Source organism: Triturus cristatus, chromosome 1_1 (genome assembly GCF_964204655.1).
Source record: "Triturus cristatus chromosome 1_1, aTriCri1.1, whole genome shotgun sequence".
NCBI lineage: Eukaryota > Metazoa > Chordata > Amphibia > Caudata > Salamandridae > Triturus > Triturus cristatus.
In genome coordinates, this window is record NC_140579.1 from 851610874 (window position 1) to 851682962 (window position 72089).

At 49.0% G+C, this 72089-nt stretch overlaps 1 long non-coding RNA gene across 1 annotated transcript; it reads left to right on the forward strand.

The window, feature by feature from the left end:
- The first annotated feature begins 18300 nt into the window (after positions 1 to 18300).
- On the forward strand, positions 18301 to 45531 carry LOC146871190 (uncharacterized). Its single transcript, XR_014959513.1, has 3 exons — positions 18301 to 18568; positions 43327 to 43540; positions 44394 to 45531. It is a non-coding gene; the product is annotated as an uncharacterized LOC146871190 (long non-coding RNA).
- Positions 45532 to 72089: the final 26558 nt, after the last annotated feature.

A 72089-nucleotide genomic window follows, 5' to 3' on the forward strand; every position in this document is an offset into this window, starting at 1 on the left:
TGACAGCCAATCAGCAAGTTGTAGAGCTCTCTTTGGATGATGAACAGGGAAGCTCAGGAAGAGGAGGGGTTGTGGAGAGGAGCACGTTGAAAGACATGTGCAGAAACAGTCAGCACAGAGTCCAGTCACACCCCTCTCTGCTGTGCTGTTTGGGTCACAGGCCCGTTAATCTCACAGAGTGCAAAAGCCCACCAATGACGCCCCTGTTTTTTGGCCTGCCCAGCGCTTACAGCGCCACCTGCTCTCCTACAGAAGTGCTTCAAGCCAATGGGCCTCGCTAACAGTGGGTGAGAGGTTTTTGTGGCCTGCCCGTGCCCAACAGCCACTCTAGTCAGCAAGCCGAGCCCCAGCCTGACTCCTGAGCCCCCAGCTCCATCTGGCGCTGGGCGTGAAATACTGCGAAGAAAAATCCTGTCGGACCCCCCCCTCATAGTAATAGTATATCCAACCCCCATGGGACGTGACTAAGATGCGGGCCACAATGGATGTGTAGCACAGAGCTCTCTGCCTGGTCCATTTATCCTGTCGTTATCCCCTCCATCCACCTGAATTCCTGGCTGCATCGCTACATCGGCACCTCGCCCAACAAAGAGGTATCACCTGACACTGCTTTTTAGCACAGCAAAGGTTCCGGCGCGCCTTTGGTGTGGGGTGACTGTTTTGAAGGCCTCGTGCCCAGTGACCCATGTGCTTACCACATACCACGAGCTCAGCTCACATTTATGATCGGCAGGGAGTGTTTGGAGGCCGGGGGTGTCCGTGCCCATAATCGCCACTCGGTGCGGAGCCTTGATCACCATTGCCATCAAGTGCTGGACAAGTGAGGTGGGTGTAGTGTCGTGCCTGTGACGTAACAGGCACGCCACGTTTGGGTCATGTGACCCGTGTTTAATCAATACGGTCAGCACGCACGGACGCCAGTTAGGCGATCGGCGAGCACGGCCACTAAGCACCAACAGCGGCTCCTGAAGTCATTAGTGCGCCACGGCCTGTAACGAAGGCTAAAGTAATTACCAGAGCGAGGTCGCTACACACGCGATCCTCGCGACATCACATTGGCGACGAGGGGTGGGCGTGCCCCGCATTCGCACCGAGTGGCGGCCGCAAGGGTGTCCTACCTGCCCTGCAGTGCTCGTGCCACGGTGCGCAGGCATTTCTGGTGCGGACGCCGCCGCATGCTGTGCCTGACGAGGAGATCGGCCGCCGCTGAAGTCCCCCGACGTAGGTGAGCTGCTCCGCTCCCCACTGCGTCTCAGCGTGCATCGGTGCACACGCGCGCACTCATCCACGTGTGCTGCGCTGTGCCCGGCTCTAAATCAGCTGATTTCCCCCTGCGCTGTGAGGCTCGCGCAGGAGGGAGAGCATCGTGCAGCTTGAAGAGCGCTGCAATGCACGCGAAGCCCTGCAGGGATTAAACACAACATAACCAAGCAGGAGACAAAATGAAAGTGAAAGGCACAAGAGCAGTCTGGAGAGAAGTGGCTGAAAGGACTGAGGGGGCTGAGCATCTACTGCTGGTCTGGGGTCTCAGAACACCACTGATTTAAACTACAAAACAAAAAAAAACAAGAGAAGGATGGTAATGTCAGTGACCACGCGCCCTGACCAATCAGGTTAAAAAAAAAAAAGAAAAAAAACAACACACCACAGTCAAGTGACAACTGCGAAGCAGCAGGGGACATTGTGCGGAAAGTTAAGTGAAGGGGGACGGCAACGCCAGCAGTTGGGTGAGTGCCTCCACAAGAGTGCCCCCATCACGTTATAAGTATCATAAACACCCGCACCGTTGTCAGTCACTGCAGGACATCATGTCCACAATTCCCCCAATAGAACCTTTCATCGTAGAAGGCTCCCTGTCTCCGCTCGCCCCTAAATAGAAAGACTGGGTGGAACGGCTACTGATCTTCTTTGAAGCCACCAAGGTACACAGAGATCAGAAAAGAGCAATGTTATTACATCTCGGTGGTAAAGATATACACAAAATCACCAAGACGCTCATTGAAGCCACGCCAAAGACCCACAACACCCTATTAAATGCTCTCAATGGCCATTTTGAGCCGATGACCAATCAGGACTATGAGCGGTTCATTTTCCGGCAGGCGCGTCAACTCACAGAGGAGTCCCTCGACACGTTTCACGCCCGCCTCAAGAACTTGGCGGCGAAGTGCGGCTTCCGAGATGAGACGGAGGAGATTCGGGGACAGATCATCCAGGGTTGTGCATCTGCCAAGCTCCGTGAAAGAATACTGGAGGAGTCGGGAAAGCCCCAACAGGACATACTAACACTGGGGCGCACAAAGGAACTATCTAAGGCTCGGGCGGCGCACATGGAGGCAGCTCTCCAATCCCCAGTCAAGGCGGAACCAGTGAATGTCGTAGCGACGAAACCGACAAATCGCTGGACGAGAAAAGACGTGGGCGCGGCGCCCCAAGGGCAGATGAAGACATGTGGCTACTGCGGAGAAGCCACCCCACAGAGCCGCGGACTGCCCAGCAAAAGGAAAAAGGTGCTCAGGATGTGGGCGATTCAACCACTTTGAAAAAGTGTGCAGATCAAAGCGATATCGGAAACCTCGTCAAGTGGTAAACATGGTTCCGGAAGAAGAAAAAGGACCCAGTGACATGGACGATGATGAGGATGAAGAACGAGTAGTCCACAAAGTGCACATGATCGGAACTGCTACCGGGAAAGTGCGACGCCTACCTCAATGTCATATCCAGATGGGCACTCAGGATGTACTAGCGGTGGTGGACACTGGGGCTACCATCAACATCATGGCTTCGGCATTGTATGAAACCATACAGCCAGCACCCCCACTTACTCACACGGGCATTACAGTGTTTGCCTACGGTCAAGACTCACCCCTGAAGACGCAAGGCAAGTTTAAGACTCGGATAGCTCATGGGTCTCGCTCAATCAATGCTAATGTATATGTCACTGAAGATGGACAGGGCATGCTCTTAGGGTGACGGGAAACCTATTGTCCAGGCCTCCCCTGCCGGAGATTCGGTCAGCAGCAGGAGACCAGACCCGTATCTGTGGCTGCAGCATCCATTTGGGCTCTATTAGATTTCTACCGGGTATACCAGTACTGTCATGTCTCTCCCTCTAGAAGGGTGGGATCACATCCTCACATCAAGAAATGATGTGGGTGTATGATTCCAAGGTGTTTGACACCAAACACAACATGTTTCCGTGCAGCCAGTCCAAAGTTAGCACTAACCGTTTAAGATATAATGCACTTAAGAGTATATGGTCAGGCTGCACCACTGACAGCCCCGGAGAAGAGATTCCGAAGGCTGCAAAGGGGCTCAGCTCATGCCTGGGCACCCTCTCACATATAACCAAGCACTCTGCCTTCAGGATTGTTAAAGCCTGCCATAGGAGTGACTGATAGGTTTGTATGTGCAGTGATAGGTGAGGTATAGTGAACCTATACCTCAGTAAGGGGTGCATGCACCACCTTACCCAGGCTGCAGTAGCAGACCTTTGGTGTCATTTTGGGTGGATTTCCAGGGGTGGCACAATACATGTTTCAGCCCCTGGTAGGCCTCTAGGGGTACCTATGCCCTGGGTACATAGTATACCATACACTAGGGACTCACAAGGGTACCTCAGGATCCAATCTGTGGTGTACCTAAAGTACATGCAATCAATTTAGAGAGGAAGCAGCTAGGCTGGGGCCCTGTATAGCAGGGCCCCAGCCAGACTAAAGACGAAAAACAGTGAAACACCAGCAAAAAGTGAGGGTACACATGTGAAGCAGTTCCTACTCTCCTACATTTCCAACAGCATCTGATGCACTGTGTTAGCGGGATACCGCAAAGCTAACCGAGTGTGCCATCAAACTCCTGTGTCCTGAATGCCTTGTAGCTGCTCCTGAATTTGTAGTCATTTGCTGCGGCTACACTCTGTCCCTCTACATACATAACACCCCTCTGAGACGTTACCACTACTTACACCGCTAGGGCACATTTTTCCTTTGACATCACCAGTGATCCCTCCCTACGTCCTCCGACCTGGTTGCGAGCTGGAGGACGAAGCAGACGATGCCTCCCAGTAACAACGGGACTGATGCCGTCCTTGGAACTATGACGATACCCCACGGGTTGAATCTAAAACTGTTTGTACTTACCGCGGAACCAGAGTACCCTTGGCCGCTGCCCGGTGGAGCTGTCCCATGCAGCTATAGAGGAGTCTGGCTCTGGGTTTCCCCCTCGGCTGTCACCTACCCAGCCGGACATAGGACTTGTTTTTCATGGTTCTTCATGGTTTTATCTGTCTCTCTCTTACTACTTTGTTCCCCCTTGAGTACTTTCCCCCTTCAGGTCTTCTTGACTCTGTCTGCTTTCCTCTCCCTTGTTTACCATTTCCCCCACTATCTTCCATTCCCCATTAGACGTGTGTCTTGGATATGCTATGCACTAATATCTTATATTACTGTGTAAGATCACGTTTTTCTCCTAAGCGTAACTGCAACTGTAACTGTAACTATGTAACAATGTTCAGAAACAATGTACATTCTCATGTAAAGCGTTCTGATACCTCCGGGTCTAGCCAGCGCTATATACAACTTTTCAAATAAATAAATAAAATAAAGATGTTGGAGTATCCTATTCAAGACCTGTAACTTTGTACTACCAACATATTGCAGATGGCATGTGCACTCTAATACGTAGACCACAAACTCGGTTCTACAGGCATACTGTCCCTGGATCTTAATGGGTTTGGACTCAAATGCAGTGGTATACTCTGTAGTGTTTTTTCCAAATTTACAAGCTCGACATGAGCTGCATTTGAAAAATCCTGTTATTTTAGATAACCAAGTGCTAGGGGCACTAACCTCTGGGCTTGTTTTAGGAAGGACATCCCTCATTGAGGGAGCACGTCTGAAGGTTAGAAAAGGAAGTTCTGGCAAAGTTTGAGATAATGTCATGTCTGATAAAACTATAGGCCAATTCTTGTAAATGATCTTTCTTTTCCGCTTCTCCTGGCGACTGTAAGTAGTTATCAGTCTGACTGAGTCCTTAGGTTCAGATATATAAAGGGGGGCATCAGAATGGGTAGCAATGGTGTTGATGGTAGATACCTGTAAACACTCATCTCTGCTGCGGCTATTAGCCCTTAGCATTGCTCATTGCTCCGTGACTCACCATGCGGCGGAACGTAAACACCGCAGACACCGGTCTTCGTATGTTTGACATTCACATTTATTTCATTTTTCTTCACTTTTCATTTCATTTTCCATTAATAGTTGAGCCTTCATTGACTGTTCGCAAGATTCCACATAACAATGCTTATATCCCAGGATGACACGTTTTGGCTCCCGCCTTCTACTGGGCCTCCCTTTGCACTTCAGTGGGCCTCCTCTATCCTATTTATATATACATTTATACACACTCACACACAAACACATATGTACATGCCAAAAGTATGTGTGGTTGAGGTCCCTTATATAATACCATGCCCTGCTTATAAAGGTCAGTGCATTGTATTATATCCGTGATAAGGGCACGTGTTGTATTTACATGCATGTCATGTCTAACAACCATAAAAACACTGTAAATACAACAACCAGAATAAGTACACATGTCACTGGGGCAGTGCTCATGAGAGGTTACAACAGGAGAAAAGGAGGTACTAGGAGGTACGAGGGAAGGACTTAGAAACAAATTAACCAATGAAAAAAAAAGCAATCCAAAAAGACACTCGAAGGAGCCAATAGAGTGCAAAGCCAGAAAATGTGCAGGGCTTCAATCCCATATTCTGAATACAGCATGTCTCTAAGAAACAGTGCAAGCGCTGACTAAGCAAGACCTAAAAATGCTAAAAGGAATATAACACTCTATAATTCATCTCAGGACCTATATGCACAGTGTGGGGATGAAATATTAGGGAAGAGTAGTGAAAGATAAATCAGGGATGATAGAGATCAGAAATGAAGGGGTGATGTATGGAGATAAGGACTGAGACTAAGGCATGAAGAGTAAGTAGGGAGAGATGAGGAGTGCTGCATGAGGTATGAGGAGCAAGAGATGAATAGTGAAAGATGGAAAGTGAGGGATGAGTGATTAGGAATGAAGGCTGAGAATTGAAGACTGAAGAGTAAAAAACTAAACCAAGGATGAAGTGTGAGGGAAGAGGAGTGAGGAATGAGGAGTGAGGGATGAGAGTTAAAGAGTGAGAAATGGTGAATGAGAAATTAAGACAGAGGTGTGAAAGGTTATTGAGGGACAAGGGGTAAGGAGTGAGGTGTTAAGGATGAAGAGAAAAAGAGGAGGAGTGTAGGACAAGTAGTGAGAGAAGAGAAGTAAAGAATGAGGGTTGAGAGGTGAGGGATGATGACTGAGGGTTGGGGCCTGAGCAGTGAAAAATGTGAAGAGTGAGGAAAAAAGGAATCTGGCATGAGAAGTAAGGGTGAGGCGTGAGCGATGAGGTATGAGGAAGGATAAAGAGAAGTGACGAATTGAGGATGAAGAATGAGAAGTGAAAAATGAGGGGATAGGGACAGGAAGCAGGGAATAAAGAACAATGAGGACAGAATGATCATTAAGGAATGGGAAATGAAGATTGAATGATGAGAAATCTGAAGTAAAGCATAAACAATAAAGACATGAAAATGAAAAGAATGTTGAGTGAAAGATGAGGAATGAAGAGATAAAGAGTGAGGCATGAGGTCTGAAAGTAGAAGAGTCTGGCATAGGGGTGAGGAATTAGAATTGTTAAATAAGAATTGAATGGTGATAAGTGGAGAATGAGGGTTAAGGAATGAGGTTTGATGAATGAGGGGTGATCACTGAGCCATGAGGACAAAATAAATTGGAGATAGGGATGAGTGATAAGGATGAGGAATAAGAACAAAGGCATGAGGTGTGAGGTATTAGATTGCCCTAAAATATACAGGGTGATGAACATTTTAGGACATCATAGTTTGTCAATTGCACTTATCACGCAATGCGAAAAGAAAAGGTGAAATCCAAGAGATGTAGATCGAGCGATTAGTGGTAAAAGGTAAGGAAGAATGAAGAGAGCATGAGAGGAGAAGGATGAGGTTCCAGAGCTTCTGGAACCTTGGATTGTTGTTGTGGACACATAGAACCCCCAAAAGGATATTGTTCAGAAGTTTGAGATAATTTGGAGCATTTTTGTAAAAAATCTCTATAACTTGACTGACCTGTCGTTGAGAGCCAAGCCGGTGACGTCAAACCGCAACTCGCCCTTGTCATCGTTGTGTGCCCTGTATACTTGGATAGCTCCCTTGTCCTTACCTAATGGAGAGCACAACCAGGAAGAACCTTTCCTGTGAAGGGCTAGTCACTCCACCCATCCAGGGCATCAAAACGATTTGAGATGGGAATTGTAAAACAAACAGCCCTCATCACATGCTCAATGGAAGTCCTTACACAGCTAATGCGAAGACATGACCTATTTTTGCAAAATTATCACGTTCCCTAAACCAAGATGGTTTATAAAAATACCCCAGCTAGAATAACCCAATCTTAGACTCTCTCCTGGGTCGGGGAAGCGGGCCACATAACAACCTCTGCACTACCTGGGGGATCTGAAGTTTATAATTATACAATCAGCCCATGGGCCCTGACCCCCACCATCCCACTCTCTGTGAGAGCAAAATCTCATTACATATATAATGGGGAAACTTCCTCTGTTGGGCGAGCCAATTTAAACATTTATTAGTCAGCTCATCCTGACCCTCCTTCTGATTCACATTCAACTCAGGGACTCCTACCAAAACAAGTACGTAGGGGCAAGATGCTGAGAAAAATCGATCACTGGTTGCCTCTGTTTGGATACTGGGGTATTTAGCATAGGTGGTGGTATCCCTGCAGCTCCAGTGTTAAAGGACAACGAGGCCTCACTAACTCCTAACTCTTATGATGTGTACAAAGTACCCATAATCTCAGTCCCTTTACCATGGCGAATTACAGCATCCCTAGGTAAAGTGGCAGTTATAGCATGCTGCAGGATGAAAGAGTCATTAGCCAGTTTGTGTTGGCACTTGGAGGTCATAACCTAGGGACCATCCTCTGCTACCGATATTGAACAAATAACTTGCTTTTGCTGGGATAAAACGCAATCAAGACCCCTTTTGATGGCCTCCAACCGCACTGTCGATGAGGAAAGTTCTTTATGCAGATAGTCTTTAATTTTTCAGACATTAGGAGTCTATGAGGTCCACAGCCCAATGAGGTGTATGCATGGTACCCTCAAGGCTGGAATTATAAGGGTCAAAAATATTCAAGTCAGCACATGGGCTAGCAGGGGCTAGAGGGGACTGAGATGTGAGCCGCTGTTTAGGTCGAGATGTAACTTTCAGGCGTGCCCCTGTTGGATTAGGGCCTGAATTTGCCTCCTCATCACTGTCTTTGTTGTTACCCAACCCCAAATGGTCCACTGCACTATCTGTACCGGTCGGGCTGTATGATAAGGAGCCGTCCAAGCTTGAATCATTTGGGACTCCCAGAGGCAATCTCTTCTCAGTCATTTCTGTGGAAATGATCCCCAAAGCCCTCTGCAACATTTTGTCGATGCTGGTAGTCTTAAGAGGTGATGGTGCTATCGCCTGAACCTCCTGGAGTTTATGGAGTCTACAGATCCCCCGGACCACGACCGCAGTTCAGCGACTCCATCGCCGACTTCATCAACACACATGCCCTCGTCTCCACAGACTACATCCTCCTCGGGGACCTGAACTTCCACCTCGAGAACAACAACGACACCAACACCAACACCCTGATCGACAACCTCGACAACCTCGGACTCAGACAGCTCGTGACAACACCCACCCACGCCGCCGGCCACACGCTCAACCCCATCTTCACCACAAGCCCCCACGTCACCTTCAACCACACCACCGAACCCCACTGGACCGACCACCACTGCATCCACTTCACCTTCAGGAAGCCCACCACGCACCACCGCACCCAACAGATGCCTCGACGCGGCTGGAGCAAAGTCACCGAAGACCAGCTAACCACCAACCTCACCCAGAACCCACCCGCCAACTCCACCGACCCAAACACCGCCGCTCGCAACCTCAGACAATGGATCGACAACTGCGCCAACACCCTCGCCCCACTCAAGACACCCTCCAACAGCCACACCAGCAAGAAAGCCACCTGGTTCACCAAAGACCTCCAGGCCTCCAAACGAACATGCCGAAAATTGGAGAAGAACTGGCTCCGCGAACGAACACCGGATAGCCACACAGCCCACAAGAACGCCACACGCAGGCACCATCAACTCATCAGAACCGCCCAGAGGGCCTCATTCAAAGACCGCCTAGATAACAATGCACACAACAGCAAAGAGCTCTTCAACATCGTGAAAGTACTCTCCAACCCCAGCTCCAACACCAACGACATCCTGCCCTCGCAAGACCTCTGCAACTCGCTGGCCACCTTCTTCCACCGCAAGATCGCCGACATCCACAACAGCTTCAACGCCACGACCGCCCCGACAACCACCGCCCCCACGACCACCACCCACACCAACCGCCTGCTCTCCTGGACCAGCATCAACGACGAGGACACCAGCGAGATCATGAACACCATCCACTCCGGATCACCGCTAGACCCATGCCCTCACCACGTCTTCAACAAGGCCTGCACAGCCATCGCACCCCATCTTCGGAAAGTAATCAACATCTCCTTCAAGACAGCAACCTTCCCGGAAAGCTGGAAGCACGCCGAGATCAACGCCTTACTCAAGAAACTCAAGGCAGACCCCAAGGACCTCAAGAACTTCCGACCCATCTCCCTGCTCCTGTTCCCGGCAAAGGTCACCAAGAAAATCGTCAACAAACAACTGACCCGCTACCTCGAGGAGAACAGCATCCTGGACCCATCCCAGTCCGGGTTCCGCAGCAACCACAGCACTGAAACCGCCCTCATTGCCACCACCAATGACATCAGGTCCCTGCTTGACAACGGAGAAACAGCAGCCCTCATCCTCATGGACCTGTCAGCCGACTTCGACACGGTCTGCCACAACACACTACGTACACGCCTCCACGCCGCCGGAATCCAAGAGAAGGCCCTGGACTGGACCACGTCCTTCCTCTCCGGCAGAACCCAGAGCGTCCGCCTCCCCACCTTCCGCTCCAGGGCCACCGAGATCATCTGCGGCGTACCCCAGGGCTCTTCACTCAGCCCGACGCTGTTCAACATCTGCATGGCACCCCTCGCCCACATCGCCCGTCAGCACGACCTCAACATCATCTCCTACGCCGACGACACTCAGCTGATCCTCTCTCTCACCAAAGACCCTCACACCGCCAAAACCAACCTCCATGAAGGCATGAAGGCCGTCGCCGAATGGATGAGGAAGAGCCGACTGAAGCTGAACTCGGACAAGACGGAGGTCCTCATCCTCGGAAACACCCCTTCGGCCTGGGACGACTTCTGGTGGCCGACCGCACTGGGAACCGCCCCAACACCCACTGACGACGCACGCAAACTAGGGGTCATCCTCGACTCCACCCTCTCCATCACTAAACTTGTCAACAACATCTCCTCATCCTGCTTCAACACCGTCCGAATGCTCCACAGGATCTTTAAGTGGATCCCCACCGAAACTCGAAGAACAGTCACCCAGGCCTTCGTCACCAGCAGACTGGACTACGGAAACGCCCTCTACGCAGGAACGTCGGCCAAGCTCCTGGGACGACTGCAACGCATCCAGAACGCCTCAGCGCGTCTGATCCTCGACATCCCCCACCGCAGCCACATCACACCCCACCTGAGAGACCTGCACTGGCTCCCCGTCAACCAGAGGATAACCTTCATGCTCCTCATCCACGTACACAAAGCTCTCCACAACACCGGCCCAGCATACCTCAACAGACGCCTCAGCTTCTACACCCCAACCCGATAGCTCTGCTCCACCGACCTCGCCCTCGCCACAGTCCCCTGCATCCGAAGAACGACTGCCGGCGGCAGATCTTTCTCCCACCTCGCCGCCAAGACCTGGAACACCCTCCCCACCAACCTACGGCAGACCCAAGACCGACTGGCCTTCAGAAGACTCCTCAAGACCTGGCTCTTCGATCAGTAGCAGCACCTCCTCCTCCCTCCCCCTCCAGCGCCTTGAGACCCTCACGGGTATGTAGTGCGCTTTATAAGTATCTTGATTGATTTATTGATTGTAACTTGGCAGTATCAAAACCTCAAGATCATGAGAGGCAGTATCCACAGAATAGCAACCAAGGTAGAGCTATACCCAAACATGTTAACCCATCCACGATGCTATTCAGCTCTCCCATGGACCCCCCCCCCCAGATATCCCCTTGCAGTTCCAGGCGGGTGCAGTCACTGACTACACCCGCCTGCAAGGGGATCGCTAATCCCCTTTGACAGTGCAGACGGGTGCCACCTGCAATGTGAAAATACGGAGCAGGTGCCCCCAGGGCACCGTGAGTTCGCGGTTGCTCTGGGGGCTGCGCCTACACCATAATGGGGTGCATTATCACTGTTTGCACCGGCACACCTTTTGAAAGGTGCACCAGGCGCAAAAAGTGATAATGTGTAACACGGCCCCTGATGTCTGAAAAGATGTTCTGAGAAAAGAGGGAAACTGACGGACTGGTAATTTATTTATTTATTTTATTTTTATTTAAGAAGTTTTATATAGCGCTGGCCTCACCCGAGGGTATCGGAGCACTTTACAACAGATACATTGCCATTGCAGAGAATCACAAAAAAACATTAACAGTGCAGGTCGATGGTGGGGAGATCTATTAATGTATTAAAATATATGCTGCCCCATGTGTTAAGGTGCTGTCATTTACTGCAGGCAAGTGCAATGTTTTGTATAGAGTTAACACAAAAGGTAATTTAAAAATACATTTAAAAATTTACATTAAAGAATGGTTTAAATATGAGGAATCTTAATATTAATATAAATAACAGTGAGGTAAATAACACTGTTCTTGAAATGAATATGGGCATCACTGAAATTGGATATAAATCATATTGTACTGCATAGAATACTGAATGAACTGGATAAGGATGTGATTGAATTGGATATGGTGAATTGTGTGTATAACACATACTGAAAATCACATGACACTGACAGCCAATCAGCAAGTTGTAGAGCTCTCTTTGGATGATGAACAGGGAAGCTCAGGAAGAGGAGGGGTTGTGGAGAGGAGCACGTTGAAAGACATGTGCAGAAACAGTCAGCACAGAGTCCAGTCACACCCCTCTCTGCTGTGCCGTTTGGGTCACAGGCCCGTTAATCTCACAGAGTGCAAAAGCCCACCAATGACGCCCCTGTTTTTTGGCCTGCCCAGCGCTTACAGCGCCACCTGCTCTCCTACAGAAGTGCTTCAAGCCAATGGGCCTCGCTAACAGTGGGTGAGAGGTTTTTGTGGCCTGCCCGTGCCCAACAGCCACTCTAGTCAGCAAGCCGAGCCCCAGCCTGACTCCTGAGCCCCCAGCTCCATCTGGCGCTGGGCGTGAAATACTGCGAAGAAAAATCCTGTCGGACCCCCCCCTCATAGTAATAGTATATCCAACCCCCATGGGACGTGACTAAGATGCGGGCCACAATGGATGTGTAGCACAGAGCTCTCTGCCTGGTCCATTTATCCTGTCGTTATCCCCTCCATCCACCTGAATTCCTGGCTGCATCGCTACATCGGCACCTCGCCCAACAAAGAGGTATCACCTGACACTGCTTTTTAGCACAGCAAAGGTACTGTTCCGGCGCGCCTTTGGTGTGGGGTGACTGTTTTGAAGGCCTCGTGCCCAGTGACCCATGTGCTTACCACATACCACGAGCTCAGCTCACATTTATGATCGGCAGGGAGTGTTTGGAGGCCGGGGGTGTCCGTGCCCATAATCGCCACTCGGTGCGGAGCCTTGATCACCATTGCCATCAAGTGCTGGACAAGTGAGGTGGGTGTAGTGTCGTGCCTGTGACGTAACAGGCACGCCACGTTTGGGTCATGTGACCCGTGTTTAATCAATACGGTCAGCACGCACGGACGCCAGTTAGGCGATCGGCGAGCACGGCCACTAAGCACCAACAGCGGCTCCTGAAGTCATTAGTGCGCCACGGCCTGTAACGAAGGCTAAAGTAATTACCAGAGCGAGGTCGCTACACACGCGATCCTCGCGACATCACATTGGCGACGAGGGGTGGGCGTGCCCCGCATTCGCACCGAGTGGCGGCCGCAAGGGTGTCCTACCTGCCCTGCAGTGCTCGTGCCACGGTGCGCAGGCATTTCTGGTGCGGACGCCGCCGCATGCTGTGCCTGACGAGGAGATCGGCCGCCGCTGAAGTCCCCCGACGTAGGTGAGCTGCTCCGCTCCCCACTGCGTCTCAGCGTGCATCGGTGCACACGCGCGCACTCATCCACGTATGCTGCGCTGTGCCCGGCTCTAAATCAGCTGATTTCCCCCTGCGCTGTGAGGCTCGCGCAGGAGGGAGAGCATCGTGCAGCTTGAAGAGCGCTGCAATGCACGCGAAGCCCTGCAGGGATTAAACACAACATAACCAAGCAGGAGACAAAATGAAAGTGAAAGGCACAAGAGCAGTCTGGAGAGAAGTGGCTGAAAGGACTGAGGGGGCTGAGCATCTACTGCTGGTCTGGGGTCTCAGAACACCACTGATTTAAACTACAAAACAAAAAAAAAACAAGAGAAGGATGGTAATGTCAGTGACCACGCGGCCTGACCAATCAGGTTAAAAAAAAAAAAGAAAAAAAACAACACACCACAGTCAAGTGACAACTGCGAAGCAGCAGGGGACATTGTGCGGAAAGTTAAGTGAAGGGGGACGGCAACGCCAGCAGTTGGGTGAGTGCCTCCACAAGAGTGCCCCCATCACGTTATAAGTATCATAAACACCCGCACCGTTGTCAGTCACTGCAGGACATCATGTCCACAATTCCCCCAATAGAACCTTTCATCGTAGAAGGCTCCCTGTCTCCGCTCGCCCCTAAATAGAAAGACTGGGTGGAACGGCTACTGATCTTCTTTGAAGCCACCAAGGTACACAGAGATCAGAAAAGAGCAATGTTATTACATCTCGGTGGTAAAGATATACACAAAATCACCAAGACGCTCATTGAAGCCACGCCAAAGACCCACAACACCCTAATAAATGCTCTCAATGGCCATTTTGAGCCGATGGCCAATCAGGACTATGAGCGGTTCATTTTCCGGCAGGCGCGTCAACTCACAGAGGAGTCCCTCGACACGTTTCACGCCCGCCTCAAGAACTTGGCGGCGAAGTGCGGCTTCCGAGATGAGACGGAGGAGATTCGGGGACAGATCATCCAGGGTTGTGCATCTGCCAAGCTCCGTGAAAGAATACTGGAGGAGTCGGGAAAGCCCCTACAGGACATACTAACACTGGGGCGCACAAAGGAACTATCTAAGGCTCGGGCGGCGCACATGGAGGCAGCTCTCCAATCCCCAGTCAAGGCGGAACCAGTGAATGTCGTAGCGACGAAACCGACAAATCGCTGGACGAGAAAAGACGTGGGCGCGGCGCCCCAAGGGCAGATGAAGACATGTGGCTACTGCGGAGAAGCCACCCCACAGAGCCGCGGACTGCCCAGCAAAAGGAAAAAGGTGCTCAGGATGTGGGCGATTCAACCACTTTGAAAAAGTGTGCAGATCAAAGCGATATCGGAAACCTCGTCAAGTGGTAAACATGGTTCCGGAAGAAGAAAAAGGACCCAGTGACATGGACGATGATGAGGATGAAGAACGAGTAGTCCACAAAGTGCACATGATCGGAACTGCTACCGGGAAAGTGCGACGCCTACCTCAATGTCATATCCAGATGGGCACTCAGGATGTACTAGCGGTGGTGGACACTGGGGCTACCATCAACATCATGGCTTCGGCATTGTATGAAACCATACAGCCAGCACCCCCACTTACTCACACGGGCATTACAGTGTTTGCCTACGGTCAAGACTCACCCCTGAAGACGCAAGGCAAGTTTAAGACTCGGATAGCTCATGGGTCTCGCTCAATCAATGCTAATGTATATGTCACTGAAGATGGACAGGGCATGCTCTTAGGGTGCCGGGCCGCTGAGGACCTGGGGGTCATCAAGTTTGCATTTGGAGTACACCAGGAGTCTGTACAACACATATTGGAGGAATTCGCAAGTGTGTTTGAAGGGATTGGCAAATTCAAAGGCAAAGAGGTGCACTTACACATCGACCCCACCGTACAGCTGGTAGCTTTGCGCCACAGACGGATAGCCTTCCATTTACGTCCTCTGGTGGAGGAAGAACTAAGAAAGTTAGAAGCAGCAGGCATAATTGAGAAGGTCTCAGGGCCCACACCGTGGGTCTCCCCAAACGTCGTCACCAGAAAACCAACACAACCGGGCGCGGTGAGGATCTGCGTGGGCATGAGGCTACCAAATGCCGCCATTAAGAAGGAACGGCATATTACCCCGACTATAGATGATCTTATTGGGGAAATGGCGGGAGCCAGTTGGTTGTCCAAATTAGACCTAAGGTCAGGGTATCACCAACTCGTACTGGACGCCTCCTCTCGAAATATAACAACTTTCTCAACTCATGTGGGCCTACGGCGATATAAACACCTGAGCTTTGGGGTATCAAGCGCGGCGGAGGTATTCCAAAACACAATACATGAACTGATCATGGACATACCGGGTGTCATAAATGTCAGTGATGACATCATGGTGCATGCCACAACAATACCCGAGCACAATTCCAGGCTAACTCGGGTGCTTTGTCGCATTCGGGATGCTGGGCTGACACTTCACCGGGAGAAGTGCGAATTCTTAAAAACCAAACTACAGTTCTTTGGATACACTTTTTCGGCCGAAGGTGTAAATCCAGATCCTGAAAAAGTTTGTGACATCAAGGATGCTGTGGCCCCCACCAATGTAACGGAAGTCCGAAGCTTTCTCGGAATGGTAAAATATTGTGGGCGCTTCATTCGTGACCTCACCACACTCACCCAGACGTTGAGAGAGCTCACGAAAGAGTCCACGCCGTGGAAGTGGGAACAAGAACAAGACAAAGCGTTCAAAGACATCAAAGAAGCGCTGTCAGAAGCCACAACGTTAGCGTTCTTCGATCCTAGGAAAGTGACTCAGATTGCTGTGGATGCTGGCCCCACAGGGCTGGGGGCTGTACTTCTACAACGACGAGGCCCAGAAGAAGACTGGGCCCCCGTGGCTTTTGCCAGTAGGTCTCTCACGGACACAGAACAACGTTACTCGCAAATCGAAAGAGAAGCCATAGCAATACATTGGGGCTGCCGCCATTTTCACTTATATGTATATGGCAAACCCTTTGTAGTCGCAACTGACCATAAACCTCTAGTCGCCCTCTTCTCCGGGACATCGTCCAAGCCGCCGCCGCGAATTGAGAAATGGATGTTGCAGCACCAAAACTACAACTGCAAGGTGGAGTATCAGCCAGGGTCCCGGAATCCTGCGGATTACTTGTCGTGTCATCCCCGAGCCGCCACGGCTCAAGAACAGAAAGAAGCTGCGGATACGGAGGAGTATGTGAGGTGTGTCATGGCTCGATCCTGCCCTATTCCTCTCTCCATCAATGATCTAAGAATTGAGACGGAGAGAGATGACTGCCTGCAACGAGCCAAGGTGGCATTGAGGCATGGACGCTGGCAGTGAGCCAAAGAGGAGTGGAAAATTCTGACTGTGGAGACTCAGCGGATTATGGACAGCTTATATCACGTTCGAGATGAATTTACAGAGGACTCCTCAGGGTGCCTGTTGAGGGCACACCGTCTGGTGATTCCGACCACCCTTACGGATAGGGTTGTCCAGCTAGCTCATATTGGCCATCAGGGGATGGTCAAAACTAAGTCCAGACTCAGAACCAAGATATGGTTTCCTCTCATGGACGAGATGGTAGAGGCCACCGTCCGGTCTTGTCTGTCATGCCAGGTGACGGGGGATGCTCCCCGCCCTGCTCCCATCATTACGGAACCACAGCCATTGGCGCCCTGGACCTGTGCTAGCCTGGATTTCGGCAGCCTACCTGATGGCCGGCACCTATTTGTACTTATTGACGACCATTCTAAATATCCAGAGGTCGAGATTGTAGCATCCCTCAGTGCCGCGGAGGTAATTCCCAAGCTTGAAAAGGTAATGGCTATCCATGGCCTCATTCAGGAGTTGAGGATCGATAATGGACCCCCTTTTCAAGGACAAGAGTTGATGGGGTACCTCAAATCATTGAACATTCGACACCGGAGGATCACCCCACGATGGCCCCAGGCCAATGGGGAAGTCGAAAGGTTCATGCAACCTTGAACAAGGTAATAAGAATTGCGTTGGACAAAGGACAGTCCATAGAACTCGTGATCTTCTCATTCCTACGGAGTTACCGTCAGACACCCCACACCAACACGGGAGTGGCTCCGGCGCATTTGATCATGGGTAGAGTTGTTCATGATTCTATCCCCCATCACCCTCAGTGGCGCCCTGACGTTCCTGACGACAATCGAGTGGATGCCAGACGCCTCCGATCTCACGCTCAGGCTAGTGAGAAACGACGGGCGAAGGCTAGATGGCTGGCCTGTGGGGATATGGTGTTACACAGAAACCGAGTAATGGGTGGCAAATTACGCCTGCCCTATGAAAAAAGTCCCTGGACCATCGTGGGCGTCAAAGGTACCCGAATTACTGCTAGGCGAGGAGGAGAGACTGTGACCAGAAACATGTCCTTCTTCAAGAAGTACCAGCCTCCGCTCTCCCCAGTGGAGGCCAGACCTGGGGATCCAGAGTGGCAAGGAGTGACACCCACAGCTCCCCGCCAGGACCTCAGTGCTAGGTCCGACTTCCCCAATGGTCAGAATGGAGAACCGGAGGGCAATCCTGCTCCGGAGGGTGAGTCCAGAAATGACACCTCGGAAGATGAGCCAGGCACTGCTGCCAGCGGACCCGGTGTCCTACCGGCTGATGGGACTGTCGGAGAGGCTGAGGAACGTAGCCAGGTCCGGTATCGTCTGCGAGAGAATCCTGAGCCCAGTCGCAGGTTGAGGGACTACTTCACGTAAGACTGTTCTTTTTTGTGGGAGCAAAATGTTGTTTCTAGAGAGTTCATGGAGAAGGACAAACTTTGAACTGGGGCGTTGATATTAAGAGTGTTTTATTGGTTTTATGTTTGTTGGGAAGGAATGTAGTGTTGTGCCTGTGACGTAACAGGCACACCACGTTTGGGTCATGTGACCCGTGTTTAATAAATACGGTCTGCACGCACAGACGCCAGTTAGGCGAGCTGCGAGCACGACCACTAAGCACCGATAGCGGCTCCTGAAGTCATTAGTGCGCCACGGCCTGTAACGAAGGCTAAAGTAATTACCAGAGCGAGGTCGCTACACACGTGATCCTCGCGACATCACAGTGGGCCCAGCCGGACTTGCTCCGTGTTTGAAGCACCGACACGGCTAACCGGACGAACCGCGGCCGCCCGACTAACAGAATTTGGTGTCTGTGCTGCAGCTGGCTTTCATGCATGTCGCCCGCGTGAGTCCCTGGACCGACCGCTGGTCGCTCTGAGTAACAGTCACTCAGGTATTTATTCATTCTTCCGTTATATTTTTAATTTAGAGCGCCGTAACATTGGCTGCTGAGCCTGTTACAGCTCAGTCTCCTCACTGCGATTCTGCGCTCAGAGGGACCGCGGGCGCTACTCTTGACTCGTTCATGGAGTCAAACTGACGCAGAGCTGGGAAACAAAAGAGACAGGCCTTGTGTTTATTGCTTATTCCCCTTGCACGTGAACCCTTTCTTGCAAGGGAGACGCTGCTCTTTTCAGCGCTCTTCATGTTAAGAGGCAGAGCTGGTAACGAATATGCTGTTGAATGATATTTCCCCCGGTTCCCAGTGGCTCTGGAAGTAGAGGAGAGGGCGGCTGCAATACGCCCAAACATTACGGGAAGAGGCCATTAAGAATGCAAAGTCCAAACCGCCTTTTCAGGTGTTTGGTCAAAAGCCTACAGTAAATATGAAACAACGTTCTCACAATCTGCAGAGGTAGTGTTGTTTGGCTACCAGATCTAGGACTGTGTTTGCCTAGCAACAAAATGTGGGAATTTTGTAATCAGTCTGGCTTGGCCACAGCATAGTTTGAAATGTGAAATTTGACCTTGCATTTATTAAAAACAGACCGAAATAGTACTAAGCAAGCTGTGGCCTGTAGTTTTCTTTGCTATGATTATGGATCCATACTGCCTCGGATACGTGGTGCCAGTGGCTGAAAGTCACTCTCGTAATGTTGCACCAGATCACACCTGTGCTGTGCGGCCATTGGTTCTTTAATGATGGTCCTTGCAACCCCCACATTAAAGATCTAGATAACAAGCAAACCTAGAATTGGGAACAACATAACTGCCCCCACGATCTGACATATAGAACCAGTTGTGCTTTCAGTTAATGCCATTTTGAATTGCATTCTGGGACTTGTAGTTTTACTCTCCCTCATAAATTATGTTTATTTACCCGGGCGGCCCGCATATATTGTATGGGCGACCTGAGCTTTCAAGTCCTAAAGGGTTGTTAGGTAAAGGCCGGACCTGGCTGGGGGTATCTCGTGACATGGCATTACTTGGCAGCTCATTTACTCGCATGCATTACGCGATCTCTAGCTGTACCCTTCCTTTTCAGCCCCAGTTAAATAAATTAGACTTGATGCTCCAGCCCTTTAACCTCTTCAGTGCCCATGACGAGATAGTCTCGTCATGGAGCACGGTTGCGCTGTGTCCATGACGAGACTATCTCGTCATGAACCCCGCCCGCTAATGTAACGCCCGGCACAGGGCGGGGAAAGGGCGTGGCACTGAAGGGTTTAACTATGATGCAATGTTTTTGTCCCAACTACTTGTGCACGAGCCACGAGGGGATGTCTCCGGAATTAATGCTCAAAATATAAAAGCATGTTTTTTTTATAACCAACTTTTTATTGATTGATAGGGAGGAACAGTCAGGCAAATTACACAGCTGTACGTCTACAACCACTGAGGCCGGCAGCAAAAACCATAGCTGTATAGTACAAATGCAAGAGGACAAAGCAGAGCTCCTGCACCGCGTATCATAGGGTCAGCAATATACGCTATTCACAGGGACACATCCCGGTTCAGTAGACCTTGTATCCCATCGTCCTCCTGCCCTGGGCCCTCATTCAAGTACGTGCAATATTGCCCAGCCAGCTGCAGCCCAGCACAGTTTACCGCACATGGCCCGCATAAAAACCCCTCAGTATGTCTGCAGTCGCAGATCCATAAACCTAAAGATCAAATCGAGCAGGTGCAGCAGTCATTGCAGCCTAGCCTTCAACAGGGGCCCAGCTAGGCCCTGCATGAAGGGCAGTTTCATCGGCCCTGTGCCCATCACTACCATGCGCAAGTCAAGTAAGCAACACACACTGGGCCAGGCTCATACCCACGTCGTTCGCCAGGTCGCAAACCTTCCTTGCAGTGATGTGTGGGGCTCCCTATTAATCCCATATCCCTCATAGAGTCCGGGGCACCGGATAGGACGCATCTGCTCAGTGCTACTCTGACAGTGATACCTCGTTCAACCTCCCTAAGTCCTGAAAGGAAAACAAACCAATAACTAGGGACAGGGGGCGGGAAGAGCGGGGAAGGAACGCCGGGGGAAGAAAGAATGGATCTGGCGAGAGGGCAGGGATTGCAGGACCTCTCCACCCATACTCAGTTTCCCTCCCCCAATCAAGATGTGCTGTCCCCCGGGGGCCCCTAGTACAGGTATAATGACGCGCAGAGGTGTAGTGGGGGGATAGGACCATGGCGCTCACCTCTAGAGTTAGTGACCCCCTGTTGGGAAGGGCAATTGCTCTGTGGACCTCGAGTGTACCCCCGGATTAAGCGGGCAGATTTCGTCGTCAAACATTTTAAGGGCCCTTAGTCGTGGCGGCTGAAGCCTAGCATGTTCTATCCTCCCTAGGTGATCTACCAGGGGCTTCCAAAGAGTCCTAAACTTAGTGTCTCTGAATTGAAGGCGTGCCGTGAGCAGCTCCATCGCCACCACCTGCAACAAGCGGGCGAACCACACATTGATAGAAGGTGTTTCTGCCTTTTTCCAATATATCGCTACTGTTTGCTTTGCTGCGCCCAGCATGTGGAGGCTCAGGTGCCAGTCACGGCCCGTCCTGGCTCGCCTAGACGTAGGTCGGAGACCCAACACAACAGTGAGGGGGTCCTCCGGCAGGGGGTATCCCAGCACCCGTTTAATGTGGCTGAGGACTTCCTTCCAGTAGGTAGTCAAAAGTGGACACGTCCACCAAATGTGGATGAAGTCACCCAGCTCTTGGGTACAGTGCCAGCAAAGCGGGGAAACACTGGGGAACATCTTCTGGAGTCGTGCAGGGGTATAGTACCACTGGGTCATCACCTTGTAGGCCGATTCCTGTTGGGGGATTCTACGGAACGTTCTGGGGATATCTCGCCAAAGCCTTGTCCACTGTGTAGGAGTGACCCCTGAGCCGGAGAGGTTCTGCCACCGCAACTGGTATGGGTGAGGGGCGAGGTGATGCGCGTGCTGGAGCACTTTGTATATGCGGGAGATTAAACCCTTGTAGGTGCCAAATGTACGCGCTAAGTGCTCGAACGGAGTGGATGGTCGTGTGGCCGCCTGCGTCAAGGCGAATCCCTGCACCCAATGTCGAAGTTGTATGTATTGGAATTTGTCCTTTTCCGCTAGTCCAAATTCCCGTTGGCATTGGGTAAAGGTTTTGAACTCCCCCCCCCCCCCGTAAATAGATCTCGGATTGTCCTGCAACCGGATTCGGTCCAGTTCTCGAAGTAGGGCGGGTGGCATGCCGGCTGAAACTGTGGGTTGCGGGCAATAGGGGTGTGAGGGGAGGGAAAGGTAGTGAGTCCCCTACGGACCGCCACCCTGTCCCATATCTCCAGGACCGTCTTAGTGGAGATTGCCATGTACGCACTGCGGTGACGCGCCGCTCGAGGCAGCCAAGCGTGATCCCAAATCGGGCGACACGTAACTGCCCTATCCATGTGGAACCAAACTTTCTCGCTCTCCCACGCTCCCCATTCTAGAATGAAGCGGAGGTGCGACGCCCAATAGTACTCCAGGAGGTTGGGGTAGGCAAGACCCCTCCTATCCCGGGGGAGCTTCAAAATTTTATTAGAGAATCTCGGCTTCCTACCCCCCCAAATAAATGAGACCAGGTCACGCTGCAGCCCCTGAATTTGGTGTTCCGGGATTGGCGTCGGCAAAGTTTGAAAAAGGTAGAGAATCTTTGGCAATATGGACATCTTTATTGCGTTGAGGCGGCCGAGCCAGGAAAGCGGTAAGGCTTTCCAGGAGCGCAAGTCGTCCAAGACAGAGCGTTTACACTCCTGCCAATTGGCCTGCGTCCAGGTGGCCAAGTCCGGAGTCAGGTTAAGGCCAAGATATTTTACCGATCTGCTAGCCCATTGATATGGAGCACAGGCCCGCAACGCCGCAATCTCCTCCTCCGGGATCGTGAGGTTAAGCGCCCAGGATTTAGAATGATTAATTTTAAGCCCAGATGCACGCTCGTAGGTTTGAAGCAGCGAATGCGCCGCCGGAAGTGAGCTTAAGTGGTCAGATAACGTGAGGAGAAGGTCGTCAGCGAAGAACGCGATCTTGTGGTCACGGCCCCGCAAGGGGATGCCTGTGATGGCCGGGGACTGATGAATTAGGATAGCGAGCGGCTCCACCACTAGGGCAAACAGCAGGGGCGACAAGGGACACCCCTGCCGGGTGCCCCTGCAGATAGGGAAAGGCTGCGTTAGCTGACCGTTCACTCGCACTCTAGCTGCGGGGGAGAGGTAGGGGGCCATGATGCGCGCCTCCATTTTAGGTCCAAGCCCTATCTTCTGTAGAACTGCGCGGAGGAACGCCCAGTCCACCCGATCGAACGCTCTTTCAGCATCAAGCGACAGAAGACAGGCCGGAATTCCCCAAAGCCTGGCCTTCCCCACAATGTGGGCTATGCGACGTATGTTGTCCGCACCCTGGCGTTGGTGAATAAACCCCACCTGGTCCGGCTCAATAAGGGTGGGCAAGTGAACGCAGAGCCGTTTGGCCAGTATTTTAGTATACAGCTTGAGATCGGTATTTAGCAGGGCTATGGGCCGGTAAGAGGAGCAAAGAGTGTGGTCTTTCCCTGGCTTCGGGATGAGGGCTATCTCCGCCATCGCCATATCCGGAGATGGCCCCCCGGCCTCCGCAAAGGAGTTGAAGAGACGCAGAAGGTACGGCTGCAACTGCGGCAGGAAGGCTCGAAAGAACGCCACCGGGAGCCCGTCAGGCCCGGGCGTTTTGCCTAACGGGAGGTCTCTCAGTGCGCCCGCTATTTCCTCCAGAGTGATAGACTCCTCCAGAAGCTCGGAGTGGTGTTTACTCAATGGCTCCCAGTCGCACTCGCTCAAGGCCGCCGATATCAGGGCGGGCTCCGGGGGCTCTTCCGCATATAGAGAGGAGTAATAGTCATGGAACGCCTGAAGCTTGGCAGATTCAGTGGTCACCCAGGTTCCCCCTGCCCCCTTCAGCTTCGAGATGTGAGCCTTGGCCGCCCGCGTGTGCAGACGCCGCGCTAGGACAGCACCCACTTTGTCACCTCCATCATAAAATCGCTGTAGAAGGGCGAGAAGCGCCCGTTCCACCTTGTTCGTCCTATGTACGCGGAGCTGTCCTTGGAGGACCGCCAGCCGCCTCCGATGGGCCGCTAGAGGTCGGTCCTGGTCCATCTTTTCCAGCGTCTTAATTTCGCGTTCAAGCTTTATTTCGTATAGTCGGGCCTCCCGCGCACGAGCGGCGGCTATAGCAGTGAGAGTTCCCCGTATCGAGGCCTTGAAGGCATCCCATACCAGGGGGAGGGGGGTTCCTGGTATGTCATTGTTATCGAAATACATCTGAATAGCCTCCCGGATTTCTTCCCTATCGACCGGGTCCCGCAAAACGTGGTCTGGGAACCGCCAGCGACGCGCACGGGGTGAGCACGCAAAGCGCTCGTGAAGCAGTAGTTCCACATGAGCATGGTCCGAGACCAAGATACTCGAGTGGGACGCCGATATTGTGTCCCTGAGCAAGAGATGGGAGACAAAGAGCATGTCGATGCGTGAGTAAGAGCGGCATGCATGGGAATAATACGTGTAATCCGTCAGCCCCGGGGAGTGGTAACGCCAGATATCTACCAGGTTTAAGGCAGTGAGGGATTTTTTCACTGCTGCGGACATGGCCCCCGCCCCATGGAAGGCTCCTCCACAGCGATCCAGTGTCGCGTCCCACACCAAGTTGAAGTCACCTCCCACAATGAGGTCCGAACTCACCGGCTCAAGGTAGTCCCGGATTATCCTGCGCAAAAAAGCATCTTTGCCCTGGTTGGGGGCATAAAGAGTGCAAAGTGTAAGTGTGCGGTGACCTCTCGTTAGCTCAACCTTCAGGAATCGGCCCTCAGTGTTCCTAATCACTTTCACATCCCCCTGTGGGAAACCCGCCCGACAGAAAATGGCCACCCCTGCTGTCTTGGTGGGTGCTGTAGACCAAAACCTATGGGGGAAACGCGGGTGGGCCATTCGAGCAACATCAGCTTTAAGGAGGTGTGTCTCCTGCAGGAAAATTATGTCCGGGCCTTGCAAAAGCAAATATCTCCAAATCTGGTGCCGTTTGCTAGGCGAGTTAAGCCCCTTCACATTCAGGGAGACAACCTTCCAGGAAGGTACAGTGGACATGGTTATTGATCAGCCAGCGCAAGCAAGGTCGCCAATATCCCCCAGGCCCCCATGAACCCCCCCCGCCAGAGGGGTAGGAAGAGGAAAGGTAGGGAGGAAAGGTGAAGGGTAGGGTCGGGGGGAAGAACAGAAACAGCAAAACAGCCAACATGGCCAACGAGGCCTATTCCAGTCAAGGGAGTTGCCAGGCACAGAGGCACAGGCTATCCTGGAGATGTCACTCTCCCAAGAATAGGAGCGGGGGTCCGTCGGCACCATCACTGTACATCAAGGACACCAGGAGGAGCTCCGGGCCTCCGCCCCTTAGGTGTAGTCGCCGTGTCAAAAAGAGGCAGGCATCAAGCCCGCCCCACCTGGGGTGGACGTGGCGTTGAAGTGGGGGTCAAAGCAGAAATAGAACTGGGCGGACAGGCAGCAAGCCCCCCGTCCCGGGGGCCCACAGCGAGGACAGTCTCAGAGACATACAGACTCGGACTCCTGCGATCCCACTGGCGACGAGCCCCCTTCCAAGGATCGGATGTGCTGTATGATGTCCTCCTTGTCCCGCGATGATCTACTAGCAGCAGGAGAGAGAGGTCTCCCCGGGCGGCGCACTCTGGACCAGCTGGGCTTGAGCGGGACGCGCGACCCCGCAGCGCGGCGCGGGGGGCTAACCGGTGGGGTGTCCGGGATCTGGAGCAACTGTGCCGCTTCTCGGTATGAACGCAACACCCGGCGTCTGGACTCCCATTGGAATATGATGGCGAAGGGATGGCCCCACTGGTAACGGATATTGAGGTCCCTCAGCATATCGGTGATCGGTCTGAAGTCTCTCCGACGGCGGAGGGTCGTGGGGGCCAAGTCCTGGAATAATTGGGTCGAGGCACCGTTGTACCTGATTTCGGGTTTGTCCCGAGTCGCCTTCAGGATGGCCTCCTTTTCGACGAAGAAGTGGACCCGCGTCAGGATGTCGGGTATTAGGCCAGGCCTCCCAGGCGGCCCAGAGACCCTATGCGCCAGGTCCAGGGTCGGCTGCGAGGCGTCATCGTCCCCCCGAAGTTCATGGAGAAGGTCTGCCAAGAAGGCCATGATATCATTACCCTCCGCTCCGATCGGGACGCCTCGTATGCGTATGTTGTTGGTTCTCCCCCTGTTTTCCAAATCCTCCTGTCGGATCTGGAGTTCCACATGCTGCTCCTCCAGGGTCGCAATCCGCTGCCACAGGCGCTCCTGATCCTCTGTACGGGCGTTGAGGGTCTTTTCCATGTCATCCACCCTGTCCCCGATCTCACCCACATCTCTTCGGAGCTCCTTCACGCATGCCTGGACCTCCGTACGCAGCGAGCCAATTTCAGACTTGAGGTCCTGCATAAAGAGTGCCATGAAGGACTGCGTCACCGGCTCAGCTGAGGCCCCGGCCCCCGTCGACGAGGGGCCCGCCAGTGCCGCGCCGGGCTTGGTCCAAAGGTCCTTCACCGTAGCGTCCTTAGAGGCCGCCGGTGGCTCTCTCCCCGGCTTAGTGCGCGTCATTCTGCGGCCTCACACTTCCTCGACAGGGGATCCGCCACCACAGCCCGACCGGTCCGCTCAAGGCCCGATCACACCGCCACAGCCACCGAACAAGCCAGCCAGCCCCCAACGGCTCCGAGGGAAATCGGCTCGCAGCCCGACGTCCACCCTCTGCTCCGGGTCTGGTGGCTGGGGGCCTAGGTCGTAGCGCCGCAGTGCGTAGGCCCCAGATCGGGCGGCACAGGAGGCACCGGGGCCCGTGCCGGCAGGGACTGCCTCCGAAACGTGGGCGCCGCCAGTCACTGTGCCAGAAGGGCTCCGTCTCAGGTCCACCCCCCTCAGCCAGCAACAGTCACAGAGTCCCCGATGCCGTGGAGCCCACTGCCCCCTCCGCAGTGTCCTCACCGCGCCCCGGGGGTATCTCGGTGTTCTTCTGCAGGAGGACAAGATCCCCCCTGCCCACGTGGCGGGAGACCCAGCGGCAAGCGGACCTCGTCTACCAGAGGCCCCGTCGGCTCCACACAGCTCGGCCCCTCTCCCCTCAGAGTCTCGTTGTGCCAGGCAGGACCGGGGCGCGCAGGGGGGGGGCTAACCAATCATCCGGGTGGCGGTCCCGGTCAGGGCCTTGGCAGGAGCCCCGCAACAACCGCAGCAACGGATGCAGGCCAAGGTGTTTCTAATGAGAGGCTCAGTCCAGGCGCTCCGCTCTCAGCCCCTCCGCAGCTCCGTCGTCCCCACAGCAGGCAGCGCCCCCCCCAGTCGCCAGGGCAGGCCCCACCGCAGCAGCAGTCGCGGTCGTCCCCGCCTCCGCAGACTTTCCGCCCCCTCAGCAGGCCGCCGAAGAATAAACTCGGGTCTCAGGCATCCATCGTCCTCCTCACCTCAGTCTGTGCCGCTCACCCTGCACCTCTGGTGGCCCCAGCTTCCGGCAGCCCAGGCCGCCTCCCTCGCCGCTCAGCAGGCCCGGAGTCACAAAATGGCGGGCTCGCTCTCGTCAGCCAGGCCGCCCCACCAGCGCTGCAGCCCCCGTCGAACTCCCAGGGCGCCTCTCCGCCGCTTCTCGGCCCCCGCGTCACCGCCCAGAGCCTTAGGACATCTCCGCCAGCCGGTCCCGGCACTCGCCCACTCTGCTCAGCTCTCCCCGGGCACTCAAGATGGCGGGTGCACCCGCTGCAGCCAGGGCCTCTCCGCAGCCACGGCCACGATCGCCGCTAACATGCAGCCCGGGGCTCCCCGAGTCAGCCGGAGGCAGCCCGCTCCCCTCCGCCACCTTCTCGCCCCCTCTGGAGGCGTCACCCCAGCCGCTGAGACCCTTTTTGATGCGATTTCTCTCGGCGGCGGCCCGGAGCCCCGGCAGCGCACGTCTCACGCCATTGCCAGCCTGGCCACGCCCCCAAAAAGCATGTTTTTAAGCACAGTTTTCTGCATTAAATATCGATCTATTTTGAGTACCAATATAATGGTACTCAGTGTATTAAACTCAGAAAGATACGAACGTTAGCAAAGTCATTTCAACCGATTTGCTTTGCCAAAACTGTAGAGCAGCAGCTAAAATAATAATGCAAAAACATTGTGATGATGTTATATCATCAAGGATGCTAGGGCGGCCCAGTGTTATGATGTATGCCTTGCCTTTTTTTATTTACGATGCCAAGATGGCGAATGCCTCCTGAAGCAGTACACTAAAAAAAGGGTACATGTAATTTTTTATATTTGTTTCCCTCGTCTTCATTTTGCTCGCAAGAAAGTGTCACTCATAGTCGTTGAATGTCACTCATAATTGCACTGAAATTATGAAAGTGTCACACATGAGCAATCTGCAACCTTGGCAGCTATGTGGGTGAGGTCCGGACTTGCGCTGCGCATCATGCCACGCATGATCATTCAGGAGTGTGCAGGAACCAAATGGCGCAGCACAACTCTAGTGGAGTAGTGAGAGCAGCTCTACGCCTGCCAAACTTTCAGAAAACATAATAACTGCTGCCTGCTCTCACAGTGGGCGGCCCGCCTATTAGTCTGTCTCGCGACATGCCATTGGGCAGAAATAGCAGACTCTATGTGACAGAAACGGAATCATGCCACATGTGGGTGAATGAAGCCAAGGACGCACGTTCCCTAGTCAGTCCCCCAGGCCATGAGCAACGAGACTACATTTTGCACAGTTCTAATTATAGAAGTGCTCACGGCTTGACTACTGAGGAGACGCTATAATGCGTGACTCTGCATTTCAGTGCGGTGATGCGGATCACCGCACTGAAACGCGTTAGTCTAATGCGTGATGCTTGGTACTTGGAAGGGCTGTTTGGGCCCGTGATCCTGGCGGGTGTGCCGCTAATTGCCCCTTTGACAGGGCGCATGTCCTAAACTAACAAAAACTGCACTTCTCATGGCCATCGAAGCACTCTGGTGAGGGTTGCGGTACTCCGGTGTCAGCCAGCCAATGTACAGAGATGGTACGAGCTATCCTCTGGATCTCTGCTAGCGCCCTGGAAAGTGTTGACTGCGAGGCCCCATTGTGACAGGGTTTCCCTCCTGCTGCTAGCTGTTCAGGCTATCACACCTCTCATAAGGCCCTAAAAGTAGTGTGCCTATAAATGCTGAAAGTGATGTAAAAAAAAAAAAAAAAAAACCTTCAGCGTCAGATCAGCGCTCTATAACAAGGAGGTGCATAATTTCCATTGGGGCCTGAATCCTGGCTAGACACACTGGGCTGCGCACTGAGTTAAGCACACATGCCAACCCTCCCAATTCAAGCTGGAGACTAAAGTTTTCATGGCTAGTCTCCCGCGTACTAATTGCTGCAGAGGAAAACCTGCCTCCAATGCGAATGGTCTTTTGGTGGCTTATCTGGCTTCTACTGAGTGTTAAAAAATGAACGGCAAACAGTTGTCAGTGACTTATTTTTGTGTGCACAACAAACACAGGTATTACTGGTTGTGAAATAACAAACTCTTGGTTATGCCATGAAGCTGATGTAATTGTAGGTGTACATGTTATTTTGGGTTTTGAACGAGTTGTGCTGTATATTTTAGTGAGGATGTCGAGAGGGGTAGTTTGATTGCTGCTTGTCATAAAGTGTGACTTTTGAGAGAGTTTATGCGTCCCCTTTACTACTAGTACTTGCTGATAAACCCAGTGGTCCAAGTGGAAGGGATCGGCAGGGAGTGCCCCTACTTTTTAAAATTTTATGGAATCAGTTTGCCTACTTTTTTATTTTAAAAAATGCATCCCAGGACGGCAGAAATAGCCAAGCCTCGTCCGTTCGCGGATGGGCGGGTGGACAGAGAAAGAAAAAGACTCCGTCTTTTCATTCTTGCCTAGAGAAAACAGGGACAGTGTTCACTTCTCCTGCTCTGTCGCTGGCAGATGCCCTCATCTCTTTCTTCTTTTTATTCCCTCTCTTTCTGTCTTGCTGAAAACCATGACTTTAAGAAAGGGCTCTTACCCTCTCTTTCGTCTCCTGCCCTTCATTTGTTCCCCTGTGAAAGGGATCCGATAAAGAAGAAACACATTTGATGGAAATGTCGTCTTTTTCTGACATTTTTCATTTCAAAATGCAGCCTCTTGGAGAAAAAAAAAAAGTTAAAAATACAAAAAATAACTAAATAACACAAGACATTGTGGTCGCAAAGTGGCCAGATTGGTTTTATTCACACCCAAACATATTAGCGCACTTTACAAAGTTTGCCAGTGAAGCGCTACTTTTTTTCTCATCTTTCTTTAACCATCATTGTTTCCCCCAGGTAGGGAAGTGCACCATTCCTGGAGGTACTGCAGTACCTGGTTGATCCGTGGAGTGAAAATTGTTAAATGTGATCCTAATCAGCTGTTTTCCTTATTTTAGTCTCTTTGTTCAGTGATCAATCAATCAAGACAGTTATAAAGCGTGCTACTCACCCGTGAGGGTCTCAAGGCGCTGGTGGGGGGCTGCTGCTACTGCTCGAACAGCCAGGTCTTGAGTAGCCTCCTGAAGGTAAGTAGGTCTTCGGTTCGCCGTAGGAGGATGGGGAGGGTGTTCCAGGAGTTGGGAGAATGATCTGCTGCCGGTGGTCACTCTCCGGATGTGGGGGATGGTGGCGAGGTCGGCGGAGCGGAGCTGACGGTTCGGGGTGTAGAAGGGGAGTCGTTTGTTGAGGTATGCTGGTCCGGTGTTATGGAGTGCTTTGTGTGTGTGGGTGAGGAGCTTGAAGGTGATCCTCTTGTTGACGGGAAGCCAGTGCAGGTCTCTCAGGTGTGGTGTGATGTGGCTTTGGCGAGGGATGTCGAGGATCAGGCGTGCAGAGGTGTTCTGTATGCGTTGCAGTCGTTTCAGCAGTTTGGCCGGGGTTCCCACGTAGAGAGCGTTTCCGTAGTCCAGTCTGCTGCTGACAAGGGCCTGGGTGACTGTTCTCTGTTCTTCTAGTGTCGGTGGGGATCCACCTGTAGATCTTTCGGAGCATGCGGAGGGTGTTGAAACAGGAGGATGAGATGGCGTTGACTTGCTTGGTCATGGAGAGTGTTGAATCGAGGATGAATCCCAGGTTGTGTGCGTGGTCTGTGGGTGTTGGTGCTGCTCCCAGGGCTGTCGGCCACCAGGAGTTGTCCCAGGCAGAGGGGGTGGAGCCGAGGATGAGGACCTCCGTCTTGTCTGAGTTCAGCTTTAGGCGGTTCTTTTTCATCCATTCGGCGACGGTTTTCATTCCTTCGTGGAGGTTGGTTTTTGCGGTGAGAGGGTCCTTGGTGAGCGAGAGTATCAGTTGTGTGTCGTCAGCGTAAGAGATGATGTTGAGGTTGTGCAGTCTGGTGACGTGGGCGAGCGGGGCCATGTAGATGTTGAACAACATCGGGCTGAGGGAGGATCCTTGGGGTACGCCGCAGATGATCTTGGTGGCTTCGGATTGGAAGGGGGGGAGGCGGACGCACTGCATTCTGCCGGAGAGGAAGGAGGTGGTCCAGTCCAGTGCTTTGGCTCGGATTCCTGCGTCATGGAGGTGAGTGCGTAGGGTGCGGTGGCAGACTGTGTCGAAAGCAGCTGATAGGTCCAGGAGGATGAGGGCAGCGGTCTCGCTGTTGTCCAGCAGGGCCCTGACGTCATCGGTGGCAGCGATGAGGGCAGTTTCGGTGCTGTAGTTGCTGCGGAACCCGGACTGGGACGGGTCCAGGATGTTGTTCTCCTCGAGGTAGCGGGTCATCTGTTTGTTGACCGTTTTCTCGATGACCTTCGCCGAGAACGGGAGCAGGGAGATGGGCCGGAAGTTCTTGAGGTCCTTGGGGTCTGCTTTGGGTTTCTTGAGCAGGGCGTTGATCTCGGCGTGCTTCCAGCTCTCTGGGAAGGTCTCGGTCTCGAAGGAATTGTTGATGGCTTTGCGGAGGTGGGGTGCGATGGTGGCGCTGGCTTTGTTGAAGATGTGGTGAGGGCACGGGTCTGATGGGGAGCCGGAGTGGATGGTGTTCATAATTTTGATGGTGTCGTCGTCGTTGATGTTGGTCCAGGTGAGTAGGGGTCGCCGTGGGTGGTGGCCATAAGGTCTGAGGAGTCGTTGGCTCTCGTGGTGGACTGGTTGTCGAAGCTGTCGTGGATGTCTGCGATCTAGCAGTGGAAGAAGGAGGCCAGGGAGTTGCACAGGTCTTGCGAAGGTGGGATGTCATTGGTGCTGGAGCTGGGGTTGGAGAGTTCCTTCACAATGTTGAAGAGCTCTTTGCTGTTGTGTGAGTTGTTGTCGAGGCGGTCCTTGAAGGAGGTCTTTTTGGCGGATCTGATGAGGTGGTGATGTTGGCGCGTGGTGTTCTTGTGGGCTGCTTGGTTCTCTGGTGTCTGTTCGTGGCGCCATTTCTTCTCCAGCTTTAGGCAGTTTTGCTTGGAGGTCTGGAGGTCCGCGGTGAACCAGCTGGCAGTCTTGTTGGTGCGACTGTTGGAGGGGTTCTTGATCGGGCGAGGGTGTTGGCGCAGTCGTTGATCCAGCGTCTGAGGTTGCTGGTGTTGGGGTCGATGGGGTCTGTGGGTGGGCGAGGGTGGTGTGTAGCTGGTCTTCAGTGATTTTGCTCCAGCAGCGGCGAAGGATCTGTTGGGTGCAGTGGTGCGTGGTAGGCTTCTCGAAGGTGAAGTGGACGCAGCGATGATCGGTCCAGTTGAGTTTGGTGGTGTGGGTGAAAGAGACGTGGGAGCTTGCAGAGAAGATGGGATCAAGCGTGTGTCCGGCGGAGTGGGTGGGAGTCGTGACGAGCTGTTTGAGTCCGAGGTTGTCGAGCAGGGTGGTGGAGTTGGTGTCGTTGTTGTTTGCGAGGTGGAAGTTCAGGTCCCCGAGGAGGATGTAGTCCGTGGACGCAAGGGCGTGCGTGCTGACGAAGTCGGCGAGGGAGTTGCTGAACTGTGGTCTGGGTCCGGGGAGCCTGTATACCAGAGTTCCTCTGAGGGTGGTGTTGGGATCAGTGCAGATCTGGAAGTGCAGGTGTTCGGCGGTGTTGAGGGTGTCGTCGGAGTTGGTTGAGACCTTGAGGGTGGATTTGTGGATGATGGCGATTCCACCTCCTACTCCGTGGGTGCGGTCTCTGCGGGAGATCTTGTAGCCGTCTGGGATGGCTATGGCGATGTCGGGTGCCAAGGAGTTGTTCATCCAGGTCTCTGTCAGGAAGGCGATGTCTGGGAAGGCCATGTCGAGCAGGTCCCAGAGTTCGACGGCGTGTTTGCGTGCGGAGCAGGTGTTCAGGAGTATGCATCTGAGGTGGTTGCGTGCTGTCCTGGTTGGTGGATTTGCGGGTTTGCTGCTGGAGAAGCTGCAGTTCCGGCAGGAGAAGGGTCATTGGGTGCGTTTGGGACGGTCTGGAAGCAGGAGTGTGCTCGTCCGGTGTTGAGTGCATGGAGGGTGCTGGCATCGTAGAGGAGACGGGCGCCGTGGCGTTCGCGGGGGCCAGGCGTTGGTCTTTTTAAACCATATTGCTTACGTTTTATAAGGACATAAGAAATGGACATTGAAACGGGTCCCTTCTGGGCCCTGTAGTCATGTCCTTAACTTTTCAGGCAAAAACACTAATTTATTTCTGAATAATGAGTGTGAAAGCGTAAAGGTAACCATGTTGTTCCTGCTTACGTTTCACATGCTTTACTCAATCCTGCATTTTTTCAGGCAGCATATTACTCTTGTTTAGAGCATAATTGAATAGTTGCATCCAGGTGTTTATAGGAAGGCACAATTGGGTTGTGGTTGAAGGGAGTACAAGTTTCACTCAGTGGGGCAGTATGGTGTTTAGTGGGCGAGACGATGTGGCACTATGGCTAGAGCTGCCAAATTTAGACCTGGGGAATCAGGTTCAGCTTCCATGACCAGTCCACCAGACCACTCTCCTGAGGGAGCACATTCCCATGCTAGACCTTAGAATGCCCCGCTAGACCTTAGAAGCCTTGGTATCTTAGCTCCAGCAGGCGAACCCTAGTGGTAGCATATGTGGGTTAACCTGAAGGCCTGGCCACCACAACTCACTCTGAAGTTCACCTCCAGTCTTGCGGGCAGGCCTACGAAGCAGCACACCCTAGAGCAACAGTGACTTCGGCACTGAGTTCACAGGACCCTTAAGGCCAGTCTGCCTCACCCATTAGTACTTCCATTGGCCTTGTTTCAGCAGTAGTAGTGCAACTCACCAGGGATCGGCAATGAAGGATTTGACGCACACCAAACTAAGTTCACAAACTTCATGGTCTCTCTGTTCATGCACAAGGAATGTGAAATGCCAAACAAATACAAAAAAATAGGGTTGTTTTGCTCTTCCTGGCAACACCTCTGACTCCCCCCACCACTGGCCTAATCCTCGAGTTATTACCTCCTCTGATTCTCTGCCCACATGTCTCCTACTTTTTTTCCCCACTTGGACCACTCTATGAACCCAGGCGGCTACTCCTAGACAGTAGTAGTGGGAAGGAGATTAAAAAAAAAAAAAATTACTTGCCGACCGCCTGGCCACCCACCACCTCTCCGTCCTCTTCCTACTGTGTGAACAAGAAGCACCCAGGCTCCCCTAAGCCAATCACGACGCTGCTGTCACCATGACAGCATCGTGATTGGTCAAAGTGCCGTGGTTCGGTGTTTAGACAGGGACTGGGAGCCCAGGCATGTTTTCCACCCAGGCTGTACAGTACAGCTGGTAGAGAACATGCAAAATGCGCATGACTGGCCGGCACAAGATGGAAGACCAAACTGTCATGTGCACTTGGAGAGTGCCACCACTCCTCCCCCCTGCTCTGCCCAGCCCGCCCTCAAAACTGCCTCAGCACGGAAAAATATGATAATAACATTGGTTTATTATCATTTTTTTTTCCTTTTTTGCAGTGCTGAAAAGCAGTAGAGCGACACTCCTCCATCATAGCGGAGGAGCCGCCCCTGCTGGAGCATCCATAGGCCCGGGATATTAAAAGTAGGGGCATAAGTTGTAGTGCTTTTCGGGTCTGTTGAAAACATTCGCTGTGCTAAGTAAGGGCGTGTGAGTCTGTACATGATGCATCTTGGATTACCAGGTCAGGTAATCAGCGCACACCTACCCTGGAAAAGGACGAAGGCAGATCACAGCCATCCTCCTCCTGCAAACAAAAGTTATGATGCTGATTTGTTTGATTATGTTCCTGCGTCAGTAAATGAACTGCTTCCTGGTACTAAAGACTCTTCAACTTCTTTTTCGGAGAAGGAAAAAAATGAGGAAATGCAACAAAGCTCTCTTGATGAACACTCGATGGCAACACCTCCATGGAAAGCACAACAGTCACATGTTGAAAGTTTCACTTTCTCCATCAGATAAAGATGAGCTGATTGTTAAATCCTCTGCCCTGAAAGCGCAGCCAACAGCTGATAATTAACATATTCTTGCTGAAGTCAATGCTGTGTGCAGCTTGATGCTCAGCGGGCCTCTGTATTAAACAAGTTAACAATCTTTAATCCAACGAGAGCAAATGGGCAGGAGCCCACAGGCACTTCCATGTCACAAGGGGAAAAAATGATATGAGAGATGGCAGACCTAAGCATTAAAGCTGTAAAAAATATACAATCATTCCGAATGGTAATGCGTAAACATGCCGGAGCTCCCTATATTATGCACTATAATCAAAGGCTCGTAGCACAGTGAAACACCTGGAAATATACAAAGCAGGACGCTAACACACCTCTATTGAGCAAAGAGTATGGAGATCCTTTAAATCCCATGCGCTTATTAAGAAAATGCACAATAAGTATCGTTGCAGTCCATTATCCAAAGCTGACTCTGGTCCAGGATAACATTAAAAGGAAATATACCAACAACGATGCATCATTCCTAGGCAATGTGCCTGACCATGGACAAACCTTCCTTCTCTCGATAGAGCCCAGGATTGCAAGAGGTGCGAGGGAACAAGCAGCGGCGGGAGGGAGGTGCGGGAAATGGAAAATGCAATAAAGGTAAAAGCAGTGATGGGGAGAGGGTGATCTGTGGGCCGGGCATGAAGGCGGGTGGGAGGAGAAGGAGCTTGTTAAAGCATAAACACTATGTAGAGTGCTGAAAAAGAAATAAAAAAAATAGTTCCAAAAGTGCTCGTAAAAGCGGGAGCATTGGTTGTGGTTTTTTAAAAATTTTGTTTTTATTAAATACAAACTTCCAATCATCACAGGTAATAATTTGCAGACAGTTTGGTCTTATAACATCAGGTGCACATTGTTTAACACAGATATATACTCATTCAATCAGATCACATTTATAATGATTATTCCCAGACATTTCCACAGTCAGGGATGTACATAAGTCCCCTCGGTATGCACTCCACCCACTCCACTTTTTGTCCCATTTCTTGGGACATCCCCCAGATTTAAACGCTTCTTTTTCTGCAATCATACACTTATCTAGTTCAGCCGCCCAGGCATTTATCGATGGTCTCCCCGGCACACCCCACTTCATTGCTATTGTGTAACCTAAGGTGACCTGTTTTTTTTTTTGTTATATATTTTTTTATTTCTTTATTGATTTTATTCTTCGGAAGGTACAGACCATGTTCATATACAATACATTTCGCCCACATGACAACTGATACCATGAACATTTCGATTGTGAACTTAGGATTATATCAGTGTATGCTCCTCGAGAGTAGTGTACCACTCTAGAAAAGGATTTGGTGTGCGGTAAACGAACTTTAACTAAAAAAAAAAAAAAAGAACTCCCACCTCCCCCCGTCACCCCCCCCTCCCTCTTGCCCGTTCTATGCACCTTAGGTCCGGTTATCTTAAGTGCCGTCTGAGGTCTCCATCTAGCTCCCATCCTGACTGAAGGTCTCCGTCCCAGTGGGGTGTGTCTCCTCATGCGATACCTGTGTGGACTGTGGGGCCTGCCCCTCTATCTCCTGTACCATCGTCCCCCACGCCATCAGTACCTCCGGCAGTTTGCCATCTCGTTTGGTGGCGCGTATATGCCCCTCCTCCGCCAGTGCCCATTCTCACATATCCGTTCTCCAGCTTGCTATCTGTGGCCGCTGCTGCGCCAGCCAGTGTATTGCTATCCGCCGCCTAGCTATTATGAGTCCCAGTACCAGGAACCGTCTACTTGTCTTTCGTTTAGGGTCACGGGGAATTAATCCGAGGAGACATGAACTCGCCTCCATGGCAGTCGCCCAGCCAGTTATTCTACGTAGGTCCTCTAGGACCTCCGTCCTGTACGTCTGAATTATTGGGCAGGTCCATACCATATGTGGAAAGTCTGCCCAAACATGGCGACACCTGGGGCACGCCGGATCCCTAGAGCTATCGATGGCATGGAGTCACCTAGGTGAGAGGTAGGCCATATGTACTATATTATACTGTATTTGTTTGAATCTGTTAGAGACCGATACCTTGCGTACGCTCTCGTGGATTTTCTCCCAGTCCCGGGGCGTAAAGGTGACCAGTTGTTGTTCCACTTCTGTGAGGTCAGTCACCTCCCAGACTTTGAGAAGCCCCAGTGGTGGAGCGAGGTCAATCTTCTTCCCAAGTGCATCCTCCATGTGTGTAGTTGCCCCCTCCCAAATGGATCGCAAGGATTAACAGTCCCATATAGTATGATAGAAAGTTGCTTCCTGATGACACCCCCTCAGGCAAAACGCATCTGGCCTAGTCCCTATGCTTGCCAGTGTGACCCTGGTGAGGTATGTTCTGTGTAAAATTTTCAGTTGGATCAAACAGAAGCAAAGCATAATAGCAGCCTCTCTCGGTGACATAAGCGCAGTTTGCCAATCCTCATCTTCAGTGTCTCCGATGTCGGCTTGCCACCGGCTAAGGAGAGCTCGAAAAGGATCAGGTAAGTTATTATATAGCTTACGATACGTTAAAGAGATAGCTTTGTCTGGGATTGGTTCAGAGAGCAGCCGGTCTTCTAGTGGGGACGACTCCAGAAGGCTACCCATATCAGGGAGAGCGGTCGTTAGGGCATTGCGGACCTGTAGATATCGGAACGTCTCCCCCTGAGCCATTTCATATTTCTCCTGTAGTTCCTGGAACGTTAGGATTTTACAGTTTTTAACAAGATAGCCTATGTTGGAGTCCGATCATGTCCCATTTGTCAAACCCTGGTTGGTAACACAAAAGTCCTAACTTCTGGGTCAGTACGTCAGTCCAGCCTAGGTGTTTAATAGCCTGATGCCAGAGCTCCACCGTGCAGGCCGTGGGGCCCAGATATCTGCCTTTTCGGACCTTTGTATACAAAGCACTGAGGTATCCCTCCCTCCCCATCTGATACCTGTCAAGCATGCAGGCAGGGTCTAACGGAGAGCAATACAACCAGTGATTCACCACCACGAGCTGTGACGCTCAGTAATAAAGTTGCATGTCCGGAAGGGCAATCCCCCCCCATCGTACCATCCTTTAGTTAATTTATGCAGTGCTATACGAGGCACCATTCCGCTCCACAACAATGAGCTAACCTCACTGTTAATACTATTAAAATAAGAGTCAGAAATCTTGTATGGGCAATTCTGAAGGACATACAGCATTGGTTGTTAATAAGTATTTGGCCCATACTCTGGGGGGAGGGCTAAACACTAAGAGAGGCATTACCCTGCATGGCAGGGACAAATGATGGCAAAGTATATGAGACAGATAATGGAGTGAGCAAATGTGAAACCTGAGGGCAGGCTGAGGCCCACATATTCAATACAGCAGTCTCTTCGAGACACTGCATGCACCGTCTAGCCAACACCTAAAAAAACCTGGTGTGTGAGCCTCAGTCGCACCAGTGATCCATGGCCTGCCCAGAGCAGAAATGAGTATACTTCAGCTGTTGCAATTCCTGCATCGGGTGACTGCTGCTCATATCAGATGAAGGACCTGTCTGTGCTGCCTCCCGAGACTGATGAGTCACATAAGAAATACCCCCCAAATAGAAGAGATGCGGGTTTACTACTCTGAGTAGTGCTCATATACTTGGTGAGTGTATGCCAACCTCGCAGTACTTTTGACATATGGGGAGAGTAAAAATACATGCATGTTACATAAATGCAAAAAGTTTAGAACAGTAAATAGAGAGATTTTGAAAACAGAAATCAGGCTAAAGTTTTTTTCCCCATTTACTTCTAATGAAGCAGGGGCAATTTCAGGCTGAAGACACCTAAAATAAAGCCATCTTTGGCTTCAGAATCAGGAGTCTCCCAGTCTGTTGGCATGTATGTGTCAGTGTGGATTAGGAGCTTGAGCAGACATTGTCCCGAGACCCTTGACATGCTTACTTCCGTTTGTCCTGATCTATAACCATTTCGTTCTTGGTCACAAAGGAAATGTCAACTGTACTCGAATGGAAAAAGTACCATAATGCCCCTCATCCTGGTGTCTAAATTTCGAAAAGGCTGCCAAGTGCTCCCATGTCATGTGCGACTCCTTCAGCCAGCCCTGACTATTTATTACACTACTCTATATTGTGAGCATTGTAGTTTTTTATTTTAGAAGTAAAGTAAGGTCTTAGATATCACAACCTGCTCAGCACGGATTCCCAAAATGCCAGGACTCAGAGATTCTGCCGACAGGACCTGCTCTTGTGTGAGTCAGACAAAATGTTTGCCAGGCTCTCTCTGCCTGCCACAGCACTTTCTATGTGCTCCTGACAGGTTCCGAAAAAAACGTATATTTACATTTCTGATATCTGATCCTGTGACAGCACTCTTGCAAGTCCAAAACATGACCAAAGACCCGAATCAGGCCTCAATAGAAGTCAATGGGAGAAAAACATTCTCCCCATTATTTTTTTTAAAAACCTCCCACGTTCCTCTTCTAAAATATTGGCATGTATCTGAATGCTTTGATAGTATGCACACCTCGTTGCTTGTTCACCTAATCCGCTGGACTCTCAGCGTGAAATTCTGCCCGTGCGGCAACCACGACTCCTACCTCTGGATAGGGGTCAAATGCTCTTCACTGCTGACTGACTCTTCACACATCTGCTACCTACACTTTCCCTGAAAAGCTGTTTACTGGCCCTCGCTATCCTTGCTCTAATTTCCTGGCCTCCCGAGCATCAGGCGTTTATTCTTAGGAGGCACGCTGGGTGTATGAGTAGCTCTCAGACTGCTGCCTGGCACAACTAGAGTGTCCCAGGCCTACCATCCTCTTACCATCACCAGTGGAGGCCACTGTTTCTACTAAGTTGCTCCTGAAGAAAGATATCACTGGAGGACCCTGAATGAGTGTACACTACTTTCTGCAGCGCACTCCATTACTTATATGCACCCAACAGCAGGGGTTTTTCCCTTTAGCACTCCAGAGCTATGCCCCCACCTTATACCAAGAGTGAATAATAATCTTTTATTCACTTTGATATAAAAAGAAAATGCTGTCTAGCAGCAGCTAATGGCAGCTCTGCTGAAGAGAATGTCTGGCGCAGGAGCATAAAAGTGCCTGCACCAGCTATCGGAGATTATCCACGGCTGGTGAAACCCCTCAGCTCTGTCCTTAGGCCCCTGGCATGCCTCAGTGCCTCCCAAACTGTGACGTGGTAAAGCGTCACAGATAAAGTTAGACACGTATGTTGCAGGCTGAACACCTGCTGTGCCCGAGGCCACATATCAATCCGCAAGTCACCCACCCTTTCCCAATTTATCATAGGGTTGGGAAAGGGTGCGGTGAATGAGCAGAGACTGAAAACTCAAATCTGCTGCTGCGCAGGTTTGAGGTTTCACTTTCAATTATCTGAAGCTTAAAGATGCAGCAGCAAACGGGACCTGCATAGACAGCAAGGTAAGTAATAAATGCTTTTAAGTAACGTGTATGTACATGTGAGAGTGTGTGTATATGTGAGCATGTATGTGTGAGTAAAAGAGAGTGTTAATGAAGTAGTGAGTCAAAGTGAGGACAGTGAGTGATAGGAAGAGTGGGAATGACTGAGTGAAGTGAGGGAGACTGACAGGTAGTGTAAATGAATGTTAATGTTTGTGAGACGAAGTGAGTCAAGTCTGAATGAGTGAGCCAATGTGAGAGCGAGTGATATTGAATAAGTCAGAGTGAACAATAATGATTGTGTCTGAGTGAGTTTCAGTCAGAATGGCTGGAGGACCTCTGGGGTTTGCAGAGGTTTCTCAGCAGCAGGATGAGACAGTCTTTACCGATTGTCAAGCCTGACAGCGGCAGTCAAGGTTTTGTTCCCAAACGTCCACAGCAGGTTCTCTGTTCTCGTGGTAAACAGTTCTCCTTTGTCCTTTCTCATCTTAGGTCCATCAAATCTGAAGTTCAGGGCTTAGGGATACAACCTAAATACTACATTCAAAGGCATTAAATAGAGTACCAGGTAATGGCCCTTAGGCCATCTACCTGAGGGTGACTACACCCTCTGTATGACCCCCTCCCACTGGGGAATGTGCATACCCCTAAACCTGATAAGACGATTTCCCTCCATTTCAAGAACGATGGGACTTAAAAATGAGTTTCACCTCACCTGCTACACCACAAGGGAGGTGCTAGCTGAAGGTGGGCACACCTATTCTTTCTAGTCTTCCCACCTTTCTTTCCGCCAAGAGTGAGGTCATGATAGGGGGGTTGGCATCCTCCACTAGTTGTTGCTGCCTGGGTTACATTTCAAAGATGGCATGGCCTTTGAAGCTTCCGAACCTGGAAGGCTGTTACTGTCCTGGGGGAGGTGTGAAACACCTTCACCCGGAGCCGGCTTTATTCCCGGCCTCTGAGAGCACAGGCTCTAACCCCATGAGGTCAGGTAGACATCTAGTGGTGACTGCTGTCTGGGACTGGTCAGTAACCACACTAGTAGCCTGTAGGTTTTCAGGGGGCACCTCTAAGGTGTTCCTTGGGTGCATTTATCAGTAAATTCAACACTGGGACTAGTGTGGATTTATTAATACAAGACATTTGGTACCAAACATCTGTGGCTACACTGAAGCCATCAAGGAGCTAGGAAACTTGTAATGACGAGTGTCCTGCCCATGTACTCGATGTGGCTTTCCTGTGCACTTACAATATCCAAGAATGGACTTGGATATTGTAGGGCCATAGGTGCTCCTGCAGATAGGTCCACATCTGAGGTATAGTGTACCGTGCCTTACGGCTGGTAAGGTCTGCTGTAGGGGTGACTTACATATATAGCAAGCAGGGCCTGTAGGTATGGCACACAGAGGTGTGTGCCATGTGGAGACTTCTAGTTTTGCTTGCACCAAGGCATGCAGCTTGCAATGGCAGAGGGGACCCTAGGGTGGCACAATTGGTGCTGCAGCTCAAGTGGTCCCTCTTCAGTTCCTATGCCCTTGCTACCAGACATACCCTTTACTAGGGACTTATAAAGTGGTCTGAAGTTGTGCCAATGGTGGTACAGTTTAAGAGAAAGAGATCTGGCCGGGGGGATCTGATTGACAGGCACCCAGTACACTTACAGTCAAAACCACAATCCTCTTAGGTTTGGCCCACCCAACACAAATCAAAATAGAGAATAAACCCAGATAGAATTAAACAGAGAAACCCAGAACCCCCGTTTCCCAATGTCTCCAACTAGAAAATGCACTGAAAAATATGTACCAATTACCTTCTCTTCATAGTCACAGTGAGCATCAGCATCAGCATAAACAGCTGAGCATCAGAGGTAGTAGACTTCCCATATTCAAGGACTAGCAGCCCAAAAGGAGATCTAAAAATTCAAAACAGAATTTGTTTCTTCAAAAAAATAAAAAAGAAACTTTCCACCCATGTTCATGGTCAGCTAGCTGACAAGTGTGTGTTTCCTGCATGCAAAAAAGGTTTTTGGCGGATAAACAGGGACACTGAAATCTGCCTTCGGTATCGTAAACCTTGTTTGCCACAAATGCCCACTGTCTGTGTTGCAAAGTCTGTAAGGTGTTCTATCACTTTAACAAGTATTTTGTTCTATCCAGCTTCAACAATATCAATAAAAAGATGTTGTCCAGGTAATTAGATGCATAGCTAAGAATAGGAAATCTACAGTTCCCCTTATATGGTTACCTTAACTATATTTTAGATTTCAACACTCTATACACTATTTTTGAAGGTTGTTAAAAAATAATATTTGGAAATACAACTCTTTCTATTCCTCATAAAATAGGAAATTCACCAGGAATTAGGAGTGGAAATCTATTCTTTGACGTCTACTGCCACTTCCATCCCCCTACCTTCCAGTGAACTCCCACGGTTGATGTGAGAGTGAAGCCTACAGACATCAACAGCTACAAATCACCATGCCCAGGTGGTCTAGTCCTATAATGCATAAAATGACAACGTATTATGCAGGGTGGGCAATGCCTGGCTGAAAGTCCAAGCACAGTTTCTCACGTCTCATATCCAAGCACTCCAACAGGTCCACAGTTTCACGTTGATATTGTTACTCAAAAGGCTCAAACTCCACAGTTTGCCTCTAATAATGTGCATGTACTGTTTGGTTAATTAGCCCCTTCAACCTTTTGAAGAAAAGCTGCAGGTTGTGTCCTGCCTTGCTGCTAGGAAATCTCCACAAAACTACAAGAGAATTCACTTTTATCAATGGTCACCAGCAGCTAGTTTCAGATTATCCTATTTAGACTGAACTTTGTATGAACGCTGAAGGACCTTTTGATGTATCATTGACATATACTAATTTTAGAATTACTTTTAAATTATAATTTGACCAATAATATCACTAATTATAGTTGAGTTTTCTTTATTGCAGATTAAAGGAGAGGTTAAGAACTCTGGGAGTTCTCAGGCCCTGGAAATCCACATACATCTTTTTGAAGAGGCATTCATTTGGATGGAACAAGAAATTACTACTGATGCCATTAATGGATTGTTTAACATTAAATTTAGTCCATCAGGCAGTAACTACCAGTCGCAAGAAGAACACATCATTGGTTTGTGGAGAGATTACCTCCAAGATTGCAAAGGCAAGTGAAATTATTTCATTATGTTATAGCTCAATTTATGGTGAGACACATTCATTGAATCTAGAATTTAAAACAGCATATTATGACAAGCATGGTGTCTTGGAATATCTAAAGATACTGTAGAGAAATTGAGATATGGAGGGACATACCTCCCTGTTTTATTTTACAGAGTAAAATCTATTTTGAGGACTAAAGGATAAATGCTTCCAAAATTGGAAAGTCAGTGCCATCTTTATTTGATTCTTAATGTTGTACAATATGTCTATTAACAATGATGTTCACGCTTAATTGAAATGTCATGGCAGTATAATGGTAGCTACCGCACTGTAATGATGCTTCACGTACTGCATTAAGGAAAAGTAATTCAAATAGATATGGTGCATTATTGGGTCTGCTGTGTGTGTCTCTGACAGAGCATAACCTTTGCATAGTGGAGATGGCAGCTACCTCCAGTCCCAAGCCTTTGAGATGAGTTTATTGGCATGTCAGCATTGTTTGTAAAAAACAGTGGTGTGAAGGGGCAGAGAGAGTGTCAGATTCAGGTCTAGAAGCATTGAATGCTTATTCCATGTTGAACAATGGGAAGACTTCTATTAAAGAAAGGGTAAGGCGAGCAGGACTGTGAAGATGGCAACATACTCTCAGGCCATGGCTAGAAGTGTTCTCTGTTGTTAACAGCAGATAATCTAGATTTGATTAGTTTTTTTGTAGAATGATGCATAGCAAATCATCAGGGGTTCAAATCATGTATCCAATGTTACTGAAGTATTCATTTAGCAGATGGAATAAAAAAAAACACAATTGTTGCAGTAATTGCTATTTTGACTCCTGCATTTCTATTTTCTTCTTTTAGAGCTTGCGTGTGAAGCCAAATTAAGACATTCTGTGCTTTGTGACTGGTCCTAACACAGTTCCACAACACGGCTGTAATCCTCAACTATCAATAGAGTTTCTGCATGCATTCGATGGCGAAATCCAAATGTCTTCCCAGAAGCAAGCACCTATGTAAATGTGACTGCGAGATTCAACAGATGATGGCTATAATGGATATTAGAGGATATTTATGAAGAGAAGATTGAGGTTATAAGAAAAATAATGAAACATTGGAATTCAAAGATTTAAGAAGATGTAGCCACTTGTTATTGACTGAAGCCCTGAAGAAGTGAAACTTTCGCGAAACACGCGTTGGCTTGGCTGTGTATATCATGTTATTTGATGGAAAATTTTGATCAAGTGTATGAAACGAAGACAATTTTGAAATAAAAGACCATGTATGGATTTCTGAACTGCAACGTGTGCCTTTCTCAGCACATGAATTAAAGTGGACCATATGGATTATTCCCTGTGAGGGAAACGGGGAGCTGAGAATCAGCCCGGGCTATTTTTCTATTTCCCTTTTGTGAATTTAGTCACCTATGGAAATGTGCTGCGCCTCTCCCTTTCAAAATCCTATGAAGAATGAACTGCAACGTGTGCCTTTCTCAGCACATGAATTAAAGTGGACCATATGGATTATTCCCTGTGAGGTAAACGGGGAGCTGAGAATCAGCCCGGGCTATTTTTCTATTTCCCTTTTGTGAATTTAGTCACCTATGGAAATGTGCTGCGCCTCTCCCTTTCAAAATCGTATGAAGAATTTAAAGCAAATGTGGACTTTGGGATACTGAATTCACCTGGATTTGGGCAGGCCTCGTGATCATATTTAGATGAAGGGTAGAATGCATACATGTATGACAAACTAGTTATAGGCACAGAGGCTTGACCATGCTGATGACTAGGAGGGTGTGATAGTCTCTTGGAAGCTCGTGAAACTCCAGGGCCTTGGGCTTCTGCAAAATCATCTGATAGCACTGTGCAGGTCTCTGTGCCTTTAGAATAGCACATGTATTTCCCTTCTTGGCTCATTTATCATGGCATATTAGGAAAGACTACTGAAAACCTTATTTTTCCAGAAACTTAGTCCATGTTTGTTGTTGTAATGATCAATAAAGTTTTTTCCTAAACTACCTATACCAATACATTCTACATTGGTTATCAATAAATAGAAGTTCTTCAGATTGACAGAGTTCTCGTTTCCATCTTTATAGTGTTTCTTATGTTAGTGTCAGACCCTGTTTGGGTGGCCATGGGGCAAGCAGGGTCTACTGGGCCTGAGGCCTGCGGTCATTTGCCTCTGATATCTAGGGGTTCAGTCACCTATGGCTCTGCAAAATGGGCCAAGTAACACTTGACTCTTACTTGTAGTAACGGCAAGCAGTGATAGGCTTCTCAGGGAGGAAGTGTGAACGTGTGCAAACCCAGAACTCATGAGTTGGCCTGCAACACAATAACTGATCATCCAACCCATAGCTTTACCTTGCTTATGAAAAATACTTTTATACACATGTAAAACATAATGCTTCGTAGAACAGGCTATAGGTACAATTACTTTACTGAGCTACTGTGCCTTGTGTCCTAGTTCTCCTTTCTTAGGTGCTCCCATCCTTCTGGGTTTGAGCTCTCCAGGGCCAGTAACAAGGTCACGTGTGGATTACTTTTTTGAATTGTTTGTGCACTTAGTCAAGCAGACCTGTGTGAAAGTTCCCACCCCTGTGGAATTGGTTCAAGCCACCATGAGTGGTCAGCAGAGACCTACTGCACTGTGTCGTGAAACCCTCAAATTGCTGGGCATACCCGCAACGATTCACATAGCTCCAAATGGATATTGGTTATTAAACTATCTTCAGAGAACAAAAAAAGGGACAGGTGTCTTTCACTCTTCTCTGCAATGAGTTATGTTCATCTCGATCCAGAGTTTCACGAGTCAGACAGTCCTGCCAGAAGAGCTCTTATCTGCAAGGAATATTTGTCGATGTGTGGACCCTCAACTCGGCCCCTGAAAGCAGTCCACATACACAACCATTTGTGTTTTCTAATGATAGGTTATGTAATATGTACTATCAGCACACAATATATGAGTGAGTGGGGAACGCACACTAGTTTATGATGAAACTAAAAGTTTTTTTGGTATGCGTGCAGCGTTGCCATATGCCTGCAGAGCACAAGAGCACACAATCTGAAGGAGATGTTATCAAGGAAAAAGAAACCACCATCCACTCTGGAATCCTCAACTAAGACAAATGGCACACACAAATGCTGGAATTGCATACATTGCAATAATGCAATAACAGGAGACTTCTTATTACATCCAAGAACGGGCCAAAAAATCCAAAATCTCTAGCAGAACAATGTGCGACTCTGACAACGTAATCTACATGATAAAATGTCCATGCGGATTGCTGTATCTCGGAAAAACTGGGAGAAAGATGAAGATTCGACTCACGGAGCATAAAAGTAAAATACGTACCCACAGCACTACTTCAAGTTTAGCCGTACATTGGGACGAAGCACGTCATCAAATTGCTCAACTGAAATTCCAAATTATTGAAGAGGTACTCAAATTTCCAGACAGAGACAACTCCAAACACCTATTACAACGAGAGGCTTTCTGGATTAAAAGATTACAGACCCTGACCCCACAAGGTCTCAACGATAAACTTGAGATGGCTTGTTTTCTTTAGAACATTTCTACACACATAATCTGAACCCCCACTACGGGGCCCTGATACTTCCTAACAAACAGAATCACATATTCATACCACGATCCCCTCGGATCCCTATTAATACCTCATTACCATGAGTTCTTATTCAAGGAATAGAGCAACTAAACTTTGAATACAGTGAAACTTTCACTATAGAATTAGATAGGTATTTTAAATGTATAAGTTAATGAGAGAAATATTTTTTGAATATTTTTTGAACAGCAATGTCTTTATTCTGAATTCATTATATGATACCCCTGTACATTCGATCTTAAGGGCTGACCTGCCATTTTTGCTCTATATCAATTAGCACATGTTTATGTTTACAACCATGTACTCCATTCACCTCACTATTGCATATTACGTCTAGTAGAACAGGTTACCAACACAGCATCAAACTAGTTTGCTGCACAGCTAGAGTTTACGCTTCAAATAAAGGAATATATTAATTTTTAATTATATTTTCACTTCAGATACTCCACTTCCTAGTGAGAAAACCAGGTAGTCTTATCTCTTATGTTACAACACTCATCTCTACAAAACGTCATCACGTTCCATTGGTTACAACTAGTAAACACACTCACGACCTATCGGTCAGTTAAAGTGCATTTTCAGTGTTTACTATCATCTTGCAGTTCGAAGTGATGAGAGTCCTTCTTTCACGTCAGTCAACACGTCGTCTAGTAAATACCAGAAAACGCTATCGCGAGTCCTCGGCCAGATACGGACGTAAATGCCGTCCATTCGAGTTGTCACGCAAATACCAGGAAACGCTACCGCGAGTCCTCGGCCAGATACGGGAGTAAACGCCGCCCGTTCGAGTTTCGGCACGGTAAGCCAACTTGCTGTGAGTTACCCAGCCTATCTTTCTTCTTCGTGTATTACTGCTCCCATTTTGTAATTGGAATCATTTTCGCTTCCAGATCATTTGACGACCGCCGTTTATTCCTCTACTTTCTTTGAGTCTTCACTCATAGGCAGTTTGATTCAGCATCATCTCCTGTGTACTCTACATTAAGGTGAGCGAAATACGAATAACAGGAACGTTAACGCTATCCACTGGCATAGTTCACAACCACTTAGTTCATTTGTTTTTTCAGGCACTTACAAGAAAACTGACAGGACAGCGTTTCAGAACACACTTAAAGACACAGGTACTAATAGTGGATTCGAGAGCAAAAATCAGTTAGAACATGGCACAGTCATATATAAAAAAAAATTCTTCATCCCAGTGTTCTCTCTTTTAGTGGTTTAACCTTCAGAACTCCAAAGTACTGATATCGAATCTACCAGGTACCCTTAATTATTGGAACCACACATAAACCACTTTGGTGAGGGGAGCACTATACACATACTAATCACAATGAGTATAATTGTTATAAAATTGATCCGACAAAGTGCGGACTTTTCTCCTTCTTTCCACAGCATACCCCTGACGAAGGGACATCATGTCTCGAAATGCATTGGGTGTTTTATGATAATATCATTATTCTACTGAACATATATGTAACCATGTCAATTGAATTGTTCATTTAAAAATATGCAAAAAGCTGAAAGCATGTATCGCAAAGAATGTAGATTACATTTGCGAATTGTTTCTGTTTTGAAAATTTCTGAAACTTTGTATTAAATGTTAGAAATTATCTACTAGCAGTGCAGATTGCAGTCCTAGTAATCTTTCTAGTACTAGGCCACTCACCTATCAGCACACAAACCTTTTGTATCAGAATAAGGGAAAATATAATCATTTCAGCAGTCATACTATAAAATAAAAAGAACATTAGAAACCCCAAAAACATTTTATGTCGCACATCCCTATTATTGGTAATGAATTGGCTTAAATCAGACTTAGCTCCTTTATCGATAATATTAGCAGATTTGTGGTTATTATATTGGTGCATGATTAGTATTTTCCATAACTATTTCACGCCAGTTCATATCTTCCCACTGAATTTCCCCCAAGCAACCAGTCCTCTTGTCTTCCCCTTCCAAATTCATAGGTTTGTGTACACCTTTCTCCCCAATAATTATCTATGGAAAGGGTTAGAAAAGTTGTTCAGTCTCTCGTATCTGTTCCACAGAAAAACAATGCCTCAGTTAGACACACGTCTGAAAGGTAAGCAAAATGAATCGAAACATGCTTCCCTGTTTCCTCGGTTCAGCGTTTTATGACCTTGTAATGCTGCTCCTTACACATAGCTCTGTGAACAGCTGATTGGATGTTTCCTCTTCTGCGTTGTTGTTTTTTGTTGTTGGAGTGAGTAATGCCAAACTGCTTCAAAAATAATATAACCATGTTGCGTGCTCTATTAAGTATAATCACCATACAAAGCATTCATTTTCTAGACCCTAAGCCTACAGAGTAACATGCATGTGTCATCATAAAAGAAAGCCCTGCCATATATGTCAGTTGCCATGACATGGTGCTCCCTCTTCCGGGAGGGGACATGCTGGCAGGAGGTTCTTCCCACATTTGGGCAGAGGACACAGCAGGTAGTAGCAGAGGCCTCTGCCACAGTACTTGGAGGTGTATGGACTCCAGTGAAGACACAGGCCTCCGGCTTTCTATAAACCTGCTTCTGGACTTGAATGAGACCTGGGTACTGGGCCACAGATAGCAACACAGTCTACCATGTGCACAGTTTCTGATACGGCGCATTCCGCCCATGGCACAGATTTGCAACTGCTGCAGAAGTTAATTTGCAGCACAGTTCTTTGATGCAGCAGCACAGTCTGCTCAGTCATAGTTCTTGGATGCAGCGGCACAGTTCACTTGGTCAAAAGTATTGTCTCTCTTCCTGCCTGGAACTATTCATATGGATACTCCTTGGGGCACACATATCACTCTCCTAAATCTTACTGGTGTGACAGAACCACACATCATCAGGTTGTCAAACTACTTCTAATTATCGCTGGACAGACACCTGTCGATTAGCAAGCTCCTTCCCGCTTTCATCAGGCATATTGGATTCTAGGTGCTTCAGGTCAGAGGTACACCCTCTTGGTTCCAGGTAAGACTTCTGGTGATAACCCCTCCCCTCATGGAAGCTCCGGTAGCACCATTCCTCAGTGTAGCCCTCTCCTATTTCCTTCATCAAAGAGAACTTTGAACTGGAACAAGTGGGTCAGTGGCTTCCAGCTGTATTTAGTTAAAGCAGGCAGGAGGGTGTTGAATCTTTGTGCTTTCAAAAATGGCTTGGGGTGTTTTTCTTTTCAACTGTCCTCTGCAAGCTGTTCATCAGGCCGGTCTTTGTGAAGAGTGATGCTCCTCATAGTAAGGATGTTGCCAGTCTGGAGTACTTACAACAGAGCCACAAAGATGTGAGCTTGCTGCATCTGGATATCAACTGGCAGAATGAGCAGTGATCAGGGAAGAGACCAAAGGCTGACCTCACCCAAAGTGGGTAACTTTCACCTTAACAGCTGCGACCGCAGTCCCAGCCTTTAATCCTACCTTCTACCATTTAGCAGTTTTATAGGGAGTAATCTGTATCATCCCCGGCAAACAGCCTGATTGAATTTCTAAAGGTGTCATGTCTCCTTTTCCCTGTCTAGATCACCTTCCAGTTTCAGAAATGTCAGCAATATACTTCCTCTGTTTGGGAAAACAACTTTGCTTCCATCTTGCAAAAGAGAACCGGCCAGGGTCTTCCAAAAACAAAAACCCACTGGTCCCCATTCACTTAAACAGAACATGCATGTACTACACAGGCCTCAAACGCATAACATACACTTAGCATGATAGCGACACGATCTAGGTTAGCGCATGGACTTTTACATGAGTGGGCCAGATGGGCTTTTCTCCGCTAATGCAGATAAAAAGGGCTGGTCAAAACTATGGATTCATAAAGCATGGTAAGCTACCACCACTTATGAACATGCTAAGTAGTGCTATGTCAGTAAATGAGAGCGCGGTTGGTGTGCCTCAACAGGTCACAGGATATGTCCAGTGCCTTGCTCATGTCAAAGTACAGGCCTGGGCCTCTGTGCACAATTTACATTAAGATGAAGCTAGGACCATATAACAAAAATTAAGATAACAGATACTCTCAGCCGGGCACTCAGGGCAGGGGGACACAACTGTATACCGTGCAGTGGAAATTCCCGTTCCAACAAACAAAAATGCTCAGTTACATCTTTCACTGTTTAACATAAAACATGTTTAGTGCTGAAGGCCTCTATAAAATTATCATACCTTTTTCCCTTGAGATACCAGGAGACAATGTCACTTATCCATTGCTGCAATTTTTACAACTGAAGCGCTGTTTAAATATTCCCTAATATGAACCTGAGAATCCTCAGTAAAATATATTTAAAACTTGGCATAACATTAATAGAGTGATGTGATGCTAGATGAGGTTATGAGCATCTCTATAATACATCTGTTATACATCTACTCTTTTCGTGCTGTGGCGATTTCTGTTACGGATGCCCATTTCAGCTATGGATTAAGAAATGGTGTAACAGTACTTTGTAGCAGTGTGTGGATCTGTGTTTGCCATAATTTAATAGTGATGATCAGTAGTGCCTAGTTGAGGTAGAACTAAGTCATCTAATCGTTGGTAATGCTTCATAATGGATGCTGGCAGACCGGCACCTGCTCTTGAAATGTGCAGTGCGTTTTGGAATTTGTCATGCTGAAGGGATTTGCAGTTAATATTATCTGATGGGGGAAGCAGTTCATCTAAAATGCACCGTTGGCTGGTTATAAGGCCTTGACAAGTTGCTCTGATTAGGTTCACTTAGTGAATGGTTCTGATATGGACTAGACATTTTATGGTAATGGAATAGTTAGATGTTAAAGAAACAAGTGGATTTACTGCCTTTTTGATCACATGATGAGCAGCGGGTGTGCTGATTTTGTTTCTGTTGGGGGAGGGTGAAAAATAAAGAGCTTCATGTGCATTTTCAGTTGAGGTGGCAAATTATAATATATCATTGGCCTGTTTCACAAAGCTGCATGTGCTAATGGCAGGATTTACAAATGCACAGAACATAAAATAGTGATTTAACAGATGTAAATAACTTTGCTCCTGCCTTACATGACCTAAAGGAGAAATGACACTGTGTTGAAAAACGAGGCAGTATCTGTGAGTCCAGCACAAATAACATGTCACATTTATCCTTCACTGGGAACCAAACACTCTATTGTAGCGCTTGACTCTCAGAGGGTAGCGTTGCAGAGCAGTCTAAGGCTTACTCGCCATTTACTAATATGCAGAAATAACACTCAATAATTGATTGGCCAGTCTGTACTTTGCTTTATAAAAGGAAGAGTACATTTATTAAACCCACACACTACTCAATACTATGCATCAATTTACAAATATACATAAGCTGTTGGAATCACTTTGTGACATTGCGTAATACTTCCACCCTTCCCGCAGGGGGGTGGGGTCTAGTACCACCACTCCCATGTATGCAGATCATCTTGCCCCCTTATGCAGTGGGTTGACATAACTTGGATCAAGGGCCTTGCCCACTGGCACCATCCCAGTGGCGACCCACCCCATCATCTCAACAAGCATTAAAAATAGGAACACCTAGACCTCATTCTCAAACATTTGCAACCTAAAGGCCTTAATACAGATCAAATACAGAGGAGCAAAGAGCCCGAGAGACCGAGGACCCGGGGAGCGTGCAGACATTCGGCCTCCCTGAAATGGAGACCTGGACGATGGTTGCCTTCCAGAGAGTAAAGGGGAACATTAATGCGGTTTGGGCGGGGGAGGGAGAGATATCTGTGTTTTATTCAAAGGGACTGGTAATTTTCATATGGCTATAAGTCATTCATTCAATTGGGGTGCACCGTATATATTGTGTGGGGCATGGGCACGGAGCACACGACTTCCCCCCTCTGTCTTTTTTGTTTTCTTCCTTTGAATTTCTTTAGGGCGACAGGCACTCTGCAAGTTTCTTGATGGGTAGTTTCAAACCCACAGTGCAGGGCAGCAGGGTGGGGGGTTGTTGGGGTAGGGTGTATTGTTTGTTTGTTTTATACTTTTTGTGTTTAATTGGCACAGTATATAAGTACATCTGCAATAGAACTATTGGAAAAGTGAACGCAGAGGGTTGTTGGCATGTCCATTTTCATACCAAGAATGATGGGGGATAAGGATGTCAACGTTCTGAGCTGGAATGTTAACGGGTTAGGGGACAAAATTAAACAAAGTGTAGTCCTCCAATATATTAAGAGACACGCTCTGGGTGTGGTCCTATTACAGGAGACACATTTAGTTGGAAACCTGTGCAAGGCAATGCACAGGGGGGGGATATAAAATGATTGCATACGCGGGATTCACATCGGGGTCCAGGGGTGTGGACATCATGACGAAAAACACATTCCCGCTGGGAGTGAGTTCCACATGGATGGATGATCGAGGCAGATATGTTGGTGTCACTGGTATGTGGGAGGGCCGTTTAATCACTTTTATGTCCATCTATGCTCCCCCAGGCTTACAGGGTACCACGTTTGCTGACTTGGGTGCGGTCCTATTCACGGTTCCAGAGGGGCCTCTGATACTAGCGGGCGACTTTAACGCAGTCGTCTCCGGTACATTAGATAGGTTCCCTCCCCGGGAGGTGGGGTGAGCTGCCCACTGGTTACCTGATTTCTTAGAAACTATGGGCTTGGTCGATAGCTGGAGGCTCTATCATCCAGATCAGTTACAACACACTTTTCACTCTGGGGCTCACCATAGTCTCTCCAGGCTAGACTATTGCCTAGTACCAGCCGCACAAGCCACCTACATAAGTGACATTAAACATTTAGCCAGAGGTATTTCTGATCACTCACCACTTTGGATCCACCTACTTCTGGACCGGGGAACGGCGGGGAGACTGGCCCCAATCAACCCCTGGTACCTGCGTAACCCTAAGATCCGTAAAGACCTTCTTAAGACCATAAACGAATATTTCACCAATAATGTGGGATCAGTGACCTCCTACCAGTCTCTCAGAGAGGCATTTATGACTGTAATCTGGGGACAGGCTTTATCGTTAATATCTGGGTCTAAGAAAGATAAGCAAACAGAAGTTCTTGAGCTTGAGACAGAAATTTATAGACTGGAGGGCGACCTGGAGTCGGGGGTAACGCCGGATAAGCTTCATCTGTTAAGCCTAAAGCAGCACAACTATAAAACACTGGTCACAGATAGGGCTAAGGCCCATAGTAGGGAGCAACAGGGCGGGCTTTATTATCTGGGAGATAAAGCCGGGAAACTCATCGCATGGCTGGACAGAAGGGAATGGGCAAGCCGCCTTGTTCCGGAGCTCAGAACCGAGGGAGACGTCCAAATCACAGAGCCACAGGAGATAGTAGACAGGTTTGCAGAGCACTTTCAAGCAGTCTATACGACAATATCCCCTCACTCAGAGGCAGATTCGCAGGAACTGCTTCGTGATATCAAACTCCCTTGTCTCTCCCCTGATGACCGAAAATATGTAGATAGTCCCCTTACAACGGAAGAGATTGCCCAAGCAATTCGCTCGCTAAACTCAGGGAAAGCACTGGGCCCAAACGGACTCCCCATCGAGCTCTACAAACTTAGGCCAGATAAACTTGCCCCCTACTGGAAAACAATGTTTGAGGAGTCTAGAGAAGCAGGAGTGTTGCCCCTGGAGCAGAGGGTAGCTACCATTGTCACCATCCACAAGGAGGGAAAGGTCAAGACGGATTGTGCCTCATACAGGCCCATCTCTCCTTTGATCGCAGAGCCCAACATTTTGGCCAAGCTCCTGGCTAACCGATTGGTAAAAGTGATCATCGACCTGATACATCCCGATCAATCTGGCTTTATGCCCCATAGAAACACAGCCCTCAATCTACGTAGATTACACGGGGTGATAGCTAGAGCCCACACCCTTCGAGAACCAGCCGTGATTGTGTCATTGGACGCGACTATGGCTTTGAGTAGCCCTATTTGTGGGCAGTCCTGGCTAAGTTTGGGTTTGGTCCGGAGTTCATCCAGTGGGTACGCCTGCTGTACTCGGCACCTCTGGCACAAGTGGTGGTAAACAATAAAGTGTCAGCTTCATTCCCGCTTAGTCGCGGAACACGTCAAGGCTGCCCGCTATCCCCCCTCCTTTTTTCTCTGGCCTTGGAACCCTCTGCTGCTTGGATTCGTTGGGATCCAATGATAAGAGGACTGAGGTGGTCCCCCAGATGGGAGGACCACATATCTTTGTACGCCGATGATATTTTGCTTTATATGGCTTCCCCCCAAAAATCCATTGTGATCGTTCTAGATATTCTAACAGTCTTTGGGAGGTTTTCGGGACTCTAAATTAATTGGGGGAAATCCCTGCTGTTTGTCCTGAGGGGGAACCCTCCTATTCCTCCCCGAAACTGCCAAATACAAGTTAACACCGTTGGATTTAAGTATTTGGGGATCTTTGTTTCCCTCAACCCTTCAGTTAGGTATACACAGAATCTTCTTCCCCCCTTTAGAAACTCAAAAGTGACATTGCTAGCTGGAGGAAGCTCCCCATCTCACTCCTGGGCAGAGCCGCCCTCTTCAAAATGATGGCCCTGACAAGATTCCGCTATGTCCTGCAAAACACTTTAGATGTAGTTCCAGCGTCTTACTTCAGGGAAATTGAGGGCCTGCAAAGAGACCTATTATGGGACGGCAGACCTCGAATTGCATTAAACAAACTAACGGTAAACTGGTACGATGGAGGCATTAGTCTCCCAGATATCAGGAAATACTACTGGGCCTCCCAACTTGCGGCTATTAACCAGGGCACGTTTGGTCATGCAGACGACCCGGGCTATGCCATGGATAAGTGGCTCCTTCCGGGTGGAAACTATAATAGAGCTCTTTACTCATGACCCAAGCGATTTTTATTATCGGCCCCACGAAACACTCAGTTCAAATTTGGCATGACCCCACTGGCTCTCTGGGATGGAGACACAAGTTAACATTAGTCACCCCTCTTTGGGACTCAGAGAAGCTGGGCGATCTCAGGAAAACGAAGGGCTTCGACTGGTGGGATCTTATTGGAATTTCAGTTATCAAGGATATGTGGGGGAAGGGAGGGGTCAAGACCTTCAAGGAGCTTCAAATTGAATACGAACTGGCAGACTCGGAGTACTTCCGTTATATGCAGGTTCGACACTCACTCCAGTCCTCGTTACCCAAAGGGACCGATCCCCCGGAGGCTTCCCCGCTGGAGGACAGAGTTTTGGATGGTCATCTTCCCGAGAAAACGATCTCACTAACATATAAAAAGTTAATTAACCACATGGCAGATCCTCTTCAAACACTGAGAGACAAGTGGGTGCAGGACGGGATAGAATTGGATGACGAAGACTGGCAATTGGTGGTATCTTCTCCCAGAGTGGTGACTATTCCAGCACGCTTAAGGCTGGTTCAACTAAAAAGCCTTCACAGAATTTACATAATGGGGCCCCGATTAGTGAGCATGGGGTGGGCTGACACGAGAGAATGTAAAAGGCAATGTGGCCTTACCGGCACATACATGCACATTATCTGGAAATGTACACATATCAGCTCTTATTGGCTTCAAATACATGATATAATCAGCAAGGTGTTACGCATCACTCTCCGTCCGGAGGCAAGGAGATGCCTTCTAAATATATGGGAGCCCACGGATTTGAACGCCTCACAGACGCAGTGGGTCACTTTGGGGTTCATGTTAGCCAAAAGAAATATTGCTCAACTATGGGGGGCGGCACATCCGCCCACCCTGGAGGCCTGGGAAAGGAACCTCGATTGGTGTATGTTCAGAGAAAAAACTGTATATCTGGCAAGGGGGTGCCCCAAGAAGTGGTCTCACGTCTGGGGCCCGTGGAATAGCTATAGAGGAGAGATCTGTACACCACCTCGTAGCATTGAACAAGAAGACCCTATCTCCCCGTAATGTTCCTCTCCATTGTAATGTATGTATATACTTCCACCCATATGTATTGTGATGTATAATTTGCCCGATCCTCTGTACTGTACAATTTGCCGATGTTTGTTAATAAAAAGAGTTATAAAAAAATTTAAAAAATAGGAACACCTGGCCTGTGGACAAATAACCCTGACTGAGCATCTCATTCTGTCCGTACAGTATACACCTCTACATCTTAGGGGTTAACAGTCAGGGTTGTTCTTCACCTAAAGCAGCAGCAAGAATACATGTTTAGACATCACTTTAAATGAGGTACTTATCATAGCTGATAACAGTTGTAATGCATTGCAATCACAGCCCCTAAAAGGCATCACAGTTATAATCACAGGATTAAGCATATACCGCCAGACACCCTAGCAGCAATGTCTGGCACCTAACCCCACTTTGCTTACAAATTCACATTACACATGTGACTTACAGTCCCACCATAGAAATAACATTGGTAAATGCACTTCTTGTGCAATTGCACCTCTTCAACTCCAGGGGATGCCCTCCATACATCCCCCACACAGCCCTCCATACATTGAGACAGTCCCTAATGCATCCCCAGCTGTCAAACAAAAGCTCCGGCTTTGACTGTGGGCTGAGCACTTGAGGGGTTATTTCTTTGGAGTCCCCTAGAGACTTGGGGGGGGGGGGGACTCTTCCTCTTCGTGCTGGGGGAGACTGCGTTGCTCCTGCAGCTCCCCCTGCACCTTCGCACACTTTTCGCAGTGACTCCATCCTCCTTGGGTCACCACAAGCCGAGATAAAGCTGCTTTCCCCTGCAGGCTGATCCGGGCCTGCAGGGCATTATGGGGTGCTCTTCCCCCATCGGGTGAATTCTTGATGAGCGGCTCTCCCGCTGCTCCGGGGAGAGCTGCGCTGAACACTATGGCGGTCCTGCGCCACACCAGCTCCTTGTAGGGGGGGCCCGGTCCCACTCGGACCCCTCCTGTGAAGGTGAGTCCACTTAGAGCAGCTCAGGGAGCCCACCCCGGCTGCTCCTGTTGTCGCGCACTTCAGGGTCCTGGTCCCACCCGGGAACCCTGCACTGCCGGCTTGCTGGAGAGCCACTCGGGGACCCCACCCCCGGTGGCTTTCGCTGGTTCCCCGCCCAACCAGCATCCTTGCGACACTTCTCTTCTGGTGTGCCCGCTCCGGCAGGCAGACAGAGACTCCCGCCGGTCTGGCTGGACCTCGGGAGAGTGCGACGGTACTCCCCCTGCCTTCCTCCAATCACGGGGGAGCCAGTGTGGCCCGGAGTTGGGATCCTGGGCCCCTCCCCCTTTGGAGGTCTTCACGGGGAGTGCGACGGCGCTCTCCGGCTTTGGCTTCTGGTCTTCGGGGCCCGCAGTTGGGATCCCGGGCCCCATGGTCAGTCTTCGTGGGGAGTGTAATTGCGCTCCCTGACTTGTCTGTGGAGTGACAGGCCTGGAGTTGGGATTCCGGACACTGGGAATTGTTCGCGGGGAGTGCTTCCCGGCTTCTTTACTCCCCCGAGGGGGGTGCGATGGCACTCCCCTCCCTCCGTCTCATCGGGGGCCAGAGTGGGCTCCTGGCACCCCATTCAGGCAGTTTCACAGGGAGCGCGATGGCGCTCCCCAGCTTAACTTCTTGTGGGGACAGCCCCCGGGACCTGCCCATCCCGGAGGCATATTTGAGACTGGCAGCGGAGCCCCACGTGCTTCCTCGTCGGTCCAGTTAGAGGTCAAAGGTCACCTACTTTCTGGGGGCATATCTCGGCCCCCGGCCGGCCGATTTTCACCATCTTGGCCTCTTCTTTCTCCTAGTGGCGCACTCCAGCCACTGGGAGCACTTTCTTTCACCCTCCTGGTCTCGAGGAGGATGAACTCAGCCAGGAGCGGTCTTCACTGGCTCCCTGCGCCAGCCTTTCACCTGGTTCTTCTCGTGGGCCTCTCTTCTCCTTATGCAGAGGCCAAGGCTTCTGCTCACTGGTCCTGGTCTCCCCTTGTGGCGCAAGTCAGGGTCCTGGGCCAGTCTTGAGGTTCTTCCTTCCAGCTGCCCATGGCACCAGGCTCCAGCACCAGTCTTCCTCAGCAGACCACACCCCAGAGAGAGCTCCTCTTCCTGTGCAACCTCTTTTTAAAGAATTTGGAGGGGGCTGGCAGGAAGTCTCTGTTAGCCCTATCAAACAGCGACGCCACCACCTCTCTGCTCCTGTTCCCTCCTTCCTGCCCAGGCCTCTGGGTTAGTACAAAATGGCGTCGTCCAGGGGTCTCATGCCACATGGTCTCTGAAAGCCCCTTCCCCCCTTGCTGCCTTCTCTCCAGAGCAGCTTGGTGCCTGGCACCAGGTTACAGCTGCTGATGGATAACCGGGTAGGTCCACCCATCTTCTCTCCCTTTTGGAGAGGAGACCTTTGCCCTTGGAATGCTTGTCGTGAAGGGCTAGGCCTCTGATGCTACAGCTTGGGGAGGAAGGTCATTAATCCAGCCTGGCAGGGTCAGTTCCAGCCAGGCTCTGGTTATGAGCTGAGTCGGAGGAATATGAAATTTTTGGATGACCCATAAGCAGTACATCTATGGTTTTGAATTCAGAAGAATACTTCTTCTCACCTATGTTACAGTGGACTTCAGTGCGTGTCTGGAATTTCTAGGCCCTAGGAAAGTGAAACTATCCCATGTGATCCACATCCTCATAGGAGAATAATGAAGTGGTCCTTCAGTGAAAACAGTAAAGCACACTGACTTTCCTTAACATATTTCTTCCCATTGTATACAGCCTATTCCATGTCACCACCCAGGTCTGCATAATTCCTGCCCCACCATTCAATTTGTAGCTGCTCCGGGCTGCGCATGGCAGGAATCTCCCCTGCGCAGCCCCTACACGTGTGCACACGAATGTACACACATGTCTGCATGTAACCAGCCCGGTACCCCTTACTCCGGCTGCAGTGCAGCGGCCTACCCTCACCAGGGGGACACCGGTAAAATCCACATGCAGTTTCATCATGAGTTCACTGTGGGTGAGTACCAACTTATGAGGCTCTCCCACGGTAAAAGCTCAACAATTAGGTATTCAAAAAGCCAAAAATCCGGGCAGCTCAGAAGGTCAGAACCACCTTCTAACACACTGCCACAAAAATAAAGCAAATAGTGACAGGACTCTATCCAGCATTACGGCCAGCACTGCAGGTACTCCTGTAAATACTTATGATTTGTGGGCTTATTTATCTAGATGTGCACATTTCTTTCAGCTTCATGCCCTACACGTCTGTGGTGCTATATTGTCCTCTTGATTGTCTCCAGGGGTGTGTCTAACATTATTTGGAATACAGAAAAGAATGAGTATATCTGAACAGAACTAAAAAGATACAATGTTGAATGGTGGATTGTTGATTGATCTTCCAAGTTATGTGATTAACTAGCATATTGGAATAGGGATAAGTAGTAGTAATACTTACTGGTTAATACGGTAAATTGGGATAGTGTGTGTAATTTCATGGGCTTTGGTGTTGTCTGAAAATTGTGATAGTCGTAGTCACATCTGTATGATGTTGTAGATGTCAGATGATCTATCCTGTATGTTCTTTTGGAAACTGGGTTGCTCCAATAGAGGAAAGCAGCAATCAGAATGTATAGTTTTACAGTTATAGATATAGGAATTAAATAGCAGTCTCTTCCCTGCAAAGACAACACAATTAGTGAAGGAAAGAAGATGTAAGTAAAGTTTTGATGATGTTGTTTCATTGGAAGGGGAGCCTGTCGGACTTCAAATGGTAGCAGTAGCAGATGATTAAGGTAGTGCTTCACGGTGGCAGGGAAGGATGTACTGATTCTCAAGGTCAGAGTGTTTCTAAAGGTGATAATGTTTTTATCATTAACTTTATTGAATTTACAGCATGCAGTCCGATCAATGTCAGCCCCCCCATGCTGCACCGGTGAAGGTGATAAATAAAACTCTCATTGACACAGTTATCTGTGAGGATGCCCAAGTTTTGCTAGCATTAAATTTAGAGAGCAGAGTTTCTTAGACCTTGCAGATTGAGGTCTGCATGAAAGGTGTGTACTGTTTATATGTAAAGTTGTCTAATATCTTAATGTTATATGGTTAGTCCTGCAGAGTTCTCTGTAGCTTAGGCATGGGGAGAAGGGGCCCACCTGTGTAGGTTTGTTGGGCATTGAGCTACATGCATCAAGAGGCCCAGAGCAAGGGGGAGAAGCTAATGATGAGCAGGTTGGATGCCATGTTGCTATGACCCATGCAGCCAGTAACTGAGTAGCCTTCAGGGCATAAAGGGAATATATCAAGGTTCACTGTTAAGAAGCTGTATTAGTGATAATTTGGTGCAGTATAATCAGTAGAGATAATAACACCTGTAAGGTGCATAGGTGGGTAGAGACAAACTCCTGGGGTCACAAAAGGTGATACAGGAGTAGGCAAAGAAACACTGCAAAAATACAGATCATTTGTGGATAGAGTGCATGGGTGTTCAGCTGGTAAGGGAAGGGACAGAATACAGGAATCAGAGAATGGAAGTCTCAAGAAGAAACAAGCAAGGGTTATTGGTAGGAAGTACCAGATAGTAGAGATTTGCGTCCAGGCCGCATATGGCAGGGGACATGAAAAATATATAAAACTGGCCACAAAGAGAAGATCAAGGCAGAATGGGAACTAATGTGGGTGAATACCACAAGGAAGATGGGGAGTTTGGAGATTGGAAATTAAAATGGTACAGACTAAGTAGGGCCAGGGTGGAAAAGGTAAAAGCATTAACAAGGTATATGGGAAGGGTTAAGGGCAGGGAACGGCACAAGCAACTGCTGTATCTGATAGAGACCTGTAGCTACAGATTCCTTACCTTAGAATATTCCATAGGCGTCAGACTGGATCCAGACTTTTTTGAGCAGTACCCCTGCACACCAGTCTATGGCGTCGTTTGGCTCTGCGTGGGCATTGTCTGCGCCAGAAATTGCATGCGTTGAGCCTATAGAGGAGCCACTTCAGCACGCTGACTTCAGTTCTTTCCTTTCCATGCCAGATATCACTGATTCATGAAGAGCCATCTTAGTTGCTTTCTGACTATTTTTGTCTTGAATTTTGTCAAACTTTTTTCAAGAAATTAATTTCCTGGTGTGACAGGATGTCCCCAAAGAGACCTACTGATTGCAAGCCTTGTGGTGCCTGTCGCTGGCAGATATCTGGGACAGACACACACTTGGTCTGCCTATGGTGCTTGGAGAAGGACCATGATTATAAGACCTCTGGGAACTGCCAAGCCATACACTAGAAGGCACTTAGGGAACGTTCCCTCAAGCTCCTCGTTGACTAATGTCGAATTACCCCGCAATCCTCAAGATCCCAGTCGTGCGGAAGATGCCGGGATCGCCCTAAGAGCCACAGCCGGCGATCGTAGCCTCATTCAAAGTCGTCGGGTAAGACCCACTGAAAGAAGAAATCCAAGAAGCAGACGAGATCTTTAAGTTCATCATACCCATCTAAGTCATCCGACTAAGCGCGGGAGCATTGGCTCTCCAGGCCATGCGCTTCAGCAGAACCTAAGACAGGGTCCACTGTGCTTTCTTGACTTTCCCGGAGCCAGAACGACCCCTGCCCAGCTGATAGATTTTTATGAGGTCATGCACCTCATACTTTGGTGGCCTGTCACCTCTGGAGCATCTTTGGGCCCCATGTACTCAAGAAGGGCCCCCACTGGATCCTCGCGGGCAGGTTCACCATCTGCGCCAGTGGGGACCCATGGATCTGCTGTTGGATTTGGAACGAAGCAGCCTGTGAGACCAAGACATCCTTGGCACCACCTTCAGTACCAACATCCACTGCGGTGCCGCCACCCTCATCCTCATTTTTGGCTCCGACGCAGAGCTAGACAGGTATTGTCTGACCCCAATGCTGGTGCTGACTGGGACCATGCACTCCAGGCCACACCCAGTGTCTTTTCCAGTCGACAAGCCTGGAGAGGGAGATGAATAGGAGGAGTGCGAGGAACCTTATGGATACCAGCATCCCCTAGATGATACTGAGGACAACTGGTATGGACACTGGCCTGGTCTCTCCCCTTACTGTGGCTCCTGACGAGGGTGTCTCATTTACTATGGTGTTCTGTAGGGTGGCTGAGGTTTTGAACCTTCAATGGCAGTTAAGACGAATGTCTTGACAGAGGTGCTTCAGCCGGGAGTCACCACATCTGAACCCTTACTTCTTTTTAATGAAGCCCTTACTGATGTCCTACTCTGGGCCTGGTCCAAGCCCTGCACAAGGCCTGCTGTGCATAATACAATTGCCTGCCTCTATTGTTCCGCTCCTGGGGACCCTAGTTTCCTTACCCAGCACCCCATCCTGAAGAGCTTCGTAGCCCAAGCCTCCAACTCTGGAGTCAATCCTGATGTGTTCCATACCACTCTACCGGATAGGGGATACAAGAGGTGGATACACCACAGTCACTACCCGACTAACGTTACCACCCATTACTTCACCATGCAAGGTATTACAATGACTTGCTTTAGGGGGCACTGGACTTTGGAATAGTATAAATTACTATTCCAACTCCAGTCTATGCAACAGTAGGGAAGGTGTTGGACTTAAAAGTCCAACACCATTCCAACAATACCTCCCCTACAACAAGTCACTGTGCCAACTTGTGGGTTAAAGTAACATGTGGTTATGTCAGAGTCGGGGTAGTGACTGCATTGTTAAAGCTGGTCTTTGTTGAAACTGCGGGGTAAAGGATATTTCCTGGAAGAGGATGGCCTCTTCTGCCAGCCTTGCACTGTGGTCGGTGAACACTGCATGCCTCTTGGGCCGAAAATCCCATATGATCTGGGACTCAGAGGAGGGCTGAGCCATACTTTCTGAAGCCATTGCTGAGGGGAGAGACATAGCAAAATTCAACATACAAGGTGCACTGAACACAACAGACCTACTGGGTAGAGTGATTTCATTGTCGGTGGCCCTTCAGCGTCATGCCTGGCTGAGCCCCACCTGCTTTTCAGGGGATGCCTGAGCCTCACTAATGGACGTGCTCTTTGATGCCTCTCATCTTTTTGGAGAGATAGCGGGCTCAATGCTGGAGCCCTTTAAGGATAGCAGATCTATGGCCAGCTTCTTGGGCTTCTCCATGCCCCTCGTCAACCTTAGTCCATCTTCCGCCACAGAAGGGGGCTTTCACCACATTCATACCTTCCCTCCCTTTTTGTGGCCTTGGATACGGGTCCTACAAACCTTGTGGAAGAGGTAGCCGGAGGGCAGGCCAGTACACCGCCCCCAGCAGCTGCAGACTCCAAGCCCCTTTAGTTTGCACTCTTACCATCAAAGGCATCCAGTGGGGGGAAGGATATGCCATCACCACTGGAGTTTGGAAACATCCGACCATTGTGTTTTATAGATTGTAAAAAGAGGCTAGTCCATTCCCTTTAGGACAACACCTACGCACGTCACCCACTTACAACCAGCTGATGGAGGACTACCTCGCCTTGTTCCATCAGGGTGCCGGCATCAGAAGTAGGTAATGGTTTCTTTAGCGCTACGTTTCTGTAGCGCTACTTTCTGGTGCCCAAAAAGTACAGATGCCACCGTACTATCCTAGACCTGCGCCTTCACAATTTATTTCTGAAAAAGAAGAAATTCAAAATGCTCATGCTCCCTCAAGTCCTGTGTGTCCTGCACCCGGGAGCCCGGATGGTAGCGTTTGACTTGCAAGACACATATTTCCACATCCCCATCCTGCCTGTCCACAGTTATTATCTGCCAATCACGGTGGGCCAAGAGCACTTTTTAGTTTGCCGGGCTCCCTGTCAGCTTTACCAGCATCCATTGAGTGTTAACCAAAGTGATGACAATGGTTGCAGCACATCTTCGGAGGTCAGGGATTCCCCTACCTTGATGATTAGTTATTGAAGGAGGGCTCACAATAGGCAGTTGTCCCCCACTTCAAGACTATGTCGAACCTCCTGCACTTGCTGGTGTTCACATCAATGTGCGAAAGTCACACCTGACTCCCTATAAGGCACTTCTCTTCATCTGAGCTGTTCTGGACATAGTGCAGTTTTGGCTAGTCCAGGATATTCAGGCTTTGAGAAAAATTATTCAGCCTCTATCCTGGATTTCAGTATGAATGACACCAAGGCTGTTGGGCTGCATGGTATCCTGTATCCTGCTTTTAACACAGGCCGTTGGCATATGCGGACTCTGCAGTGGAACCTGAAGTTCCAGTGGGCACAGCATTAGGTTTATCTCTCCAACATGGTCCAGCTCTCGGAGGGAATTGTGAAAGATGTGCAATGGTGTGTGACGAACCACGATTGGGTCAGCGGCAGGTCTCTCTACCTTCCTCTACCAGAGCTGACTATAGTGACAGATGTGCCACTCCTTGGCTAGGGCAGCCATTTGGGAGTGTTGGAGATCAGAGGACTCTGGTCGCTGACGGAGTCCGGGCTTCACATTAGTATGTTAAAGTTTCGTATAATCTGCTTGGCATTGAAATACTTTCTTCCTTCGATCAATGGAAGACTGGTACCTGTGTTCATGGACAATACAACTGCCATCTTGTACTGCAACAAAGAGGGTGGAGTAAGGTCATGGACTCTTTGTCAAGAGGCTCTGTGTCTCTGGATATGGCTGGAACATCAGGGTGTTTCCCTGGTGGATCAATGCGTATCAGGCTCTTTAAATGTCAGGGTGTACGAACTCGGAGGAAAATGCCTAGTGGATCATGAATGGCGTCTCCATCCAGAGGTGGTGCAAGGTCTCTTTCAAGAGTGGGGAAAGCCTTAGCTAGATCTGTTTGCCACAGCCAAGAATTTGCAATGATCGCAATTTTGTGCGCTGGAGTTTCCAAGGCATCTTTCGGTCAGAGACGCTTTTAGTCTTGAGTGGTGCTCTGGCCTCTTGTATGTTTCTGCCAGTACCACTTCTGTCCAGAGTTCTCAAGAATATCAGGAATGACTGGGTCCAAATCATTCTTGTGGCTCTGAATTGGGCATGGAGAGTCTGGTATCCCGAGCTGTTGAGCATGAGCATCGGTTCCCCAATCAGGCTGCCTCATAGAGAGTATCTTCTGTTGGACTCGAACCTGCACACCCTTCACCTTTATGAGTGGAGATTGAGCAGTGACAGTTGACAGCTTTCAAACTTACTCAGAAAGTCTGTGATTTTATTCCAGCAGCCAGGCATTCCTCCACCAGGTCAGTATACACCAGCCGCTGGGACAAATGACATGGTGTTCATATAGGAACATCAATGCTCTATCTTCACCCCTTTCACAGGTTCTTCTATTTGGTCTATCCTTGGCTCAGCAGAGCCTTGCTCTCAGCACAGCTATCAATGGGCCATTTCAGCCTTTTTGTGGTTGCTAGACCAATCTTTTTTGTTCAAGTGACCTGTTGTGGCTAGGTCACTCAAAGGTTTGCAACATATATTTCCTCCCAGGCCATTCATGATGCCCCAATGGAGCCTAATATGTGCATACTTTGAGCCACTGTACAATTGCTTTCTCTATTTATTAACTATGAAGACTGCTTTTCTCATTCCTATTACATCAGCCAGAAGGGTCAGCGAACTGTAGGCCATTTCTGTACACCCTCCCTACACCATTTTCTATCCGGACAATCTGGTACTCCGGATACCGGCCTTCTTCTTCCCGAAGGTTGTAATTCCTTTACATGTAGGCCAGAATATCACCCTGCCTAACTTCTTTTCTCCACCTCACACTTCAAAGGAGAGACTCCACCTTCTGTACCCAAAGAGAGAGTGGTTGCTCTACCTTGCTCACACAAAAGAGTTCTGTGTAGACGATTAATTCTTTGTGGGGTACCTAGGGGCTAAGAAAGGGAAGGCCATGCAGAAATTAGCCATCTCAAGAGGGATAGTGCTCTGAATAAATATCTGCTATGCACTGGCCAAGAAGCAACCCCCTGAGGGCTTACGTGCTCATTCCACCAGAGCACAGGCTGCGACCACTGCGTTAGCCCAAGGAGTCCCTGTCCTGGACATCTGTCAGGCAGCAACGTGGGCATCTCTGCACATGTTTATCAAGCACTGCTGCCTGGACAACCAGGTCCATCATGATTAGCACTTTGTCCGTTCGGTCCTGTAGGACATCTTGGTTTAAATCAGCTTTGCGTACCCACCTCCCTGGAGACATTACTTGGGTTTTCTATTCTAAGATAAGGAATCTGCAGCTAGGAGTCTCTATCAGATGAACATGTTGCTTCCCTTTGGCAATGCCTTATCTGGTAGAGACTCTGTGTAGCTGCAGATTCCTTACTGGTGATCCCATCCTCCACGCTTGCAGAACTGATTACAGTGTCAGGGTCACCCTTCTAAGGGCCTTAGAATTTCAGCCCAGTTGTCAGTCTTCATTGTGGCCCTGCATTCCTGTCATGGAAAGTTATGAAAGGAACTGACATCAGTGCTCTAGGGTGGCATATATATAGGCAGTTCAGGATGGACTGTTCCCATGAGGAGTAGGGTCAAGACTAATTTGCATATGGCTGGGTCTGAACTGAGGTGGCGAAGTGAGCTAAAGAACGATGATGGTTTCAACCCAGATCTGTGACTAAAACGTTTCATCGCTCCGTCCATCATATCCTTGTGTTTGCTGTAGGCACTCATATCATTGTCGGCGCAGACACCGCTGACACAGAGCCAAATGATGTCACCTACTGGTGTGCAGGGGTACTGCTTGAAAACTTCTGGATCTAGTCTTATGCTTGGGAATATTATGGTTAAGAATCTGCAGCTAGATAGAGTCTCTACCAGAGAAGGTGTTACTGAATGTAAGTAATTTGTTATTTAGTTAAGGAACAGACTGCAATGGTTAGAGAGACTAGGTAAGCAATTGTATAAGAAGATGGGTGTGGAAGGAGAGAGATAGATACAGAGGTCAGGTCTCATTGGGACCAGGTGATGAAAATGACATTATCGTGCAAAAGGAAAGTAGGAAGCATGAGAGTGTCTAGGAGTCCAGTGAAAAAAACACAGCAAAATATGGACAAAGTATGAAAGGATATAGGGAGAAAATGGCACAAGCAAAGAATAGAGAAGGAAAGGAAAAAGCAGACACAGGGGAGTGGAAGAAATAAATTATACAATATTAAGGGGAGGGCAGGAAGAGAAGTCTACTAGAGTTCATTACCTGTTGAGGTGGGTTGAAGCGACAATACCAGGATGGGGAACACATGGGAAGGTAGAGGACTACATGGAGGGAATGGATCTAGGTAGTAATGGTATCCAAGAATAAATGGTACATGCAAGTGTACAAGAAGGTGGTGAAGGGGACAAGTCAAAGTGGCCATGGCTCTGTAGGGCAGAGGACTGAATGGAAGAGGTAGTCCAGCATACAGAATACTAACCGCAACACCAGGGAAGCTGGCACAAAGAAACAACATGTCAAATCGAATGCTGGAGGGTGAAGGAACAGAATACTCCCATAGGTTCCCCTCAAAAGTGTCTGAAAAGCTTATTAACTGACTTGCCTTTAGCTAGGCTGTGGGCTGTGTGCCCTTACAAGTAAATTGAAAACAAAAGTGTCATAGGACCCAACGTGGATCCAGGTAGTAGGAGGCATCTTTCAGTCGACATCACACCCCACAATCCGTGGTTGAAAAGGGGAAGACACAACTGTGCCACTATATCAACAAACTCAGGTCTAGGGGCAGATTTACTAACAATTCATGCAACACAGTGCAGCAAGGCACGTTTCTATGCTGTGTTTCATGAATGGGAGACAGCTGAGAAGGGCCATATTTAAACTATATGGCACTCTTCAGCTCTCTTCAAGTGCTTGCAACAACGCAGGCACCCTTGCATCATGCTACAAGGGGGCCTCTATTATGGGCAGGACTGTTTATGTGCTGGATCCTCCCCAAAAACTATACAAAGAGGCATTTTCGTCTTTCTATATGTGAAAATGTGGGAAGAATTTGGTCTAATTTCTGTTTCTTTTCTCATTGAAGCAGGAGAAAAATGCATCTTCCCTTGTTCCTTTGCTCTCTTTTAGCTTAATCATCTGTGGAAGAAAATCCTGGCCCAGTTTACGATGCCAGCATCAGTGCAAACCATACCCTTATGACCATACAAGAATTACGGTTCCCCCAGATTCAGAAAAAACATTTTTGTAATCCTATAGTGATGGTGACTACTAGGTGGAGACTGATGAACCTAGCCATGCTAGCTACATACTCACTGCATAAGTAATGCAGGGCATTGGAGGAAATATGTTATGTATGGAAGTGACTGTGTTGATTTCTATATACAAAAGAAAAATATTCAGAACTATGATTACTAAAGAATTCTTTTCCATCCCGCCCCACCTGAAGCACATAACAGTAGACCCACAGAGAACAAGAGAGATTAGACAACTATTGACAACCAGAGGCCTTCAAGGGAGGGCATTGCATTAAAAGTCAGTGGAATTTCATAAAAGAGGGTTGTAGGGTGGCCTGTCGCTGGGGTAGGGGGAGGGCACCCAAGTTCAAGGACTGGCTCGGAGATATGATCATGTGGCAAGATCAAACATGCTTATATGCAGAGTTACTTCCGACTGCTTCCTGCCCACGGGATATATGAGATCCACTCCGGACATATCTGATGATGCACCCAATTGACAGCGACCAAGATAAGCCTGTCTCGCCCAGGGTGCAGTAGGCAGATCGCCCCCCTCTGGGAATGGAACCCCCCCCCCCGGACAACACACCACCCAAAGGCACACCACCCCCCCCCCTCAAGTACTGTATGAAGCTATCTTCACGGTAATGCATGTGAGACAATGGACTAAGATGCCTCGCACAATGTCATGTTATGAAGTGATACTCTGTGACCAAAGTTGGTAGCAGGTCCTGTACTAGCGAAGACATGCCTCTGGTATATGAATATGCTTAAGTATGTATTGTTGTTTATGAAAATCTAATAAATAAATCTAATAAAAAAAATAAAAGAGGGTTGTATATTTTAATATCAGGGCGGCCTCACCAAGCTTGATACCAGAAATGGATTGGCCACGCTCGGGCCTTAAAGTAGGGATATTTTAAATAATTTCCAAGTCCAAACTATTTATTTTTCTGAGGAATTTCAATCTCACACTGTGGAACTGCCAATCAAATACTTTTTGCCGTCGATCTCCTTGAAGCTCTGGAGCAAAATTCTCAAACTTCTTGTGGTGCCCGAACTACGGCAGGAGGACACTTATAAGGTCCACATGACCTCAGATGGAGTACTTTCAGACTCTCAGGGGCAGATTTATCAATGGATTACATTGCCTTTGCGCCATGCAAGGGGGAGCAAGGGCGACACAACTACTAATTCTGATTTATCAAGCCATGCAAGGTCACCTTGTGCGGCTTAATAAATCTAGACTAACAAAATGCAGCACAAATTTCTGTGTTGTGTTACTCTGCGCCAGGGAGGTGTTTCATGGCTGGAGGCTAGGTTTTCTCACGCATCCACCCAAGGATTTTGGTGCATTCCCAGATTAACTTTACTGGTAGACATGGGAAGGGGGCAAAATGCTATTCCTCCCCAGGTGAGGTGTAACGAGAAGAAATATCTTAGTTTCTACTCTTTTGTTCCTACATAGAAAGAGGAAAATGCCTTAGGGGATTGTTTTTGTGCAGGAAGGTGCCCGTTCCTCCACAAAAACAATCCTGTCTACAAAGCAGGCACCATGCACCATGGTGCAAGGGTGCCTGCTTTGAAACTTGACAGCACATTGTGCGCCAGTGCAAGCAAGTACAGGAATGCACCATATCATGTTAAATATGGTGCAATCCTGCCCTTTCTCTTCCATGCAGCAAGGTGGCTTGCTGCACTGTTCTGCATGAAATAATGATCAATCTGCCCCTTTGGGTGACTGACAGAGGGAAACAGCAAAGTCCAGTCCAAGTCCAGTTGCCTCTGGTCAACTAGAATTCTTCACAGGAATGTCCTCTTCAGCTTTTGTAGGTTCCTACAGCCACCCATGGGATCAGCCTCATGATCTTCAGAGACCTTTCTGTCCTTGGGTTTCAAGAGGAAGGGGGTCCGAACTACTCAGGTCCTTCTTGCTGGTCACAGAAGCCAAGTGCAGCAGATTCAGTCTGCCTACATCGTTTTGCAAGTCCAGCATTTTTCTGAGCAATGACTAGAGATGAGGGTCCAGACTTGTACGGTTCACCAGCCTGTGGGGGGACACCCTATGACTCTCGTAGTTCCACTATGACCAATGGAGTAAAGGCTCCCAGGCCGCGACCAACCGACTTTTGCCATAATTCCTGTCGGCCTTACTATAAACAGGCCAAAAATGCAATGTGTCAGAGCAAATGCACTATGGAAAAGGTATTTCGCCACACTAAACTTGGGCTCTGAGGCTGTGGGTGCGAGTGGAGAGTGTAACCTGGTAATCCTAGTGCCATCCCACATGTAACACTATAATGCAGTTTGTAGCACTCACTGTACCCTCAACAAACCCAGAGGCTGACACCTGGTAGGTCACAACACAGCAAGTTTTTTCAGTAAAAGGCATTAGATAGACAAGAATTGTCTATCCATCCTGTTCTCTACCTGTCAAGTTTTAGATGTGGCTCAACAGACCTGTTAAGCAGGAATGGACATTACAGTGTCAACAGAATGCCCACAGCCTCTCTTGTGAATATTCTGTGGACTTCCGAGTGTCATCTCTGCCCATTCAGGTCAGCCTATTGTTTTCTCCTGGGATGCAGTTCACACGTTTTGTACGACTATTACCAGGCTTGAGCAAAGGCCGGGAGTTGGCAAAAGTTCATGTTATTTAGGCTTGTGACAGCTCAGGCAGATTAATGGCAATTTTCTATATATTATTTCTATTTAATAAAAATTCGAAATCACTCTCGTTTGGACTGCAAGACCTGCCTAACTGAAAAGAGCTTTTTTTTTTAAAAACTTTATTTTTAACGTTTTGCACATTACATCTGTCTACGACACAGCATGAGTAAATCAAAAGGCGAAGACATCAAGCAAGTAAACACTGATCACAGCCCCATCTGGCCACACATTCCCGCAGGGGACCTCCGCACAGATCCAGTTTTATAGGTTATGCACATCTCACCCTGCCCCATGGGTTTCTTACATTGCAATAT